The sequence below is a fragment of the Podarcis liolepis genome (assembly GCF_965112155.1).
Source record: "Podarcis liolepis genome assembly, chromosome: 3".
Taxonomy (NCBI): domain Eukaryota; kingdom Metazoa; phylum Chordata; class Lepidosauria; order Squamata; family Lacertidae; genus Podarcis; species Podarcis liolepis.
The window spans coordinates 13,627,978-13,700,066 of record NC_139557.1 but is presented as its reverse complement, the minus strand read 5'-3'; the positions used below and the strand labels follow the sequence as shown (position 1 = coordinate 13,700,066).

General features: G+C 45.3%; 1 protein-coding gene across 2 annotated transcripts; it reads left to right on the top strand.

The window, feature by feature from the left end:
- Window positions 1-33,875: 33,875 nt before the first annotated feature.
- BMP2 (bone morphogenetic protein 2) lies at window positions 33,876-49,235 on the top strand. Of its 2 annotated transcripts, none has more exons than XM_083493815.1 (3): window positions 33,876-34,754; window positions 38,501-38,856; window positions 47,476-49,235. In XM_083493815.1, the coding sequence occupies exons 2-3, from the start codon at window positions 38,505-38,507 to the stop codon at window positions 48,318-48,320; spliced, it is 1,197 nt and encodes a 398-aa protein (XP_083349941.1). In that variant the 5' UTR covers window positions 33,876-34,754; window positions 38,501-38,504; the 3' UTR covers window positions 48,321-49,235. The 2 variants fall into 2 exon arrangements, with proteins under 2 accessions (XP_083349941.1, XP_083349940.1); XM_083493814.1 differs by having other exon boundaries at window positions 33,876-35,159.
- Window positions 49,236-72,089: the final 22,854 nt, after the last annotated feature.

Below are 72,089 nucleotides of genomic sequence, written 5' to 3'. Positions count from 1 at the left end.
AAAACAGGCAATCAGTTAATTAAAACACATCTTAAAATTAGTTCAGAGCAAATTAAAATCTGGACAGATGGCAGTCCACAGGTAAAATTGAGAGAGATTAATATTCTCCAGTGCCAACTGATATGGTATAAAGTAGCTGTTTTGCAAGCTGCTCGAGGCAAACCTGGGATTGGGGTTAAAAAATTGGAAGTCTGGTAAACCAAAACGTTTGCATTCTGTATGTATTGCATATTGATGGGGGTGGTGTGTCCCATTTTGCTGCCTGAGGTAGAATGTGAATGTGATGCAGCTAGAATTTTACACGCACAGAAATAGAAAAACGAAGAGACTCCAACTAAGGGAGAATGGCTTATAAAACTGATGGGACATTTCTGGATTCAGAAATGGCTAATCTGACTGCTAAAATAAGAGGACAAAATGGTAATATCTTCACAGAAGAATGGAGTTCACTTGTGAATTACCTATCAAACTATCATTCTTACATGAAATCACATGCAGGATTTGAGATATCAGCAATGGAAGAATGGACTTTGGGAGCTTAAAAAATAAATATAGATGTGTTGTGATGCAGCTATTATGGGGGAATTAAAAAAGAAACCAGCGGGGAAGGAGGGATGGGAAGTCAAGGAAAAAATGTGTAACAAAAAAAATGATATATATATAATTTGGAAGATTTAATAAAAATCATTATTTAGAAAATGAAATGTGAAAGTGCTTCTTCCACCACCTGAGGCTGCTCACGGAGAGCCAATTGATGCAGGATACAAGAGTGCAGGGGTAATTTATTTATTTTTGCCTGCATTTCTACAGGTTGCAAGTGTTTGCAGACCATGCTTTTAATTCTCCCTGTGTAGAAAGCTCCCTGCATGCAGTGAGTTACACTGAACCCCAAATTGCAAATTCTTCCGGAAAATTAAATCTTAATTGTAAAAACGGAAATGCTTCAGCAAGATAGAAGTAGTACCAAAACAATGCTCCTCTTGCACGGCACAGTAGCCTGCAGGCCTTTAAATGGAAGTAGGAAAAGCAAGCTGTCCACACCGACAGCTGCCTTGATAATGCCAAACAAGACGTGAAGGCTGCAAGGCTAACCTCCTGCAAGCACATTTGATCCCCTTGCTTGAGCCTTGCTTCGGTAACACACCTCGGGCAGGATGTGCTGTTAAATGATTCAGGCCAGGAGAGATTTGCAGCCCTGGAAAAGTAAAGCGTGTTTGTGTGTGCGATGCATGCGCATGAGAAAAGACAACATCACAGCAAAGAATTCACAGTGAAAAGCAAAACACGCTCCAGGGTGTGAGCAATACCCTTAAACCAAAGAAAAGAAATTGCAACGGTTCAAGAGAGAGAGAGAGAGAGAGAGAGAGAGAGAGAGAGAGAGAGAGAGCGCAGACCTGGGAGCTCTCTCTGTAATTTGTCCCACTCCTAAATTATGTATCACAATATATATGGAAATTAAACCCTCAAGTATGACATACAATAAATAATTTAGAATGTCTCTTTCATCAAGTGTGTGCTGGCTTCTAAGATATTGATACTTCATTTTAGCATCAACGTCCAGCACGTTCTCAGCCTGCCGCCATGTGGAATTCCTCATTTAATGACACTTGGGCATCCCTTTAACTTGCTGCACCCCCTTAAATGGCACTTGGTTGTTTGGAAAAGAGTGGGGTGAGAGAGAGAGAGAGAGAGAGAGTGCATTCAGATATTGCAGGATTAACACTATTTCAGCTCACCCTCCTTGTAAAGCACAGCTCTTTGGGGAGAAAGGGAGAGGTGCGAAACCAACCACTTCTTCTTGGCAAATTTAGAGTTGCTATTTCTGCCCAACTGCCCTGGCCGGGGTGGGAGGGAACCAACAGGATGTGTTATTACATAAGAGACTAAGTATCTGCAATGGTCATCAAATAGGAAGCACCTTCAGACATCAGGTAGTGGTGGCGGTGAGAAAACAAGAGAGCACTTTGTGTTTGTAAGAAACCAGGAGTATCTAGTGGTCTGGATTCTAGTGGTCTAGATTCATTCAGGTAAGCAGCAGAGAGAGGGAGCTCCGCACTTCCATTCATAAGTGGGTTCAGCAAACAGAGCTGTCCCCCCTCATTTGAAATCAGAAATCAGCAGATCTTAGAATTACCTAATCTGTAAACCAGCCCTTCAAAAGGCATCAAGAAGAGTTAACTGTACTAAGTCAAACTCACGAAGGTTGCCTGAAAAATGGCTGAACAGCGTGTTTATAGCAACCAAACACGAGCAATGTGGTGATGGGTTTAGCACTTGCTCATAAAATGATGGCTGCCGAGTTACTTAAGTGTGGGATTCAATTTTTTACCTTCCATGATGTTTCACCAGCCCCAAGGTACAAAACTTTCTAAGACTGAAGTGGGTTTTCCAAATACCTTTCTCTCCATATTTGCACAGTCCAAACAAAATACCAAACTTCGTGTATAATCATGCTGGCCTTGTCTCTCAGGCCTGGACTCTTTAAACCAGTGGTAAAACACTTAGCACCTCATTATGGTTTGGTTTAGATGGGTAAATGAAGAGATAAAAGAACACTTTGTTCAAACTATCACCTGCTCAAATGGCTGATAGCACACAGTGTTTAGTTTCACCCAAGTGTTAGAGACGAATGATGGGTTTGAGGACAGAATACTTGTAGAAGACATTGTGTTAAGCAAGCTTTGTTAGGAACAAACAAGGACTGCCAAAGTTATAGGGGGTGAATGGGAAGACCTTGCCAAGCAAACACCCAAATGCCAGGATTTGTTTTGTCACCAATTGGGAACAGTCGATTTCCTAGAAGGCTGCATAAAAATGTCTGGGTGCTGGATGTGAACACAAAGACTTTGAGCTGCTAATACAGCTCTGGAGAAGGTTAAGTCTTCGGCACCCTCTTCCACCTTTGGAAGAACTGTACGGTTCCCGTTGCCTTAGGAAAGCAAACAACATCCTGCAGGATCCATCTCACCCGGGATACAGTCTGTTTGCACTACTGCCTTCTGGCAGGAGGTATAGAAACATCAAGTCAAGGACAAATAGACTGAAAAATAGTTTCTATCCAAGAGCTGTGGCCTTGTTGAATGCTGTAACTCGATAGTGAGACCTGGGAGTTTGATGGGTGTGGGTGTGGGTGTGGTTGGAAGGTGGTTTGTTTGGTTGTTGCTGTTGTTTTGCTTTTGTTTTTAAGGGATGGCATCCAATTTCGTTGCACTAGTGTAATGACAATAAAGAATCTATCTATCTATCTATCTATCTATCTATCTATCTATCATTTGGGGAAATGTTTACACTTAGGGGGAGGGACGAGTTAGTGCTCTTGCATAAGGTGATGGTGATGCAACATCAGGTATTTTATGTTTCCTTGTTATCCATATTCAAGGAGGATGAGTTTATACTGGAACAGGATCAGAGAATTGTAGGAATGGCCCATTTATCTTACTATCAGAAATCCCAAGGGTTTGGACTGTTTGCCTTATAAGAGGAGGCTGAGAGGAGGGAGTTGCAATTGGTACATAATGAAGAAGAATGATTTGTAGTCAAGATGACAGTATATACCAGAACTACTACAAATTGGAATTTGACCAACTTAGCGATATCTTGGGAGACCAGTTCACAATCTGAGAACAGTTCCCCGAAGCACTGGAAAATAAAGAGACCCCCAACATTAGACATCAAGGAAAAGGAGTTCTAGTCTAGTCTCTGACATCTAGTTTTCTATGTGGGAAGGTATGGAATAGCTTTTCATTATATGAGCTCCCACCCTTGGTCTCAGGTGGAACAAGTTGACTTCTGAGCCAACCTCTGTCTGCAGCTGCAATTGTCATGAACCACAAATGAGCAGTTCTGAGCCTGAGCTATATAGGGGAAGAAATGGAGAAATTTCAACACAATTTCAGAGCATTCGTCAAGTTTTACATAGGATTCCAGCTCACAAACGAAGTCTCCTGGTAACAGGCTATCTGAAATATCAAGAAGATTGTGACCCTTGGTTCCTTTAAACCATCAACTTTGTCAATACATGCTGTATTTGCAAAGGCCTGTAGTTCTGACAAAATGTTTGCTGTGATTAACAAATGATTTAGACCCCCGTTTGCCCAAGTTTAGAGATGCTGGAGGGAGATGGGGACACTGAGAAAAGAACAGACAAAGATGTTGGCTTTCTTTTGTTTAGGTAAAGTAGCTGAGCAAAGTGAATGCTCAGTAAAACAAACAAAACACTTCACATTACTGTAGCAAGGTCCTAAGAACTAAACATGTAGCAAAAGCTATGCATCAGATAACAGGGTGTGCAAATTTAAGAGGGTTAGCCCTGTGAACCTCTTGTGGCAAATACAAAGCCTTCATGACACTCAAAAAACGAACAGAATATGCAGTTATACTATATTAATTGTTCCCCGTGCCAACTACCTCCATTCAGTTTCGCTAGGAGCAAATGCAACTTTGGAACTGTGTCTAATAAGAATAAGCACATGACTAATCCAATCCTGGAAGGAGAGGCTGGGCAAGAAATCATAGCTCCATCAAAACAATTGCTTGCAGAGTGCACAAAAGCAGATTTTACAGAAGTTCTCTCCTCAAACACTGAAAGTACTCCTCTCTCACACACACAAAAAAACTTGATAATGTAGACAAGTCTTTAAAAACAGAATATATGACCTGGACATGCAACTGTATAAATGGGAACCACATTTAAAATGTGTCAGGGGCAATTCCATCACTCTCATGTATGTAACGCACATATTTCAGACAGAAAAATGTCTTCCTGATCATTAGACACATCTCGGTACCAATACTAGTGGAATCTGGAGGACATCTAGAAACCTGACGTCTTCATCTGGTGTTGCTTATACCAGCATTGAAATATTCACAGACCTAAGAGCCATGGTGAGTATTTATATCTCAGACACTGCTTCATTTGATATAAATGGGAACCTTGTTATTGATTTCAGTGTAGAATCAAACCACATTTTAATCTCAGTAGTGCAACGTATGTTGGCAATAGCCATTTTCCTAGACGTCAGAAGCAGCAGCAAAAGAGGCCATTTTTATTCTACTTCAGCAAAAGCAATTCATTCACTGCTGATATAGAATGCAACAGCATATGTTACATTTGGCTGCTTAAAGGAGCGATGAAAGGTGATATTTAGTTCCGAAGCTGTTGCGACAGATACAAACAGTGGAAATTTCAAGTCACAATGCATCCTCAAATAAGTTGAGCTTTAGTTTATTTATACAGTGGTACCTCAGGTTACATACGCTTCAGGTTACAGACTCCACTCACCCAGAAATAGTGCTTCAGGTTAAGAACTTTGCTTCAGGATGAAAAAAGAAATCGTGCTCTGGTGGCGCGGTGGCAGCAGCAGGAGGCCCCATTAGCTAAAGTGGTGCTTCAGGTTAAGAACAGTTTCAGATTAAGAACGGACCTCCGGAATGAATTAAGTACTTAACCCAAGGTACGCTGCTTTTCTAAAGTACACCTTCTCTAGTGTTGATCAGAACAAACATGGGGTTGCATCCGACTACATGAAATTGAGAGAAGGTCCATTGAGTCTCCCAGGGTGAGAGACTGGGGAAAGAAGATGGCTCCCAGGTGGTATAATCTACCTCTCTGTATGTGGATATATATGATATAAATATGGTAAAGGGCCTTACGGGTCTACTTTTTCTTCTTTTTCTTTTTCTTTTTTTTTATAAAAATATTCTTGTTCTGTAGACTAGTTTGATTCTTATTGTATTTTACCTCGAAAGTTGCCAATAAAAAACTTTTTTTTTTTAAAGTCCACTGAAATCAATGGACTTGAGTTAGCAGGATAGAATCTATTAACTTAACTTTTTTAAAATGTTGCCAAACATATCAATGGGTTCAAATGAGAAGGATAATTTCAGTATTCCAACAAAATAATTTCAAACACAACAAGCACCAAGATGTGGATTTCAAACACAGCAAGCACCAACAACAAAATCAAAAGGAACAGACTATCTATCTATCTATCTATCTATCTATCTATCTATCTCTCTATCTATCTATGAAAATATACTACTGTTCCTACTTTCACTGATTTTGTACTCTGCATCCCCTCTTTCTTCCATAATGGAACCAGAGGTGGCATACACATGAATTTCAGGAAGTCTTCCATCCAAGCACTGGCCAGGAGGTTCAAATGTTTCAAAATGGCTGCCTCAAACACCAGCCTTTAGGAAATAATACATTCAACCTCAGCAGATGTCACGGACTGGCTGGATGCAGAAGATGCAGAAGAGTGTATGCTACAACAGCAGCAAGAATACTCATTGCAAAGTATTGGAAGACACAAGATTTACATACTTTGGAAGAATGGCAGATGAAGCTGGTGGACTATATGAAACTGGCAGAAATGACTGGCAGAATCCGAGACCAGGGAGAAGAGTCGGTGGAAGAAGACTGGAAGAAATTTAAAGACTATCTACAGAAATATTGTAAAATTAATGAATGATAGAATGATGTTGGATAGCAACTAAGGGGTTTCCAGCTGTAATGATCTAAGAGAATATGAAAAAAGGGTTATAAATGGGTTAAAATCTAATGGTAAGGATTTGCTGAACCAATAAATTGAAGTGGAATGCAAAAAAGGGAGGTATGAGGAGGTCTGGGAAATAAGCTAAAAGAAAATAAGTAAAAGAAAAAATGTATGTTTTTAACTGTTTTTATTTTGTATTTTTCTTTTTTCTTTTTCATTTTTACTGTTATATTTCAAAAAAATTTAATAAATATTTTATTTTTTAAAAAAAGATGCAGAAGAGTGGTGGGAGGTACCTGCTGGGAAACCTTCAAGAAAACCCCCAAGGGAAGAAGACTCAGAGCCAGGGCATTGGTGGTGAGATGAGTGGAGATGGGCTGCTGAAGAATCCGGGGAGTCTCCACCTCCTACTGCTACCAGCCCCCCCCCCCCGGTCTCCCAGAACACACAGAGAAAAGAAGATTGCAGAGCAACAAGAGGCAAGACCATGAAGCCTTAGGCTGCTGGGGAAGGAACAAGGGGAGGAGCTTTATAGAGCAGTGGGAAGGCAGGGACCTTCAGTCCTTGCAACTGTTTCTGAGCACAATTCAAAGTGATAGTGTTGACCTTTAAAGCCCTAAACGGCCTCGGTCCTGTATACCTGAAGGAGCATCTCCACCCCCATCATTCAGCCCGGACACTGAGATCCAGCGCTGAGGGCCTTCTGGCGGTTCCCTCATTGCGAGAAGTGAGGTTACAGGGAACCAGGCAAAGGGCCTTCTTGGTGGTGGCGCCCACCCTGTGGAACACCCTCCCTTCAGATGTGAAGGAAATAAGCAGCTATCCTATCTTTAAAAGACATCTGAAGGCAGCCCTGTTCAGGGACGTTTTTAATATTTAATGCTGTACTGTTTTTAACACTTGATTGGAGCCGCCCAGAGTGGCTGGGGAAACTCAGCTAGATGGGCGGAGTAGAAATAATATATTATTATTATTATTATTATTATTATTATTATTATTATTATTATTATTTTCATTGGGGAAAGACCTACCAGGTAACCAGAAGGGTTGCTGTGACCCCTAGGACTGAGCTGTTTTGTTTCTTTGAATAAAGAGTTAACCACTGACATCAGGTGCTTTGATGTTTTATTGGTGGTAAAAGGTAAAGGTAAAGTACCTCTGGATGGTTAAGTCCAGTCAAAGGCGACTATGAGGTTATAGCACTCATCTCACTTTCAGGCTGTGGGAGCTGGCCTTTGTCCACAGACAGCTTTCCAGGCCATGAGGCCAGCAGGACTAAACCTCTACTGGTGCACAGAGGACCGTAATGAAACCAGAGCACACGGAAATGCCATTTACCTTCCCGCCACAGCGGTACCTATTTATCTACTTGCACTGGTGTGCTTTTGAACTGCTAGGCTGGCAGGAGCTGGGACAGAGCAATGGGAGCTCACCCCATTGTGGGGATTCGAACCACCGACCTTCTGATCAGCAAGTGCAAGAGGCTCAGTGGTTTAGACCACAGTGCCGCCTGCATTTATTGGTGACCTACCACTGGCTCCAGCTCCTGACATCAGACAATCTAAGGAAGGCCATGGTTGGATCTACACTACAGCCGCTGAAAACTTAGGAGGGGGAAATGCGAACAGAGTCCTAGTCAAGATTAACGGATCCATCAGATGGTTCCTCTGTGGAGAATACTGAAGAGCAAATTCAACACAAGAGACAATTAGCTAAGCACTTACACCAAGGATGGGGAGCCTATCTTAGCTTAAGGGCTGCATTTTCACAACAGCTCTTAATAGCTGACAGAATTTGTTACAAGCTTAAAATAAAGTGTTCTTCATAACTTTGGAACGTGTCAATATGGGCCTGTTGACTGTCAAATACTGCTTACCAATACATATAATCTATCAAATGCTGAAATGCCATTTAATGTCAAAGATCAATAGATTATATTGATACAAAGCAAATATCCAGTCAATACTCAACTTCAAAAGCTAGAGAGAAGAATTATAAATGGGAGTTTGATCCAACTCTAGTGGACAACCCCGCAAGAATGCAATCAAGGAGCAAGCAAGTACATTTGTTTAAACACTAAATGCAATGGCTTAAGTGGCTTATGTACTGTGCTGCCTAAATACCTATATCTGCTCAACTTCCAGCTGTTTCATATGGATAGATCAGCAGTTTCACAGCTTGAAGACACTCATTAAACACATATAGCACACACCAGTATTTGCCAAACAGCCTTGAATGACAGCAAATGGCCTGACCCCCTAACCCCGGGTACTCCATAAATCTGCCGAGCATGCTATTTACACTTTTCTGCTATTACCCGGTGTAGGTGCTCCAACAAAATATCCTATATTGCCTTGCCATTGAGAGGACCAGTTCAGTGTTACAGCCAGCAAGCAATTTCTAGCTATTTAAATGACACCAAAAACATGTGTCCATAACACAAGAGGAATTTTAACATTCCTTCATGGTTGTTGAAGCAACTTTACACTAAACCGGCTGCAACTGCTTTTCCATCGCCACCGTTTAAGAACCCTTGGGGAAAGTAGAAAGGGCATAAACCCAAGAGCTGAAGACCAATGGGCTAATCTCAGCCCCAATGACACGTTACTCAGAAAGGTGCGGCTGTTACGTCTGTTTCTCTGGTTGCTCCCACGCTGCTGCATACAACTCAGTAAGGCAAAAAAAAAAGTGCAGTTGAAACATGAAACTGTACACCTAAACTCACCAGAAATTGGTTGCAGTAACCTCTTGGATCAAATAAGGGGCTGTGGATATTTAGATAAATCATAGGACACCTTGGAGGGTTTCCTGTGAGTGAGGAGCTGCAACTGACTGATAGGTCCAATGCAAAGGTTTGATTCAATTCTGCTGGAAAATGCTCTTTCGGCCACACTGGTCCTCACAGCATCTCCAAATGCTTGGGGGAACGGTGCAGCCTAGCAGAAGGCTGCACTAACTGGCATGATGTCAGGAGACATTTGTGATGTTACGCACTATGCATGCAACATCACATGTGTTCAACCCGGTACCGCTGAACTGCGTTGATGATTGCTTTGCCAAAGCTGGTCATCTAGTTTCTTGAAAGATCTCCTCTGCCGCAAAAGCAGCTTCTATTTTTCAGCTCAGGGCACTTTAGAGTGTTGGTGCTAAGCTTACTGAAGCACTAGGAGGTGGCAACGGGTGGTGCCTCTACGCTTTTCTTTCCAGCAAACGTTCCTCCAGCATTCTGCAGCCAGCCACCCTAATAGGAAAAAGGCCCACAAATTACATCATGACATATTCCTTGGGGCTTTATTAGAGGCATGAGAAAGTGGGGAGCCTAGCTACTGAATGCCTGAGATGGGTGTGATCTATGTTTTTAAGTGGGGGTCTTTTTATTGGTAATTTTAAAAATAATAATAATTCCACACTGATTTCTTTAATAATTAAAAAAAGACCTCACTTGCAGAAATAACAACAAACAGCTGTTAAGTGTGCAATAGACAGTCTCATCAGCTTCCTGCACTTACAGGAAAGCCCAGCTGAGGATGGTATGAAGTTTTCAAGAAACATGAGCCCCCAGGAAGGTTGCAGAGTGATCTCAATAGAGATGATTTGGAAATTGAAAGGAAGAGTGCTTCCAAGCATCCCACGGTTAACCTGAAAGTACAGAAAACCTGCTCCCCACCCATGAGAACTCTGCTGAAATTTATTCTTCCCTGGACATGGGTGGCACTGTGGGTTAAACCACAGAGCCTAGGACTTGCCAATCAGAAGGTTGGCGGTTCGAATCCCCGTGATGGGGTGAGCTCCCGTTGCTCGGTCACTGCTCTTGCCAACCTAGCAGTTCGAAAGCATGTCAAAGTGCAAGTAGATAAATAGGTACCACTCCAGCGGGAAGGTAAACGGCGTTTCCGTGCACTGCTCTGGTTCACCAGAAGTGGCTTAGTCATGCTGGCCACATGCTGTATGCCGGCTCTCTTGGCCAATAAAGCGAGATGAGCGCCGCAACCCCAGAGTCAGCCATGACTAGACCTAATGGTCAGGGGTCCCTTTACCTTTACCTGGTAATTTTTGAACCCAATTCCTTTTCTCATTAATCATTGGAGTATGGTGAAGGGCAGGTAAGAGAAATCAAACAAATCAAGAGGTGGCTTTCCAGATGTTTCTGGACTCCAACTCTGCAACTCTCATCAACTTTAGCCAGTATGGTCAATGGTCAAAGATGGTGAGGGTAAGGGTGGTTAAGGAGATAACAGAAATCACTGGGTTAAAGCTGACCAAAAGTCCAGGGGCAGCATTATTATCAATTTACGATGGAGGTAGAAGGTTCGCAGGCTAGGAAGGACTTGCTCACAAATTTATTGACAGCTGCACGAATTATGATAGCTAAAAAGTGGAAGGGGCAAGCAGAATAAAAAATGGAAGAGTGGTATAAAGAGGTGTGGGAAATAGCTGTTAATGATAAATTAACATGTGCCATTAAGGTAAGACGGGGAATATGCAGGAGAAATGATTTTGAGGAGATATGGAGGGTGTTTGTAGAATTTGTACTGTTAGAATGGAAAGGGGTCAAACCATCACAAGAGGTGTTGAAATTTTGGGAGGTTGGATAGTTACAATGGAATGGTCTCAGAGGTGGGGTGCACATTTTTATTCTTATTTATGATTATTACTTTGTCAAAATAAAACATTTTTTTTAAAAAAGTAGTGGAAACACCCCAGGGGCGCCGACTTATAAAAAATATTGGGGGGGCCCATACCGGGGTCCTGCCGCTGGTTCGCTCGGGTAGCCGGGAGAACGCAGTTCGAGGTGGCGGTGTTGGGGAGAGACCCTCGCTCAGGGCGCCACGAGACTTGGCGGCCGGCGGCCTATCTGGGGGGGTTTGGAGCGTATTTCGGCGGAGCGATTGGGGAGGAGGGGGCTTGTTGCCGGATTCTTCAGCTGAGCCGGAGATCTGCTGCTGGGGGTCCCTGGGCCGAGTTGTGAGCACGGCCTGCTGAAGGGAGATCCAGCCGATTGCGCGACGGGGACGGCCGGGGGTCTCTGGCTAGGGCGCGCGGCTGGCTGGCTGGCGAGGGAGCAGGTGGGGAGGAGGCGGGGGTCCTCACTCTCTTAGGAAACGCACCCGCACGCCCGATTGCCATGAAGTCCGAAGGGTGCGTGTGTGGAATTAAAAAGCAAAAACGAGATACGGGCAGGGCAGGCAAAGAGTTTTCCGCAAGAGGATGGAGGGCAGGTTGAAGAGAAAATCACTCAGGATGAGACAGTCAAATCAGCCATGATAAAATGGGCTCAGGATATTGGGTATAACATCATGTTTGAGGACTGGGAAAGGTTATGGACCACCGGAATGAAATTCACGGCATGTAATGCCTTGAAGGAAAATATTATGAAAATGATTTATAGGTGGTACATGACCCCAGTCAAGCTTGCAAAAATATATCACCTGTCTGATAATAAATGTTGGAAATGTAAGGAGGCTGAAGGGACATTCTTTCACCTCTGGTGGACTTGTCCAAAAGTGAAGGCCTTCTGGGAAATGATCTATAATGAGTTAAAAAAGGTATTTAAGTATACCTTCCTCTTGGGCATTGTTGGCCAGAAAGTGTTAAAGAAGGATAGAACTTCCTTTATGTATGCAACTACAGCAGCAAGAATACTTATCGCAAAATATTGGAAGACACAAGATTTGCCCACACTGGAAGAGTGGCAGACGCAATTGATGGACTACATGGAACTGGCTGAAATGACTGGCAGAATCCGAGATTTGGGAGAAGAAACAACGGAAGAGGACTGGAAAAAAATTAAGGACTATTTACAAAAACAATATAAGTTGTATGAATGTTAAAAATTTAAACGATTCGGAAACTATAGCTTCAGCAATTAGATTTGGGAAACAGGAAATTATATTTTAAGTAAGAAAAGGTCAAAATCTAAGGTAATACTATGTTTAATTTAAGATATAAGTAACTGATGAAAAGTATGTTAAATTTAGAGGTATAGTATTTGAAAAGTACAAAATAAGGTACGAAACAATGTAATAATTTGCTGATATCTTTATTATAAAGAACGCAGGGTAAGGGAGATGCGAGGAAGTCCAGTTAGTTATATAAAAAATGTGTTGAATGGTTGGTTTTCTTTTCTTCTTTTTCTTTTTTTCTTTTTCTTGTTCTTTTACTTTTTTCTTCAGTGTATGTTTCTAACATTGTATTTTTAATAAAATATTTATTTAAAAAAAGAGAAAATCCTTTCGCTTTTCTGGGGCGCAGGGAAGTCTCAGAGCCGGAGGTTGGGGAAGGGACCCCCTTTGCTCTGCCCTCTTCTCCCGTCTTAGATTCGCATGGGGGTCCCCGCCCGAGCTTGCCTGGCCACCGGGCCACACAAGGGCCGCGCTCTACGCGGCGCACCTTGCTAGCCGCGCAGCTGTCCTCCGCGGCTGCGGAGCGGCCCTGCGCCGGTGCCCAGCCCCTCTGGGCGCCCGCTGCGCTGCCAATGACAAGCGGGTGACGTCGCGGGCGGGGAAGGCGTCGCTTTCTTTCCCAATCCTTCATCCTCCCAGTCTTCCAGCCCTTTTTTGGGTTGGAAGCTCGTCTTGTTCACCCTTCTCCTTTCTTCACCCTGCGCGCAATTTTCCTCCCTCGTCTCCCTCCCCATTTCTCCTTCCTTCCTTCCTTCCTGACTGACTGACTGACGGGCTTGGGCTCGGGCTCAGGCTCGGGCTCGGGCTCAGGCTTCGGGTCGGGCTCAGGCTCAGGCTCGGGCTCGGGCAGCCACAGCGTCGGCGGTGTTGGCGATCGGCGGCGCGGGGGGATGGCCCTCCCGGGGGAGCCGGCGCTGCTCAATGGGGTTGCCAAGGAGACAGGCCGGCCGCCCCCCTCCCCCGGCCCGGCGCCCCCCGCCGCGCCGGTGCCCGTTATCGAGCTGGTGCGCGCCGGGCGCCCTATAAAAGCTGCGGACGCGCCCACCGCCGCCCGAGATTATTGGGGGGGCTGAGCCCCCCCAAACGAATTTTTGAGGGGGCTCGGGCCCCCTCAAGCCCCATGGAGTCGGCGCCTATGAAACACCCGCTCCCCCAACTAAAGATGGTGAGGGACTTGGAGTCCAACAACATCTGGTGAGCCACAGGTTCCCTACCTCCTTAATAAATTATAATAAAAAGAATAATTTTAAAATACAGGAGATATTTCCAACACGCCATTGACATATACTGCCTTGAGCTCCTTGCAGTGGTTCTCAACCTTGGGTCCCCAGATGTTTTTGGCCTACAACTCCCATGATCCCTAGCTCACAGGACCAGTGATCAGGGATGATGGAAGTTGTAGGCCATCTGGGGACCCAAGGTTGAGAAAGGCTGCCTTAGAGGAAGTGTGGAATATCCATATAGTTAAGCTTCAGTTGAGCTTCAGGTGTAACCATGTTCTCTAAGTGGAACTGGTGACTACCATCTGATGGCATAGCAGCTTCCAACACACCACGTCGACCAAACACAATTGGGCGCTAGTGAGGCACCCCATCAAGTCAGATGCTCGAAGCTGACTCAAGTCTAAGTGTGACTTATCAAATAGTATGGGAAACAGCCTTATTAAAGAAACTAATCAATACAGTGGTGCCTCGCAAGACGAAAAGAATCCGTTCCACGAGTCTCTTCGTCTTGTGGTTTTTTCGTCTTGCGAAGCAAGCCCATTAGCGGCTTAGCGGATTAGCGCTATTAGCGGCTTAGCGGGCTTAGCAGATCAGCTGATAAGCGTTTTAGCGGCTTAGCGGATCAGCTGATAAGTGGCTTAGCGGATCAGCTGTTAAGCGGCTTAGCGGATCAGCTGATAAGCGGCTTTGCGGATCAGCTGATAAGCGGCTTAGCGGCTTGGGAAAAAGGGGGGGGGAGGAAAACCCCCCGCAGGAACTCGCAAGACATTTTCGTCTTGCGAAGCAAGCCCATAGGAAATTCGTTTTGCGAAGCACCTCCAAAACGGAAAACCCTTTCGTCTAGCGGGTTTTCCGTCTTGCGAGGCATTTGTCTTGCGGGGCACCACTGTAAACTGAAACTGACACGGGGACAAATAGAAGAAGATGACTTCACCCTGGTATGGCTCCCCTTTATCACATACAAGACAACGACAACAAGACAACGACAAGAATCCGCCAACAGCACATGAATCAATCTGGCTAACCTAATTCAAAAATACACACCCACACCCCGCTCGCACACAAAAACAATTCTCACTACAGCCAACCAAAGACAACCAATCATACCCTAAGCCACCCCCAATCTCTCTCACCACCAAGAAAATACAACAGTAAAAGAACCCATACAAGTAACGCTGACAAAACCCCACGCATAACACTAAGTAGAATAAGTATAACCACCTGACCTGACCCCACTCCCCCCTTTTCTTCTTCCTCTTTCCAATTGTTCAGACCAATTTATGAACCAAGAACTTATACAATGACCACTAATAATGAAACATATGTGGTGCATATTTTTCCACATTTATGATGCTATTTTTGTGATATACAAATGACATGAGAAAACTGGGTATACAGTGGTACCTCGGGTTAAGAACTTAATTCGTTCTGGAGGTCCGTTCTTAACCTGAAACTGTTCTTAACCTGAGGTACCACTTTAGCTAATGGGGCCTCCTGCTGCCGCCACGCCGCCACCGTGCAATTTCTATTCTCATCCTGAAGCAAAGTTCTTGACCCAAGGTACTATTTCTGGGTTAGCAGAGTCTGTAACCTGAAGCGTCTGTAACCTGAAGCATCTGTAACCCGAGGTACCACTGTACTTATTTGTATAACGTTATTCTTGTTTATAAAACCCAATAATAAAAAAGAAAACAAAAGTGACTTCACATAAGCAAGATCAAGCATGACGGAACAGTTCAGAGAGAGAGAAGGCCTTTTATTGGTACAGGAGGTCACTTACATAAAACACATGCAAGGCTGAATCTAGCAAACCCTGGGCATGAAGCCAGTAATCCCCATTTTACCCCGATTCAGGCTCCTGACGTCTTTGTTGAGCAGGTGGGGGAAAGAGACACAAAGGAAAATATTTGGAAGCTATTATCCTTTAAATGCACATGTTTGCCGGAAATCTCCTCGGACCTGTGGAAGGTCAGGGACAGGCTGGAGACGGTTGCAAAAAAGGATGTGAGGAGGTCAGAGACCCCTCCCCCCAAAAAACCCACCCCTGCAGTAATTGTTTCTCACTTGTGCAGATTTCCACCCCCCCAATTCAGTTTTATCTAGAATCAATACAAAAGCACTTAATAATAGTAATAATATTAAAACTTTTAGCTGCTTGTTGAGCAGAAAAAGGTCTCCAAGCGACTTACAACATCTTTAAGAGCATAGGTTAAAAATACAGTATAATAAAAATCCACAAAGCAACACCAATAACATCAGAAAAAGCTTTGACGGCACAGCTAATGGAAAACAACATCATTGTATCCCAAGAAACACCTGAGAAATCGCATGCAGAAAGGTACATATTATTCAAAACTGCACACAAAGGTTTGCTTATTAGGAGATATTCATACTAAAATGATAAATATTTTTGGTTGGTTTTTTGAAAAATCTCCAATTGCTGCAGAAATGTGGAGAACTAAATCTAAGGACGGAAACATTACTACTTTAATAATAGTTTAATTGAACAACATAAAATAAAAAGTAAAAAGGAGTATACTATATCATTACAAGAGTTAACAATTGCAATCCATATGTATTTATCTAATGTATATGTATTTTTATTATCCAATTACATATGTGTTAATTTTAAACCTACTATATTTTGTATAAATGCATTCCAAATGTCATACTTGTCCATGCAAAGTCTATATCTATAAGCATTCATGGGTATATGCAATTTAAGTTTGGAAACAAGAGAAGTAGAGAACTGAAATGGACAAATTTTTCCAACTCCTAGTGTGGAGAACCTCGAAGAAACAGTGATAAAGAAGCAAGGGAATAATTCAGTTGAATGGAGGGATATCCCTCAGTGGTAACTCAAATACAGAGTCATGTCTCTATAAATAGACATTAAGTTAGGTAAAGGTAAAGGGACCCCTGACCACTAGGTCCAGTCGTGGCCGATTCTGGGGTTGCGGCGCTCATCTCGCTTTATTGGCCGAGGAAGCCGGCGTACAGCTTCTGGGTCATGTGGCCAGCATGACTAAGCCGCTTCTGGCGAATCAGAGCAGTGCACAGAAATACCATTTACCTTCCTGCCGGTGTGGTACCTATTTATCTACTTGATCTTTGACGTGCTTTCGAACTGCTAGGTTGGCAGGAGCAGGGACTGAGCAATGGGAGCTCACCCCGTTGCGGGGATTGAACCGCCAACCTTCTGATCGGCAAGTCCTAGGCTCTGTGGTTTAACCCACAGCGCCACCCGCATCCCAGACATTAAGTCAAAGCAGCATAAAAAAGTGTCTTTAACATAACAAGAGACATTCCTTATTTTAACTCCAAAGCATTATTGCATGCTAGTGGCATAGAAGACAACTTGGCAAGTGCTTTAAGGGCAGTGAAGAAAACCCGGATGATTTAAAGGAATGCAAGTGAATAAGATGGTCCAGGATGAGCTGTTCAGAAATTTAGATACCGGCAAAACAAAACTCATAAATCAGTGCCTAAAAAGGCACCCTATTGCTGACATGTACACTTGATCAGCTGTGATATGGAATAAAACCTGTGCATAGTTGGCTCATTGCTGGGGTGTTTTGTGCAACCCTATCTACTTCTTCTCCCTTAAGAATCTGGTCTAGGTATAAACAAGAATGAGGAGTGCGAACACAAGCGCAGACTTCTAAGTTTGCAAGTGCCCATTCACAAAGGGAAGTTGGCAAATAGGTGTTCAGGAACAAGAATGCCTGCTGATGCAATGTCCTTCATCCTGCAGCGAGCACAGAAAACCTTTTCATAGGCTCTAAATCTGCAGCTACAATAAAGCCTTCATACAGACAATCTGCTTAAGCAGAACGTCATGCTTGCCTTTATTTTAATTGCAAAAAGCTATCCAGTTTCCCTACTGAAATATGCAGGTCTTAAGACAATGTGCGTAGTAGCTTCATTAGCCTCCTTGTTGCTTTACGTCAACATGTCAACAATGGCAAAAACTGAAGGATCAATGATATGAGGCCAACACCTATGGATAACGTTTTCCAGTGTATATACTGATTTTTTTTTTTTTAAATCTCAACAATTTATAATTTTTATTTTTGGGCTACTGAACATTTCAGGTGATATTCCACGAAAAACAGATAAAATGTGACACTACAGAACCTCTTCTCACTCGGGAGGCAGGGAGGGGACTGATTGCTGCTGCTGCTGCAAGTGATAACCAAGGCAGGCTATGAATAAGATCTGCTACAAGTACCTGTGTACAGGGCCGGTCCTAACCCGAGGCAAAATGAGGTGGCTGCCTTAGGCGGCAGATCGACAGTATCATCAAAGGACAGCAAACTGATAGTTATTTAAAATTACGATGGCAGCATTTTTACTGCCAGAGGAAAGAAGTGGAAAGGAGATGCTTGTGAGCTCTTCTGCCTCAGGTGCCAAATTAAACTGACTAAGGGGATGCAGGTGGCGCTGTGGTCTAAACCACAGAGCCTAGGGCTTGCTGATCAGAAGGTCGGCGGTTCGAATCCCCCAAAGGGGTGAGTTCCTGTTGCTCTGTCCCAGCTCCTGCCAACCTAGCAGTTCAAAAGCACGTCAAAGTGCACGTAGATAAATAGGTACCACTCCGGAGGGAAGGTAAACGGCGTTTCCGTGCACTGCTCTGGTTCGGCGGTTCGAATCCCCATGGCAGGATGAGTTCCCGTTGCTCTGTCCCAGCCCCTGCCAACCTAGCAGTTCAAAAGCACATCAAAGTGCAAGTAGATAAATAGGTACCTCTCTGGCAGGAAGGTAAACAGCGTTTCCGTGTGCTGCTCTGGTTCGCCAGAAGCGGCTTAGCCATGCTGGCCACATGACTGTACGCTGGCTCCCTTGGCCAATAAATCGAGATGAGCGCCGCAACCCCAGAGTCGTCCGTGACTGGACTTAATGGTCAGGGGTCCCTTTACCTTTGGATACTAGAACCCTTGACTTGGATCTTGGGGAGGGGGATGGGCATTTGCTGTTCAGCCTCAGGCAGAGAGATGTTGTAGGTGAGAACTGCCTTTATAGCTCTGGCATGTGGATGCCTAGGCTTATTTCCATGCCCTGTGACATTAGACTAAGGACATAATTTCCTCCTGAGCAACTTTCCAGAGGACATTTGCTAGCAATGGGCAGGCCAAAGGTCAAAGTGGGCAGGGGCATCTGGCTGGCCACTCTGTTGGCCACTCTGAGAACAGGATTCTCGATCAGGTAGGCCACTGGCCTGATCCTGCAGGCTCTTCTTGTTTTTGTGAAAGGAAGCAGGTATAAACCGCCCGACTTGAAAAGTTAACCAACAAACCCAACTAGCACGGGAACAAGCTATGGAGGATGCCTTCACCCCGGTATGGTTCTGAAATATACTCGGAGTCAAGAGTGGATTTCATGCTCTTTATTCAGCTCATAGTGGTGAGGACGAATGCAAGTTCCCCCCAAATGTCTGCTTTATATATATTATTTACACAATGGGCCCCACGTGATTGGCTAATTCCGGGATTCTCCTGTAGGCCAATCAGGTCGCGGATTCACTTCCACCTGGAGCTGGATTGGGTGGCTCCTGTGGACCAATCAGACTGCTGCATTCTGGAGCCTATTGTTCTAGGACCAATCAGGCTGCTGCATTCTGAATCCTATTGTTCTAGGACCAATCAGACTGCTGCATTTTGGATCCTATTCAACTCAGTACATAACAGGTTCCCCTTTATTACATACACACAACAACAGGACATTGACCGATCCTCTCCAACAACATACGAATCAATATGGCTAATCTGACCCAACAACCTAGCCTGCCTCCCTCACACAAATAAGCCACACCATAATCAACTAAACACAACCAACCAAGCTTGCAACCTCTCGCAATACCGATAAAAATGAATAAATACACAAACAAAGGACTTACCCATATGATACTGACACAACAGCGCTCTATACATTAAGAATAGGAAACAGAACAAAAGAACAATATCCCCATCTCTCTCTCCCTTCCCCTTCCTCCCAACTGCAAGATGGGTCTATGACAAAATGTCTCTCACCAAACGTAAACGAGCTGTGAAAAAGTTGTGAAAAACTATGAATCGAAAATGAAGACAATAGATGTACCCATTCCCTGTTTGCTTTGTAACACAAACCCCCCCCCCAATAAAAACTTTTTTAAAAAAAGAATAAAAAAGACAGGAAGCAGGTAACTAGAGTTTCAGACTGGACTCTTTCCTAGAGATGGTGGGGACTGATTCATGGCCCTTTATGTGTTCTATTTGCGAGCCCATCCCAAAAGCAAAAAGATTTTTAAAAATTGAAGCAATATCTGTCCCCCAATCAGTCCCATACACACAGTGGGAAGTTAAAGCGCACCTTCCCATCCTGAACACCAGGCACATCTCACCACCACAAACATTTGGGGGTATTCTGATTACATACAATATTATGATCATGTAAAATATACAACTATAACTTTACAAGTGCATAAGAACACCCATATCCAAAAGACAGTGGCAGAGCTTCATGCTCTGGCACCAGCGGCGGAGAGCAGGCGAGGGCGTGGCTGGCACGCATCCCAGCGGCATGGTGCGTGTCCCAGGGCTGTGGCACGCCACCCAGAGGGGAGTGGCGCCCAGTGCAGGGGGGCTCAGCTGCGATGGCACCCCACTGGGATCGTGGGGCCGTAGGCGGTGCGGTCTCCCCCCTCTTCCTCCGCCAGTGCCAAAAGAGTCTTATAAACTTAGACTGACCTTAGCAGAAAAGGAGTTCCCATGTTTGACATCCGCGCCCAAAAATCTTCTTTCTTTCCAAGTTGATTTCCCTTTACATCCCATGTGAAACACTACATCAAAGACAATAGAATCCATTTACAAACATAGTCATGTATCCAATAAAGTACACACATATATAGACAGATGCACACATATATATTTGCTAAGCATATGCAGTGGTACCTCTACTTACGGACGTGATCCATTCTGGGGTGCCATTCGCACCCCAAAAAGTCCATAAGTAGAGCGCCGCTTCTGTTCATGCGCATGACGTGACACAGCGCTCCTGCGCATGCGCGAAGCACACAGATCGCTCCTGTGCATGTGTGAAGCGGTGAACCTGGAAGTAAACACTTCTGGGTTTGCCACATTCGTAACCAGAAAAAACACAATGTTAAGCAAACGCAACTCGAGGTATGACTGTACTAAATCGATAAGTAATTAAATCAATAATTGAGCTAACCTTTAATTGGTCCAAGAGGTTCCTTCTACCAGTTCAGTTATTTATCAACAACATTGTTCCTTCAACCATTCCAATGAAGTGTTAGTTATTTGCACAACATACATTCTTATTCAATGGATCACTGGCCTCTTCAGCAGAGATCTTGTTACATTCTTTATTTGCTGTTACCTCAAGAGTAAAACATGCTGGTTACATGTAGGGCAGCGAAATGCAAAATAAGGCAGGGCTCCTCTTACCTGTAGCAATTCTGTAGTAGAGGAAGTTTCACCAGGTGTGGCTGTTAAAAGTAAATGAGCCCTAGCCTCTTTTTGAAATTTGCTGTCTCTCTCTCTCTCTCTCTCTCTCTCTCTCTCTCTCTCTCTCTGTGTGTGTGTGTGTGTGTGTGTGTGTGTGTGAGAGAGAGAGAGAGAGAGAGAGAGAGAGAGAGAGAGAGAGAGAGATTGTTTGATACTATGTGAGAGTTCAGGATAACCAGGAAAAGCTGTTAATAGACCAGTACCGGTACTTGAAAGCAACGAGCTATAGGAACAGGGCCAGAGAAAGTAACCCATAATGGTCATATCTACCAACATGCAGTTCCTATCCACAAGGAGGAGCACCAGTCCAGACCAGCAGCTCCCAGTGCTTTTTCAGATGCTAAGCTTGTCCTTAAAGCCACATCACTCTTCCCAGGTGTTGAAATATAAGGTAAAAGGTAAATGACTCCTGGATGGTTAGGTCCAGTCAAAGGTGACTATGGGGTGTGATGCTCATCTCACTTCAGCAGAGGAAGCCGGCGTTTGTCCACAGACAACTTTCTGGGTCGTGTGGCCAGCCTGATTAAACCACTTCTGGTACTGTCTCCTGGTATAATACACCCTGCCCGGCATTTACTCAGCTCACCTGTGCCTTCTCAGCTGTATAATTTTTTCCAGCTGTTTCTCACCCATATTCCATTTAGCTACAACACAGCCAAAAACCTGCCAGAAAAAAATCCAGTGTGCTACTTACATACTCCAAACATTTACTGACTTCTTCAAGGTTCAAGCGCACTGTTTGGAGGGACAGGGCAACCTTTAAGCATCTCTCAGTACCTGAAGGTCAAGGAATATCCAGAACAGCACTCGTTGCTTAGACAGGGGTGGGTCTATTATAAAACTAATAAAGCTTAAGCTTCAGGGCCCATAATCTCAGAGGGGCTCCAGAAGTGACTTTCGTCAACATTGCTTCAAAATTTTAGGTCTAGTAGACCCACTTTGAGTCACATGACTCAAAAACTATAAGGCATAGGAAATTCTTATTCACACCAGTGACTTTGCATATGAGATTATCCAGTACAGCAATTTTAATCAAAATCTGAGGTGGTGTAGTTATTTCTTTAAAAAAAAATATTGTGGTGATCTGTCATGGAATAATCCCAATGAAGAAGACAACCATGGTTACCCAGACCTCACTGCCCCCTGTAACAGTTCAAGCTTCTGGGCCTGAAAAATGTACCGTATTTTTTGCACCATAACACTCACTTTTTTCCTCCTAGAAAGTAAGGGGAAATGTCTGTGCGTGTTATGGAGCGAATGCCTATGGGTGGCGGGGGGGGGGGGATCTGCTGCAGCCGTGAGCAGAGGATCCATGGTTCCCCTTCCTTCCCTCCTCCGTGGCTCGCTTTGAAACAGCAAAGCGGGAGAAGAGCCACTGAGTGGGGAGGAGAGAGGGACAGAGAGCCTGCTTGCTTTAAAGGAGCAAAGCGGGAGAGGAGAGGAGCCACTTACACGAGTGTAAGCGGCTCCTGTCCGGTTGGCTCCTTTAAGGCAAGCAGGCTCTCTGTCCCTCTCTCCTCCCCACTCAGCTCGCTAAATAGCAGCAAAGTTTTTCAGCTCGCTAAGCCAGGGATGAGCGGGGAGGAGAGAGAAAAGCAGAGCCTGCTTGCTTTAAAGGAGCAAAGTGGGAGAGGAGAGGAGCCTTCTCCCCTTATACCCCTCTTCTTCATTATTAGCAGCATCCTTCTCCACCCACCTCACGCATGCTCCTTGTCCCTTGAGTGTTTTTCCTTCCCTCCACACTTAAAACGTGGTTACAAAGCATGGATCCACATGGATCCTCAGGCTTTTTGCATTGGGCTACTCCAAACTCACTGTCAGATCACATGTCTGTGGCCACAGCATGAACCACAAAAATCATATATCCACTATTTTGTTTAGAATATTTTTTTTCTTGTTTTCCTCCTCTAAAAACTATGTGCGTGTTATGGTCTGGTGCGTGTTATAGAGCGAAAGATACGGTAGGTCTATCACTGTGTTTAGAAGATCCAGCAGTCACAGCAAGGGAGGAACACAAAGCCTGGGAATAGAGGACCAAGATCACACAGCAAGACTGTTGTATTTTTAAAAATGGATGCAAGGAAACATGAAACCAATGTATGTGAGCCTCCAGAAGGTGTTGGACTACAGTTCCCATCATCCCTGACCATTAGCTTTGTGGGCTGGGACTAATGGGAGTTGGAGTCCAATAGCATTTGGAGGACCACAGGTTCCCCATCTCTGTACTGGGTAACGTCACTAGGACTTAGGTTTGCCAGGTCAGGAGCATCCTAGACCCTGATATTTCAAACCTAGGGGCACCCCCTGGTGATGTCATGGGGCAGGCCTTGGAGACAGAGGTTAATTGGGAGAGAGGTACAGAGGAGGGGAGATGCTCCTTCCCTGGTGTTTATGTTATAATGTTTATGTTATAATAATGTTCTAAAAGCTGCCAGGATGAAGCTTGCAAGTTGCATGTGGTCTTCTCAATGTAGGAGTGGTGGTAGTAGTAGCACCCTGGCCCACCTGAATATTCAAACCCACCACCTGGAGGGGACCAGGAAAACCTGGAAACTCCAAGTCAGACTTGGAGGTCTAGAAGTGCTATTACTGCAGCAATTAAACTGCTAGCACATTTGCAAAACTAAGCAGGGTCTGGTATGGTTTCAGTTTGGAATGGGGGACCACATGCATTGCAAAAGGGTTGGACTAGATTTGGGGGCTATGATTCTATAGGAGAAAAGAAAATGGTAGGTACGGACAGATAATACACAGCTCAGCTACATATATGTTGATTGAACAAGGGTAGGAGCAATCCTCCAGATGTTCTTGGAATCCAACTCCCCATCATCCTTGACTATTTTTTTTTTTTTTATAAAATTTTTATTGGTTTTACAACATTTTTAAGAAAAACAAACAAACACTAAAAAAGACAAACATACACGTATAATTTCAAACATATTTTCATAAACCATCATCCTTGACTATTGGCCATGGTGATTAAGGCTGATGGGAGTTGGGGCCCATCAAGGTCTTGAGGGCCACGGGTTCCCCTCTCCTGGTCAAAGAGTGGGATGGCACCTAACCAGTCCAAACAACCCAAGAGTGAATGGAGAAAACATCTCCTCTTTGAGATCCAGTCTCTTGGGTGCTACACTCAGCTCTGAAGTGTGACAGATAGCCTTGGACCAGTCTACTGCCACTCAGTGGGGTGACTTCACTTATACCTTGCTAATTCCTTAGGGCAGTGGTTTTCAATCAGTTTGCCATGGCACCCTGGGGTGCCTTGAATGACGGTCAGGGGTGCCACGGGCAACACTGGCCTCTGACCCTCTTTCCCCCCCTTTGATGCCTTCTCACATCTCTGCCAAACACTTGCACAGCTGCTTGTTGCAGCATCCCTGGCTACAAGCTCCCTGGGTGAACAGTGCATCTAGAGCTGGCCAGGGGGTGCTGGTTGCCAGGAGCTGAGGCGGCCTCTGAGTAAGCAAACAAGTGGGCGAAGGAGCCCAGCCATCCAGTCCACCAGTCCTTGCTGTTGGGAATGGGCAGACAAGTCCCAGGGCCCTGTGGGGCAGTGTGAAGAGGCACCTCTCTTTGGGGCGGGGAGGGGGGAGCTCAGAGATCAGGGGCAGCAGCAGTGGCTGCCCAGAGGTCTCTCAAGGAGAGGGGAGAGGACAGGAGACTGAGGGAACACCCCACAAGGGAGGGTGCTCGAAAAAGGGCGAGGCTGCCAGCTCTGTCAGCAAGGGGTGACATAACTGAGCTCCAGAGCCCTACAGGGGTGCCGTAGACTCAAAAAGGTTGAAAACCTCTGCTTTAGGGAGAAGGGTAGAGTCTGAATGTGATCAATAAACTGTCATGATCCAGAGAAAGTTTATCAAGTGTAAGGTAAAGGGAGCCCTGACCATTAGGTCCAGTCGCGGACGACTCTGGGGTTGCGGTGCTCATCTTGCTTTATTGGCCGAGGGAGCCAGCGTACAGCTTCCGGGTCATGTGGCCAGCAGGACTAAGCCGCTTCTGGTGAACCAGAGCAGCACACGGAAATGCCATTTACCTTCCCGCCGGAGTGGTACCTATTTATCTACTTGCACTTTGAGGTGCTTTCGAACTGTTAGGTTGGCAGGAGCTGGGACCGAGCAACGGGAGCGCACCCCATCGCGGGGATTCAAACTGCCAACCTTCTGATTGCCAAATCCTAGGCTCTGTGGCTTAACCCACAGCGCCACCCGCGTCCCTTTATCAATGTTAAGTCCCATTGAAACCAACTTAATTCCCACTCATTTGAATGTGGCTTGATTTGCAGCTGATTTGCTTGGGGCTATATGGCACCAATAGTGTGCTAGAGCTTTATCCTCTGCAGTTACAAGCTGTTGTTTTTAAATGCCCTAAACACTGGATAGGTGGACTATTTTTAAAGTCAAACAGGAAGCAAAAAATAAAATAAAATAAATACTGCAACCTCTTGACATGTTAAATAAGAGTTTTTCCAGGCCTGGTATGCATAACAATGGCTGCATTTTTCTTTAATAAGACTTATCATCCTAATATAGCAATCTAGCCTTTGTGCAGATAAGAGGAGCAGGATATCTGATATAACCTAGGCACCAAGCATGGGTATCGGATGTTAAGGTAAGAATGATACTTTTTTCCCTCCTGGCATGGTCCATAGCCAAATAAGCTGCACTGGAAGTTGGATGCTGAGGTGTTTATTTAATATGGGTGCAAACTTGATGACCATTGTTACTTTGGCAATGATTTGCATCATTAGCATGCCTGCTCCATATGCCTTCAGTTCACGACAGATTGAGGCAAATTCAGAAAATTCAGTGCTTTCTGAAATAGAACACTGACTGAGCGTGGTGGCGAGATGCAGTAGCCACGGACCATGAGAGAAATTCAGCGTTGTGATATGTATCAGGAACCATCCTGTTTTCCTTCTCCATGTGATGTTCCGATGGTTCTCCAAACATCCCTCAGAGCCAACTTCAGGGTGTCGTGGGAGAAGAGGGGGGGAAAGCTCCATTCTGCAAATGGAAGTTCTTCTATGGATTTCCACTGATGGGACTCGTTAGTTGCATTCCACCCTGTGTATTCACTGAAATCCATGGGATTGCTTCAAAAACAGTTTGGAGCAACAACAACAAAAGACTTGTGGTTTGCAAATCCAGTAACCTTGTCGAAATAAATAATTATTATTTTTAAAAAATTGTCCAGTAGCACCTTGTTGTTGTTGTTGTTGTTGTTGTTGTTTAGTCGTTTAGTCATGTCCGACTCTTCGTGACCCCATGGACCAGAGCACACCAGGCACTCCTGTCTTCTACTGCCTCCCACAGTTTGGTCAAACTCATGCTGGTAGCTTCAAGAACACTGTTCAACCATCTCGTCCTCTGTCGTCCCCTTCTCCTTGTGCCCTCAGTCTTTCCCAGCATCAGGGTCTTTTCCAGGGAGTCTTCTCTTCTCATGAGGTGGCCAAGTATTGGAGCCTCAGCTTCAGGATCTGTCCTACCAGTGAGCACTCATGGCTGATTTCCTTCCGAATGGATAGGACTCTCAAGAGTCTCCTCCAGCACCATAATTCAAAAGCATCAATTCTTCAGCGATCAGCCTTCTTTATGGTCCAGCTCTCACTTCCATACATCACTACTGGGAAAACCTTAGCACCTTAGAGACCAACTAAGTTTGTTCTGGGTATAAGCTTTCGTGTTCATGCACACTTCTTCAGATATGCCAGTAACTTTGTGTTCAAGATCTAGCTACCAGGATTCTAAGTCCTATCTTCTGCTCACATACATCATATAGCAAATGAGGAATGTCAGGGAGAGTCTGTTTGATGGCCCTGTGAGGGTGTCTGGATGAGGGAGACCTGAGTGTGAATGCTTGGCCATTGAGACTTGCATTCAGCAAGGTCACCCTCTGCCCAACTTCATTCAAAAATCTGCCAAATCTGAGGACAACATGAAAAGGACTGCAAACAAAGGTGAGAAAGGAATAGAATAACTTCATATTATTTGAGTGTTGTAAGGGATAGTCATATTGTGGCCGCAATCCAACTCAGAGCCAAGCACATTGGAATGTGGCTGCATAAGATGAGATCACTATACTACAATCTCTGACCATTGGCCATACTGGATGGCGATCATAGGAGGTGGAATCCAGCAACCTCTGAACAGGAGGCAGCAGGTGGAACCTGTGACTAACAGGGTCAGTGCCTTGCAAACCAGGGATAAAGCTTGGTGAGATAGGAACAGAGTTGAGTGACAACACCTGGGGAAGGCAATGAGCTCATGAGGAAGAGCCTTGTGACCATGTCATTGGAGAAATGGAAACTCGGTGGCAAATGTTCTCAAGCCAAGCAGAGAGCAACTCCTTCCATTCTGATATTTTAGTTCTGCCTAGGAAGACCCCGAGAAGCAGTCTAAACCTATGTTGGCCAGGGCTGATGGGAGATGGGGTCCAATAGTGTCTTTGAAGGCCATAGATTCCCTACCCATTCCTAAAACTTCAGGTCAACTCCTCTGACTTAGCAACCCAAGATGAAGACTGTGCTATGCAAGTGGGACTCATAACTTTCATCAACAGCCCTAGTTCTAAGCATACCGCTTGGAAATAAATCCTGTAGTTTTTGGTGGGTCTCATTTCCCAATGAGCTTGTTTAGAAGGCAGTAGAAATCTCAAAATGGGCACACTTGATTAGATTGTGCACCTTGGGTCTCCAAATACTGGTAGCCTACTACTCATTTCATCTTTGATGGCTCACCATGGTGGTTGGAGCTATTGGGAGCAAATGGTCCAACTACTTCTGGAAACGCATGGTTGAGGAACGCAGGTCTACACTTGAAGATAGGTAGCCGTGTTGGTCTGCCATAGTCAAAATAAAAAAATTCCTTCCAGTAGCACCTTAAAGACCAACTAAGTTAGTTCTTGGTATGAGCTTTCGTGTGCATGCACACTTCTTCAGATACACACTGTATCCCATAGCTGCGGGGAAATTATTCTGCAGACGTTGCAGTGCTTGGATTCTAGAGGGAATCTAGATACCTTGCCTATGTTGTCACACCCGGCTACTGCATTTAGGTGACTACAATTTGGCTATAATTTTGAAGGAGACAGGAGCTGGGGCTGTAATTTGAGCAGTGAGCATGTGCAATGTTTCTTGAGAGCGGCTAATGATCTAAAGTCTTCCAGTGATGATAATTAAAATTATAGTTTCATGAGGATATAGGAAGTAGATGAAGGCAAGCCGAAAGTCCACCAATTGAAAGTAAATCATTGTTATTGAACTGGCCTCAACGGTGCAAGGAATTACGAGTTTTCATTCAAGCAGAGGTGTCCTGACACATTTCCACCACAGGAGGGCAGGCATTTCCAAACAATTAATATTTTTTTAAATATAGATGTAAAAATAAATTCCTGGATCCCAAGGGGGAAAATCAATTTAGGAACTAGGGACTATATCCACAAAAGGTGCAAACCTTTCAGTATTCCGCTCTTTTTCATGTTTGGAAAGTCAGAAAAAATACTTCTGGAGTGGTAGATGCTATTTTGCAGTGGGGGTTGGAGCCTGGTAGGTATCAATGGAACTATGTCCATTTGCACCCATCTCCTCTGTAGATGGGACGTGGGTGGCTCTGTGGGTTAAACCACAGAGCCTAGGACTTGCCGATCAGAAGGTTGGCGGTTCAAATCCCCGCAACAGGGTGAGCTCCCGTTGTTTGGTCCCTGCTCCTGCCAACCTAGCAGTTTGAAAGCACGTCAAAGTGCAAATAGATAAATAGGTACCCCTCTGGAGGGAAGGTAAACAGCATTTCCATGCGCTGCTCTGGTTCGCCAGAAGTGGCTCAGTCATGCTGGTCACATGACCCAGAAGTTGTACGCCGGCTCCCTCAGCCAATAAAGCGAGATGAGCGCCGCAACCCCAGAGTCGGTCACGACTGGACCTAATGGTCAGCGGTCCCTTTACCTTACCTCTGTAGAACCCCACTGCAGCAGCTGTTTGCAAGCCATCAGGAGGAAGGTAACTTTCCTTATAAAGCAAGAGGATTTCTCTCCTGATTTTTAATTCACAAAAGTAAGTCCATGGAGGGAACAGCCTTGGTTCTGGGCTTTGGATCATGGTCATTAGACAGTGACTTACAGGTGCAACGAAACCTTTCTTATTGCAGCTTCTGTGTTGATGTAATATTTTTATAATAATAATAATAATAATAATAATAATAATAATAGGCACAATCACTCTGCCAGTGGGAGACTACCCTCTGATTCTGTCACTACCGTTCATTTCTTTTTAAAAAAGGTATGTTGCACATAATCAGTTTCAAATGCCTTCCATACGAAGCAGGCATCTCACGTTGCAATCCTTCGAAACAATCCTGTCTACTGGGGATGAGCCTGAACAGTGGTGGATTGTGATCTGGAGTGGTATCCATGCCACCCTGAAGTCTATAGAATCACAGAATTGTAGAGCTTTAAGGGACCATGAGGGTCATCTATTCCAACCCCCTGCGATGCAGAAATCTTTTGCCCATAGTGAGGCTTGAACTCACAACCCTGAGATTAAAAGTCTCACACTCGACCAGTTGAGCCATGAGACCACTCCCATTGCTTTGTGCCCTTTAGTGGTAATTGGCAAACATGGATAAGTATGAGAAACGCTGGCTTAGCCACTTCTCCTCTCTTTAGGGCTGCCTTCCCCAACATGGTGCCCTCCAGATGTTCCATCTGCCTTGGCCCATGTGGTTATATTGGCTGGGGTTGTTGGGAACTGTAGTCCAAAACATTTTAAGGGCGCCCAACTGGGGGAGTGCTAATATAGGTCATATGTAATGGAACACATCTGAAACAAATAGCCATGACTTTTGCATATGGGGAACGGGCATCTAAATCAGCGACGAGCAACCTGTGGTCAGTTCAGTTCATAGAATCATAGAGTTGGAAGGGACCCTGAGGATTATCTAGCCCAGCCTTTCTCAACCTGTGGGTCCCCAGATGTTGTTGAACCACAACTCCCATCACCTCTAGCTAGCAAGGCCAGAGCTCAGGGATGATGGGAGTTGTAGTCCAACAACATCTGGGGACCCACAGGTTGAGAACCGCTTCTAGTCCAATCTCCTGCGATGCAGGAATATGCACCTGCCCCATATGGGAACTGAACCTGCAACCTTACTGGGCTACAACCTGCAGTATCCCTGGCCTTTGGCCATGCTGCCTGGGGCTGATGGAAATTTGGAGCCCAACAGCATCTGATTTGCATGACATAAGGGGAAGAAGAAACCTCAAGTCCAGGTATTGAATGGAGGAGCCCTCCAGGCCTCTCTGCCTGACTCCAGGCCAAACCTCCTCTTCTCACCCCTCGCTGGCCTTCCTTCACACCATCCTTGAGAGTTTTTGCCAGACTGGCATGTATCTTTGGACTCTGGTCATGCCTCTCGCTGGCATGGGTGAAGGACAGTGGGGGAGGGGGGGTCTGCGGAAACTAGCATAATGCAGAAACTAGCACAGTATGCAAAGGTGAGATTTTCACATGTTGCCTCTGCATGCTTTTGCCTCTAGCGCAGCCCATCACCAGCACATGCAAGGTTGTTGCCTGGAAGGGAATGCAGCTCTCAAGGTAAAAAAAATAATATGTTCCCCACCCCAATATCAAGTATGGGTGCCTGAGAACAAGAATACATGCCAGCCTTCAAGGGCTGGGTTAATAATTAACCCAAAGCCTCTGCCATTGGAGGACCCTAAGCAATTCAGGTTTTTTCAGCTCATCTATGGGATTCATAAAGACCAGTCCTCCGAGCAGGAATGAATGAGAAAGATGTTTACATATCAACATGTGCGTATCAAAACTGCCAGGCTGTATATAACCGGCAGAAGCTGGGGTTCTTTGGGACTATCTGTTCTTGGGTGTTTAAGAGAATCATTTGTTCCTCACCTGTTCCTCAACTTGAATTGATGCCAGGGTTTTCTGCGGCAAAACTATGTCACTTGTGCACTATTTTTAAATTTTATTTATTAAATTTATACATCACCCTTCATCAAAAGATCTCAAGGCGGTTCACAGAATAAAATGCAAGATAAAACATAAGTAAATAATTGAACCAAAACAACAAAACAATAACACCCCCCTTCCCACAGACATATTTAAAGGGCTTTAGGGTATTAATCAGTCAAAGGCCTGGTTGAAGAGGAATGCTTTTTGCCTTGTGCCTAAAAATATATGATGAAGGCACTAGATATCTGCAAATTGTGTGAAGCCTTGGAATTGCAGTTGAAAAAGACACTGGATCGGTTCTGACAAGTTTTCTTCCACTGTGTACTATAAAACTTGCAGCTGTTATGTGGCGAGAATCGAGTGCAACAGAGCTGACTAAAAAGGAGTTTGGCCCATAACAATCTCCACAATTGAAGTTGCAATTTGTTGGAAACTTACCTAGGGCTAAATATCTCACTGAGCACCAGTGGGGCTGACCTCCAAGGAAATTTACCCATGTTCACAATGCTAGCCTTCATGGGGCAGGCTGCAATTTGTACAATGGAAGTTGTCTATGGAAACCATTATTGTACTGGGCTCCTTGGGGCAGTGTGAAGGAGCAGATAGAATGGTTGGCCTTTTCACCAGGGAGTAACTGGGCTCAGCCATGGCATTTGCTGGTTGGTCTCTTACAAAATTGTTCTGAAAACAAAACAGGGCTACCTCTCTGAACTCCGTGGAGGAAGCCTGGGAGAAAGACTTGACCAATGAACTGAAAAGTCAACATACCCTAGGAAAACCACTGGCTGGCTTTGACCTGGTGTGGCACTAGCAATTTAAACGGGGTGTTGGCTGGCCAACTTGGAGTGTGAAGCCTGCAACCCTACAAATGTTGCTGGACTGCACACTCCCATCTTCCACCATGACTACTGGGCAGTGCTGGTGGGGATGGTGGGAGTGGCTCCGAGGCTCCCCAGTCTGGTGTAAATAAAAGCGTCCTTTCAAATTCTTGGTGGGAAGGGGTTTCCTTAAATTAGAAGACTGGGTGTTACCAAAGTTCTGCATCATCTTCTCTATTCTCGTTTTCTGCAGAACACCCTACAGAGTATGTTTCGTGCACAGGTGGATATTATGTCATTTCCTCACTGTGTTTGGATTCTGTCAAGTGCTCTGATTCCCTTTCTTTGACCTTCATACCTTCAAAGACAGTCAACACGTAAATCCCACCCCACGAAGCTAATCCGATTTGCAGAGGCAGGACCTGTGAATTGCTCTACTTCTCCCCCTCCACGTATAGACAAAAGGGACGTATATAATGGATCATTGTTCAAGCCTTCCGTCTCCACTGAACTGCCTCTGCTGTTGCTCCAGGGCCAGGCCTTCGGTGGCCATAAGGCGAAGCAAAGCTGCTCTACTCCCGCATTGCCCGCTCTGATCCGAGGAAAAGGGAACAGCTTTCTGGATCAGCCAAAAGTCCCAGCAGAAACTCTACGAAACGGCTCCCCTTTCGTAGCCCCCTGCCCCCAGAACCGGAGGATTGACTTCTGAGCAAAAAGACAGCAGGAAGAACTTTCTGACAGTAAGAGCGGTTCCACAGTGAAACAGACATATTCCCACGAGAGGCGGTGCCCTCTCCTTCCTCGGAGGTTTTTAACAGAGGTTGGGTGGTCCTTCGTCTTGTTTGATTTAGTTCAGATTCCCGCATTGGTGGGGGTTGGACTAAATGACCCTCAGGACCCCTTCCAATTCTATAATTCTAGGATTCCAGGATTGTGAGGCACGTTGAGAATTTGATTTCGCACGCTTAGGCTGCCTGCACACCATCCGTTTAAAGAGCGCGACTTCCCCATAAAGACGCCTGGGAACTATAGTTCACTCCTCACAGAGTTCCAATTCCCAGCATCCTGACAAACCAGCGTTCCCAGGATTTTTTTGGGGTGGGGGTGGGGTGGGAATCGCGCGCTTTAAATGGATGGTGTGTAGGCAGCCATAGACGCGCCTGAACCTATTGGCTGACTTAAGCGAGCTGTGCCAAACTTAACCCAAGACAGGGCTGCTATGTCGTTTGATCACTCAAAAGCAACAGCAATCGCAAACATGTTTAACTCAAGAGTAAGGGTCATAGAATATCACGCGAATAACAAGTGCCTTTGCGGTTGCAGCCCAGGTACCGGGCAGAAGAAGCGCGGGCCACGGCAGAGCGCAGCAGGGGCCGCGGCGACTCCAAAGTGAACCTGAACCGCGCTGCCTGCAGCGCAGCGCCCCGCTCCTGCGCTCGATCGATCCGCAGTTGCAGGGTCGTTTCAAATCTCGGCTTTAGCCCTAGGAAGTTCCCCTCTTTATGTTGAGCGGGCGGAGGGAGGGAGAGAAGGGGGGGGGGAATCCGTCGTCGTCTTCCACAAGCAGAGCTTTATCCTTTCCAACCCCCCTTTCGGAACAGAAGCATTTGGCACGCGCAACTCTGGAAACATTTCCACTCCCGAAGGAGCTGCCGAGCGCCGTGAAGAAATAGGTACATCTTTCTTCCAAGCGCGGGCCGGGCGGGCAAGGAAAAGTCTCGCGGCGGGCCGGAGCTCCGGCAGCTCCTCCTCCCGGCGAGCCTGACTGCTCGAATCCGGAAAGTTGTGGCAGAGGAGAAGCGAAGAGCGCGCTCAGTACCCCTCCGTCGCTGGGGCTGAGCGTATGTGTGCCTGCTTGTATGCGTGTGTGTGTGCGTGTGTAAGCTGGAGGGGGGGCCGCCTGGAGGAGGGAAGTCCAAAAAGGGGGCGGCGTTCCCTTTAAAAGCCGCCTGCCCTGCCGCGCTTCATGCAGCACCAGCAACCCGCCGCGCCAGCCTCGCCTAGGCTCTCCCGGTTCGCTCACAGGCCGCCTGGCGCTTGGCGAGCGCGCCTCCAGCCCCCGCGCCCGTGACCTCAGCCCGAGCCGAGCAGCCACAAAAAGCCCCGAGAGGGAGAGGCCGCCGAGAGAGAGAGAAAAAGAGAGAGCGGCGCAAGCAGCTCCGCTTGCAGGAGAAGCAGGAACAAGCAGCAAGAAGCGCTCGACGCCGGAGCCCAGGGCGCACGCAACGCGCGGAGAGAGGCAGGAGCCGGGTCGTGCGCTCTTGCCGCCGAGCCACCACCAGGAGCCGCCGGAACCGAGCAGCAGCAACAGGAGGAGGAGCAGCGGCAGCAGCGGCTGGCCGGGCCACTAACTCTGCCTGCTCGCTCTTGTTGCTGCTTTTCTTTTGCAACCGGGAACGAAAGCGCACGACCCAGAGGAGTGGGGGGAAAGTGGCCCGTTTGGAGAGATCGGAGGCGGAACCCAACGCTTCACGGCTGCTGATGCCAAGGGCATTTTCTTAAGGAGAAGGGAGCTGCTTTCTATTGACATCCGAGCAGGAGCGCCGAGGGGGCGCGCATTGCCGGCTCTCGGCCCGGGAAAGGGACGTTTCTTCGCCCCCGACCCTCCGCGGCTCCTTTCCCTGGCAGTTTCGGATCCTGAGCATGTTTCCCCGGCGGGCCGGGCCCTGGAGAAGGACGCCGGCGGTGCGTGCTCTTCCCCCGAGCTTGGCTCTGGGGCAGCGCCCTTGCAGCCGGGAGTGATGCGGCGCCCGGGAGAGGCCAGCGGGCCAGAGAGCAGCTGCAAATCCGCGACCGCCGCGTCGACGTCTTCTTCTTCCTCGTCTTCCTCCTCGCTTCGTCCAGGTTAGACCAGGAGCGAGACCATGCCCGGGATGTTTCTTCCTCTGCGCCGAGAAGCGAGCTCGGGCTGCAGCGCTGGAGAGGAGCTCGACTAGAGAGCGAGGCTTCAGAGGCGCTGGGAACGTTTGGTTCCCCTTTTGCCTCGGCTGCGCTCGCCGCAAACTTCCCAGGGAGGGAGGGAAACTGAGCACAGCTCCTCGCCGCTCGTGGACAGCTCTCCTCCCCGACCCCGGAGTAAGGAGGTGGGGGGGAAAGACCACCACCACCCAAAAAAAAAAAGGAAAAGAAAGGACGGATCGCACATCCTCCCCGCTTGATCGGCCACGTTACTTCCATGTGGAGGGTGGCTCCATGGACGTGCCCGAGTGTGCTGCTGCTGCTTCTTAGGCGATCGGCGGGATCTTAAAGGTAGCAGGAGGCGGGGGGCGCTGGGGAAGGAGGGCGCGCGCGGTCTCGAACTCGGCACATGGCCACACCTGCCGGGAAACTTCCCACGGGGACTCCCTGCGGATTCTTTCCTCCGCGTTCCCTAGACGGTTGATCATCCATACCTCCCTCCCCACAACAAAAACAGTCGCGAGTCTTCCTAGGAAGTATGAATTAAAGCTAATGGTAAACGAGACATTTCTGGTGGCAGATCTCCCTCTTGGCATGTACCTTGCTCACTTGTTGAGAGAATGCGGGAGGTGTGTGTCCCGTGCCCCCCCCCGCTCTTTCTCCCCCGTGACAAGACCCCCCAACTGCCCTCTTCCCCAGAACACTTTGCTGCGCAAGTTAACTGCTTGCAGCGCCCATCCTAAGCGCCTTGCAATATCCCGGGCCACAGGTGGCGGGCGGGGAGAGTACTGGGCAGGTTATTACGCGGCAGCATCCTCTCCCGTATATTGCAAGAAGTCCTGGCTGGGAAACACTTCCAGCAGGCCTCCGGAGCTGCTGCCTGTGTTGCTCTGCTGGCCCGGTCACTTGCTGAAGCTACTTTATTCGGGATGTTTCGCTTCGCTCCGCAAACTGCAGGCTCCCCACCCACCCACCGCTGTTTCGGGAGCTTCTGAAACCCGAGTCCCTTTCTAGCCCATTATTGTAACGCGCCCCCCGCGCACCTCCATTCGCAAATCCCCTTGATTTTGGTAGAAACATCTCCGCGCATAAACCGTGTGTTGGGTGGGGAACTGGCTCCAGATGTGGCTGAACTACAGCTCCCATCATGCCTGACCATCACCCATGCTGGCTGGGGTTGATGGGAGGTGGAGTCCAACGAAGTCTGCAGGGCCACAAGTTCATCACGGCTGGCCTCTTAACAGTTAGAGAGGATCATTTACCGTAGCCGAATGAATCCGAGGCACGGGAAAGGGGTGCTGGAGAGTGGAGTTTTAGCTCGGTTTTACTGCAGAGACAACTAGCAGGCTTTTGAAAGGAAGAATGTCCAACAAACCTAAATGTACGTCCAAGCACTTTACTAAAGGAGCGCACGCGCCCCTGAACTAAAGCAGCAGAAAGGCTCTCTCTCCATGTAAATGAGATCCTTGAATGAAACGGCTCACATGGATAAAGTTCTAGCTAGCAACCTTTGCAATCTTTTGCTTGTGGCTGCCGATGCCCCGCTCATTATGCTGGATCCCAAAACTATTAAAATGCGGAACGAAGGGGGCGGGGGAAGAGATGAAATAAGGTTTCCATTAGCTATGTGTAGGTTACAGGATGTAAAGGAAGGGAGTGAGGGGGAGAAAGCGGGGAGTCAGGCAGTTTCAGGTCACAATCCAGCACACTGTCAGGTGCACTTGGTTTTGAATGCCTCATTCTGCGCTGACTTGTTGCCTTGGTGCACCCTCTAATTGTTTCCAGTGGTTTTGTCCAGCCCTTGGGGAATCGATGGGCTATAAAACTTAAAGCCCACTCTCCTTGCAAACCTAGGAGGCTGGAAGCTCCTCTTGATAAATGTTTCACTGCAGTCAAAAAAGCTCGTGTCCTTCCCCTTTCCCATGTAATTCTCCTTTCTAAAAAGCCACTCCGTGATTACTTGTTCTTTCTTTACCATATTCACCTCCTGTCTCTCATTCCACACCTTCTACTACATGCATGCCCGGGTTTTGTCCTCCCACCAGTGCAGCGGAGCCACCTTACAGCAGGCTAGGAATCAGCTCCCATAATGCTGGCTCTCCAGCCGCCCCTCAAAACCCCACCACGCCACACCCTGCAATACTTCCTTCCTTCAGCTACGTCCCAGCATGCAGCTATGCTTGGGGGCTCTTCACACAATACTAATTATAACAGTTCTGTCTCTATTTATTCTCTGGAGTGAACAGTTGCACTCAAACAGCCCAGGAGCCACAGTGTGGGCTTGTGAATATAATTATGAAAATTCATGTGTTTGTGGAGGTGTCCCCCACGCCATATCGTGGGTGAATGTGTCAATATCTTGCTGCAGGGTTTTATCCCACCCTTCCTTCAAGGGGTTGTGGGTGACGTTTTTAAGTGAGCCACCCAAATCTGCAGGGCCTTTCATGTGCTTGCTCCCTCCTGAAATTTCCATTTCACACAGTCCTTTCTTTTGCCAGCAATCGCAAAGTTGTCCACGGTGGGGAGCAGGTTGTGTGTTACCAATATTGTTTTGTGTGACTTGCCTAGAGGAATGATAGCAGCTTCTGTAGGTTGTATCCAACTAATGTTTGCTCTGTCGAAATTAATGAACCCCGGTTACTCATGGCCATCGATTTCAGTGGGTCTACTCTGAGTAACAATTGAGTATAACCTGTTTTTTCCTGGATTAAGAGGATCCATTTGTGGGCTTTGCTTGGGCCTTTCAGCCACAGGATTGTGAATTGCCTTCGCTTTCAGCTACTTATTCCCCATTGCCCATAATACCAGTTCCTACCAATCTTGGTCCACGTGGGCAGCTTCCATAATGTGCTGGCAGATTGCTACCCACCCCAGCAACTGTGGACATATGAGAGAGAGAGGAAAAACAATATCCTGTCACAGTTCATGTCAGTACCAAAGTTCCCACTGGGGTCAGGACTGTCTCTCATAAACTTCATTTTCGGGGAGATGGAGAAGGTCCTACCTACAAGGACCATGGGAGCTGGGAAGGGTTATTTATAGATCAATGATAAAACTACTGTTTTGTATTCAGAAAGACCCTAGTTGGATCCCTGGCATTTCCAGGCTGGTCTGGGCATATCCCGTCTGAAATTATACAAAACTACTGGCAGATAAAGGGACGCGGGTGGTGCTGTGGGTTAAACCACAGAGCCTAGGACTTGCCGATCAGAAGGTCGGCGGTTCGAATCCCCACAACAGGGTGAGCTCCCGTTGCTTGGTCCCTGCTCCTGCCAACCTAGCAGTTGGAAAGCACGTCAAAGTGCAAGTAGATAAATAGGTACCACTCCGGCGGGAAGGTAAACGGCGTTTCCGTGCGCTGCTCTGGTTCGCCAGAAGTGGCTTAGTCATGCTGGCCACATGACCCGGAAGCTGTACGCTGCTCCCTCGGCCAGTAAAGCAAGATGAGCGCTGCAACCCCAGAATCTGCCACAACTGGACCTAATGGTCAGGGGTCCCTTTACCTTTACCTTTACTGGCAGATAAGACTGAGCTAGATGGCACCAATGGAATGGCTTTGTAGAAGGTGGTTTCCTATGTTTCATGGAGTGAAAGCAGCCGTGAAGCCTAGAAGGACCTTACACTTTGCTCATGCTGGTTTTGCCCTACAGCGCTTCCTCGCCTGCCAACTCAACCTCTTCCCTTCTCCCCAGGTTGATGACCATGGTTGCCAGGACCTGCTCTCTACTAGCACTGCTGCTTTATCACATACTGCTGGGTGGTTCGGCCAGCCTCATCCCGGAGGTGGCCGACAGGAGAAGGTTCAGTGGAGACTTGGGCCGCGTCACTCCCCTGCAACTCTCTGAAGGGATCCTGCGCGAATTTGAACTGCGCCTGCTCAATATGTTTGGGCTCACACGGCGGCCCACCCCAAGCAAGGACATCATCATCCCTCCCTATATGTTGGAGCTCTACCATCTGCACACCAGCCAGAAGCCAACAAGCATGGACTATAACCTGGAGAGAGCTGCCAGCAGAGCCAATACTGTCAGGAGCTTTCACCATGAAGGTAAGGAGGGATGCTCTTAGCTCCTGCTTCCACTGCCCAAGCCCTAACAAAAATAGGCTTGGAGATTCCACCCCCTCTGCCCCTTGCAAATTGGAATGCTGCAATTGCCAAGACGTTTGGTGGTTGGATATTTGGGAAGGCCCACATAGCTCAGTGGGGGAACACCTGTTCCCAGCGTCTCCAGGTAGGATGCAGAGACCCCTGCCTGAAATCTGTTCAGCGCCAAATGCAGCAATGGCCTTGATTTCTTGTGCTCCTTCACCCATTAGATATATGCAATGTATCTCTTGCTATTTAAGCAGTTGTGAATTCCTCATTATGCAGATTGAATCTCTGCCTGGTTTGGTTGCTGCTACACTGGTATGCTCTAACGAGACAAAGCATATCGCTCAAATCTGGTTAGCTGAAAAGTGCAGTTGAAATGTACGGTTTTTCCTTCTGAGCATCTATGCTAGGAAGGAAGAGATTACCGCACTGTGTGAATGCAGCTGAAGTGTGAGTCTCTCCTTGTGGTGTTTCTGCTCAAACTCCTCTCAGCTTCCTCTTAGCTCAGCGCAGGTCTGTCTCAACCACTGAAAAATGAATCAGGGTTCTGAAACCAATCTTGCCCATGTTGACTTGGAAATAGGTAGCCTTCTTTCACAGTCAAAGCTCATCCCTGGAAACACCAGGAGGAATTCAAAATCTTACTCCTCTGATCAGGGCGGGAAAGCATTTTGCAATGATCTCCCTCTTTCTCCTTCTGTGTGCTGTGTGACCGGACTCATCTGTTTAATTCTGGCCACTATTTTGAATGATTGTGGTGGGTGGGAAGCTTTCAAAACCTGAAGTCATGTTGGCAGTAATGTAGATGTGTATGTGAAGACAGTACCATGCCCATTTCAGTACATGCCCATTAGCCTTTGGATCCCAAAACGAACAGAAATGGTTATCTCTGCATGGCTGCCAAGCCTCCTGGGCTGGATCCAAGCACAAGCCATTGTTAGAGCAGACCCGCTGGAATCGGTGAGACTTAACTTAGTCATCCCATTGATTTCCATGGGTCATCTCCGGAATTACAACCAACCCAAAGATTGCAGTTTCAGCCTGTGATTTCTTTTTAAAAAAAGCTATTTGAAGAACACTGAAACATTGCGTATCCCCTCCCCTGCATAATGATGAACATCACAGAAACACATGGCCTTGCATTTTGAGACATTTTTCAAAGCACGGTCCATAGTTCTAAGACAGGGGTCAGCAAACCTTTTCAGGAGGGGGCCGGTCCACTGTCCCTCAGACCTTGTGGGGGGCCGGGCTATATTTTTTGGGGGGAAATGAACAAATTCCTATGCCCCACAAATAACCCAGAGATGCATTTTAAATAAAAGGACACATTCTACTCATGTAAAAACATGCTGATTCCCGGACTATCCGTGGGCTGTATTTAGAAGGCGATTGGGCCTTAATTTGCCTACCCATGTTCTAAGATGCATTTGATTTTTTTTAAAAAAAGTTTATTTAATTTTCTAAATATATTTCTGAAGATTGAGCCTGTCACTGCCTTTGTGTTGGCGGCAGAATCTCCCTTCCCTCCCTCCTAAAGAACCAGTATCCCGCATATGCTTATGCTAATAATGTGGGTGGCCAATTTGCCCAGAGGAGTGTAGAGACCAGTTTTTCCTCGAGGTGATGAACGTACAGATGGTAGGAAACAACCTGGAGCAAAAATGAGGAGGAGTACAAGGAATGTCGCATTTCCCCCTTTAAATAGCTAGCAATTTTAGTTGCTGGCTATGTTTGTTTCATTAAATGTTAAGAATGGCAAACTACATTTCTAACTCTGCTGAACTCTTTGTTCTGTGCCTTATATTCATTTATCAATTTTTAAAAATTGACTTACATTGATCCAGAGCAAGAGAAGTGGGTGTGTTTTTTTAATTCTACAGATTCTGTCCAGATTATGAGTTCCTACCAATAAATTTAAATGTTGCAGGCTAAATAGGAAAAAAAAAGTCTGTCTAATTTACAGTTGGCAATCAGAGTAACTTGGAAGGATTTCTAATCCCCGTCTAATCCCCGTGAGAGATCAATTTAACAATCAATTGTATTGTCTCCACCGTGACTTTGTCTTCTGTTTAAATCTAGATTTAGTGGAGACCCAAGGTAAGCCCTTCAGAAAGCAAGGCTGATAAGTTTTGGAGCAGCTGCCCACTGGATTTCATGGGCACCTGGGGCTTTAGGTCACTCAGATTAGAAGCCACAAGCAAATATGTACTTAACCAGACAGAACAATTGGGAGTAAATGCAACACAATCTTCAGATGCTCTGTTGCCACTTATTCTTGTATTTTTTGAACTAGGCCAGTTTGCTAAATGAAAGGCAACTTGCTTGAACTTTTATGCAAAGTGCTTATATCCGAGTTCCTTAAACTTGAATGAACTTGTCCTCAGCACTACTGGGCAAAGCTTTACATTGTATTTGCAAAGTGTTTTTTTGTTTTGTTTTTGCTGCTTCTGCCATCTCTGTTCAATGCAAATCCAAAAGTTTCGCCATGATTGCGGCAATCTCCTTTCTTCTCCCCTCCATTTATGACCCTAAGCACATTTTGTGTGTGTGTGATTAGCAAAGTCACATTGAATTAGCTAGACTTACAGGTTCCTTTCTGTGTTTCTGCATCCCGGCCACAGATACTTTGATGCAACATGTAGAAATAATAAGCATTCAGAGGATGTGAATCTAGTGTCTTCTGCAGAAAAGCTATAAACTTGCAGTTGTCAACCTTTTCACGGGCGGCATTGATGGATTATATAGAATTGTGGGGAGAGAGACGGAAGCAAGCTGCTTAGATTACATATAGTATAGAGCTGGGCTGGCAAGGAAAGATACATAAATATGTATTTTAATTAAGTTTCTCCACAAGGGGTGTGGCCTACGTAGTGATTATTCTAACTAATAGCAAGTCTTAATGAGGAAAGAGATTAATGGTGTAACTTAAACTTGCACTGTGGCTTATGCTGCTTTGTGTGTGTGAATATAAAACTAATGAATGGGAGAACTTCCAGTAAACATTTCAATGGTGCCAAAATGCACCTTAATGCAGAACTACATACATGTATGAGTGGGCAGAGGGAGGGAAGGCTAGCAAGTGTTTTGGTCAGCTTCCTTGCTGCAACTTGGCAACAATCCTCCTTCCAACAAAATAAACCCTTGGGCGATAACCCTACACCCCTTTGCTTGGGGGTAAGTCCCGCTGAAGCAGAGAAGCAATGACGTGGCCATTTTGGTCCAGTGATCTATATAGCTCAAGACAGAACTTGAACCCAGGTCTTTCCCTAAGTCTGTTATTTATTGTGGGAAGCCTGTTCTTTCAAGCTGATTCAAAGGGCTGTTCTCCCCCCCCCCCAAAAAAACACACACACAATAAAACCAGCTTATCTAGAGAGAGCTGCCTAAAACAGCAGCAGAGATAACAGGTTAGTTTTTAAAGGCCTTGGGAAATAGAAAAGATGTTAGGGAATACAACCATTACGGTAGGTCTTTTGGAGGGTTTTATATTGTAAACCACCCAGTCATCCTCTGATGAAGGGCAGTATAGAAATTTAATTAATTAATAATAGTAATAATCGTCATCACCTTAGGCCCCGAGGCGTCTCCCTGGCATGTCAGCTACTGAAAGGCCCTTTCACAGGTGCGCTTGAGAGGAAAGGGAGTGCCTAGACAATAGTGGGGTTTAAATACGAGAAACAGTGTGGAGGAACTGGTTCAATGCTAATTGGCTGGCGGTTGAGGGCTGCAAGATCTGGAGGGCTGCAGGTTCCACACCTCCTGTGACCAGGATACAGATGTGCTTACAGAGAACCCACAGGAAAACCTGTTTTTCCCTCTGACTGTTTTGCCGTAGCTTGCTACAGAAAAAGACACACACACACTTAACTTTTCTCCGAAAGCTCTAAAAACCTGACGCGATCATTTACTTTTCCTCGCAGTTCCAAGGGCCACAAATGATTTGAGCAAATCGTTAGATTGTTTCTTTATTTCCTTTAATAAACTCACAGGCCCTTGTTGCAAGTGCACTGTTTGCAGCTTGCAATATTCCTCCCCACTCCCCGTCACATCCAATCCCATAAACCAGCCCAGTTAAAGTAAGAGGCCTCTCCCTCCGTCAGTTGAGCATGAGGGTCTTAATCTCAGGGTTGTGAGTTCAAGACCCGCTTTGGACAATGTTTCCTGCACTGCAGGGGGTTGGACTTGATGGCCTTCATGGCCTCTTGCAACACTACAATTCTAAGATTTTGCCTCTCTGGGTAGGGAATTCCACAACCATGGAGCCACTATGTTCAGTGGCGTAGCGTGGGGAGTGCAGGGGGGGGGGGCGGCCGCACCGGGCGCAACACCTGGGGGTTAGGGTTAGGGAGCGCAAATCCACGGGTTAGGGGGCACAAATTACTTGCCTTGCCCCGGGTGCTGACAACCCACGCTACGCCACTGACTGTGTTGGTCCCTGTCAGCCTAACCTCTCTCCTCAGCAAGCACATGTCCGCCACTGAGCTTTAATCTCTGGCTTACCTCTCTGGGCAAAGGCAGAAGCTCTGCCTTTCCACCTTTGTAACCATGCAAAACAGGGGTTTGTTGGGGTTTTTTGGGATGGGGCGGGGGTTTGTTTAGCCCTGCCTTTGTTTTGCACATGTCAGTTCAAAGCCACTTGAGAGAAGTGTCCAATTAAAGCACCAATGATGTAGATAGGGCAGGAATTAAAAACAAATCGAATGTGAGGTAAACACAGCGTGGCTGTGGCTTGTTATTCTCGCGAACCCTCCCTAGCCATTGGGTGAGCGGCTGTTTTTTCCCCTGTTGCAATACTTGGCGGGGGCAGGGCGGGAATGGGAAAGCAAGAGGCAAGGAGGGGTTTGGGTGGAAAGAGACGGAAAGATGGCAGCCGGTTGCTGGCTCTGAAAGGTAGTGAGGAGTCGCCAGATGCAGTAGGGTGAGGATAGAAGATGGCCCTGGGGGACAGGGCAGCGCAGGATAAAACACGGCAGCAATTTTTCCTCTGAGTAGAAGGAAGCAGGGGGACTCCCATCAGGACAGGGCAAGGAAAAACGAGGGTGAAGTAGATCTTGAAGGAAAGACACCAGGGGTTTGTGGTGGGTGGAAACCCCAGGAAAGAGTGTAGACTCAAAGGACTGGGAAATGGCTTCTGTTTTCCTCAGAAGATGTTCTCCTGGAGAGATGGAAAATTTGTGGCCCTTTTGATGTTGCTGGGACTACAACTCCCATCAGCCCTAAACACTGGAGCATGCTGGCTGGGGTGGTTGGGAACAGGGGCCCACAGTTCCCCACATCCCCTCATCTTGTTGTTCTGGCACTTTTTAGAGATGCTTACAGAGTTGTTGGGATGTGGGTGGCGCTGTGGGTTAAACCACAGAGCCTAGGACTTGCCAATCAGAAGGTTTGCGGTTCGAATCCCCGTGACGGGGTGAGCTCCCGTTACTTTGTCCCTGCTCCTGCCAACCCAGCAGTTTGAAAGCACGTCAAAGTGCAAGTAGATAAATAGGTACCGCTCCGGCGGGAAGGTAAACGGCGTTTCCGTGCGCTCCTCTGGTTCGCCAGAAGCGGCTTAGTCATGCTGGCCACATGACCTGGAAGCTGTACGCCGGCTCCCTCGGCCAGTAAGGTGAGATGAGCGCCGCAACCCCAGAGTCAGCCACGACTGGACCTAACGGTCAGGGGTCCCTTTACCCTTTACAGAGCTGCTGAGAGAGGAGAACAGTCCGGCCCTAAGTCATCTTGCTGTCAAATGCTACACACTTCACTTATAGCCAGTGCTTTGAAAGGAGTCTTACAATGCTGTTCACAAACCACTCCCTGCCATTTTGTAGCCTGCACCTATCTTGGTGCCACTTCACCAGGTGGTTTCACCCTAAAGCATGTCAGGGCCACCCCTGCAAGAGACTCCATGTGCTCAGGCATACATGTGGCCTCACTGCAGATGGGTGTAGAGTGCTCAGGACAACCACATTTAGATGGAGCCAATTATAGTTAGCTTTCCTGCAAATGCTTGGGAGATACCCGTTGTCCACCATAGACTTGTGTACTTTAAATGCAAGCTCTTGTTTAGATGACCATAGAGGAAAGGGACTCTGAATCAGATGTTGGGGAATAAGAAGATACCTTTGGATTATGGTTGTGTTTCCAAAGCTGCAGTGGGAACAGTTAGGCTAGAATCCAAAACTTGTTCCCTTGGAATTTAATATTGGTGATACTTCTAAGTAAATAGAACACCAACGGAGCAATGTCGCGGTTAAGATAGTTCACAATATGCTTAGACTTAGCCACAGTTGTTGCACAAGTTGCAATGTGTGGTGGTATTATCATTGTGTAGTTCACCGAGTGGGCTGGACACATTGCTTGTTCATAACCCAATTTAGAGGCTATCTGAGAATATGGATATTGTATCACATACTGAGCCCTTGGAATAAAACAGGAGATAGGGCAAGTCAAATCTTCCCATTGCTTTCTCTTAGATTTCTTTTACTTGCACATGAATTTATTTCTGAACCCAAAGTGCAAATGAAGATTCACTCCAACTCCCATCAGTCTCTAATAGGGTCAGGGATGGTGGAAATTGTAGACCAGCAATATCAACCTTGGGAGCAGCAGAGTCCCTCACCCTTGGCCTCAATGGTTTAGTTAAATTTGGCAGCAAGAGTACATCCTGTCAATACTGTACAGTGTTATTGGTCATAAGTAAATGTTCAATCATAGTACTATATTTCCCCAAAAGTTTGTTTTCCAAAAAGCAAAACTCACACCTTAAAACTATCGGAGAGTGCTCCAATCTTCCACATGGGATGCACATAATTCCCTCCACCCAGTATGTCTTCATCCCCTCTCTGAGCCTTCCCTCCACCCCTCCTCATGCCATCCATATTAAAAAGAACAAAAAGGAAATGGTGTTTTGTGTCCCTGGCCACTTTAGATGATGACCAATATATTGCCTGTCTCCAGTTCAAATTTCAGCCACATACTTAAGCAAATGTTCATTTCTCTGCTCCCACCTGTAATAACAAGTCTTATGTAGGGGGTGAGCTTTCAACAGTTAAAATTAGTAGTAGATTTTATAGAAAAGAGCAGGACAAGGCACAACTCACAAAGCGCCTTCCAGGTTGGCAGGGTCTGTATGCCTGTTTGTCCCATATTTTGCAGTTAACTGTTCATAATAGCAGTTCAGTGGACAGGCAGTATGGATGATGAATTTGCCCAACATGTGATGCAGCTGTAGACTGTTGCAGTTCAGTAGATCTGTGCGACTTGGTTGCCTGTTCCTGCAATGCTGCCCATGGCCTCCCCCCAAACAAACAGCTAGTCCTACCCAGTGGCGTAGCATGGGGGGGGGTGCAGGGGGGGCCGGCCGCACCGGGCGCAACATCTGGGGGTTAAGGTTAGGGGGCGCAAATCCACGGGTTAGGGAGCGCAAATTACTTGCCTTGCCCCGGGTGCTGACAACCCATGCTACGCCACTGGTCCTACCTGGTGCCCTGCAAATGTTTAAGACTACAGCTCCCACCAGCCTCAACCAGCACGCCTGCAAGCTATAGTCCCAAACTTCTGGAGGGAGCCCAAATGGTTTAACTACTAAACCCATCCAAGTTATTTTCATTTAGGGCCTCCTTGAGTAAAATGACTGGGTGTGCTTTGTGGAAAGGTCTATAATTACGAGACAGGGTTTTGGATAGTAAGTTTTGTAAATCATGAAACTTGTGGCACAATGCCTTTGGAATGGCTTTTGAGAGACTGACATGAAAACTGAAGGTAGGGGTTTGTTGTTAGCGTTGCGTGTTTTTTTTAGGGCAATCTTTAAGAAATGCAATCCCTTTCCTTGATCCTCAGTCAGTTTTTAATTACTCTCCCTGGGCCCCTGCTAACCACAGTGTTAAAAAATGTTCTTTAATACCCTTGAATTCCAAAGCAATGCCTCACATTTCTTCCCCCTTATTACGACCACCTGGAATTCGCAGTGCACTCCTATGAGATCCAAAATGTGTGGCAGCGAATGAAGCATTTTAACATCATGTTTCGTGGGCTTGCCTAAACATACAGAAAGACAAGAGCAACTAGAAAAAGGAAAAGGGGGGAAAGTCTTTTGAATTTCTAACTTAACACACGTATTGGCTTATGCTAATGTTATGGGAAATCTTCTATATCTGTTCTTGTGTTGTTTAGTCGTGTCCGACTCTTCGTGACCCCATGGACCAGAGCACGCCAGGCACTCCTGTCTTCCAATGCCTCCCGCAGTTTGGTCAAACTCATGCTAGTAGCTTCAAGAACACTGTCCAACCATCTCGTCCTCTGTCGTCCCCTTCTCCTTGTGCCCTCCATCTTTCCCAACATCAGGGTCTTTTCCAGGGAGTCTTCTCTTCTCATGAGGTGGCCAAAGTATTGGAGCCTCAGCTTCAGGATCTGTCCTTCCAGTGAGCACTCAGGGCTGATTCCCTTAAGAATGGATAGGTTTGTTCTTCTTGCAGTCCATGGGACTCTCAAGAGTCTCCTCCAGCACCAGGGTACTTCAAATATTTCGTGGCATTATCTGAGTTACTGATTGTGTTTTTCTTCTTCTTCTTTCTCTCCCCCCCAAACCAGAAACACTAGAAGAACTTCCAGAAAGAAGTGGGAAAACATCTCGTCGCTTCTTCTTCAACTTAACTTCCATCCCTGAGGGGGAGTTCATCACTTCAGCTGAGCTTCAGGTTTTTCGGGAGCACATTCAAGACGCTTTTGAGAGCAATGGCAGCTCTTACCACCGTATTAATATTTATGAAATCGTCAAGCCCGAGAGAGAGGCCTCCCAGGACCCCATCACGAGACTTTTGGACACGCGCTTGGTGCATCGTAACGCCAGCAAGTGGGAAACGTTTGATGTGACGCCGGCTATCATGCGGTGGATTGCACATGGACAACCCAACCATGGTTTTGTGGTAGAAGTGGCTCACTTGGACCCCAGGGAGAGCACTGCCTCCAAGAGGCACGTCCGGATCAGCAGGTCTTTGCATCAGGACGATGCCAGCTGGTCTCGGATCAGGCCGTTACTAGTGACCTTTGGGCACGACGGAAAGGGACACCCTCTCCACAAGAGAGAGAAGCGCCAGGCCAAGCGCAAGCACAACAAGCGCAAGTCCAATTGCAAACGGCACGATTTGTACGTGGACTTCAACGACGTGGGGTGGAATGACTGGATAGTGGCCCCGCCGGGCTATAGTGCCTTCTACTGCCACGGAGACTGCCCCTTCCCCTTGGCAGACCACCTGAACTCCACCAACCATGCCATTGTTCAGACTCTTGTCAATTCTGTCAACCCCAAAATCCCCAAAGCTTGCTGCGTGCCGACAGAACTGAGTCCCATCTCCATGCTCTACCTGGATGAGAACGAGAAGGTGGTACTAAAGAATTATCAAGACATGGTTGTGGAGGGCTGTGGCTGCCGCTGACATGGCAGCAGGACGGAAAATGGACCAATGAAACAAAACAAAACTTGACACTTTAATATTTCCCAATGAAGACCTTATTTATGTTATGAAATGGAGAATTAAACGCATCTATTTTGAAAAAAAATCTATTTATGTCTACAGAAAAAAGCGAGGAAAAAAATATTTTAATCAGAGAATTATTCCTTTTAAAGATTTTTAAACGTATTAGTTGTACATTTTATATGGGTTTAAGCGCCCCCCCTTTCCCCCCTCAGCACATGAAGTATAAAGGTCAGATTGTTATTTTGTATTTATTTACTATTATAACCACTTTAGAAGAATAGCTAATTTGTATTTATATGTATAATCAAAAAAAAGCAGAAGAAAAAAAATATAGGGTTTGTACATAATTTAAAACAAATGGTAGCTTTTTTTGTTTCTTTTCCTTTTTCCAGTGTGTATTTAAGTAAGTTGCGATGTGTACATGGAAGGGTTACTATGGCAAAGGTGCGTAATGCATTTTGCTTTCTGCAGTTCTACTGTTAAGGTCACAAGTGCAAGCCCAATGAAAAGTGGCTAATCCGCCCTGCTGACTCAAGATTATATTGTACAATTCTCAGGAATGCTGCAGGGTGGGCTGCCTAGTCCATGAGAAACTGGCATCTTCCCGGTGGGGAGCATGTGGATAAGAACCAGACGGTTGCCGAGCAAGTAGAAATAGAATTGCTGTTCCTCATGAAGGTGTGACACGACCACCAACCGGGCTTCTCTAGAAAACTCTCTTTCCCTACTTTAATTTTCGGGTTTTTTGGTCCTTGCACCGACAGAAAAGCAAAATGTTTATGCTGTTCCTCCCCTTTTAAGTAGTTCACCCATTGGAATCCTTGTCCTGGCCAAATATTAAATAAAATACCAGATTTCTTCAGTTTTTAAAAAGCTTCGTTTCTGCTCGCCTTTCCGACGGCGCCTAAGGTATTCCTGCTACTACAGAGTAACGCTCGCTGGATGCCAGAAGTGTATTATTGCGCGCACCTTGCAATGTATGTTAACAGAGCTCCGAGGGAAGAACAGGTTTGTGGGAAGCAGCAAAGTATGCAAATTCCACCCTTTTATTTTCCTAGGGACATCAAACACATGCAAAGGAATCTGAGGAATTACTACCGGGCCAGGCCCTAAATATCTCCTCCCGCACCTATGTAAAAGGCTCCAGGGAGGTAGAAGTTTGCATGCAGTCAGATGCGTTGCCCATATGTAAGCATAAAGCTGGGTCAACTTGCACCCCCATGTAGTGGGAAGAGGGCTTCTTGGTTTCCCACGAGAGCTTGCAGAACAGGAAAACAATTGCCCTTGCATAGATTGTACTGAGCAGGTGAGAAGTAGCCAACATGGTGCCTTCAAAATATGTTTTGGAACTTAGGCTCTCATCAGCCCCAGCCTCAGTGGCCAGTGAGAAGGGATGCACCTGGAATGGGCTACTTACAAGCAACAGCGACAGGGGAAATGTGCACCAGAGTCAAAAGATGTAAAGCTACACTGCAATCCTACACATATCTACTCGGAGGGCATTCCCACTAAGTTCAGGGGGAATTACTTTGGGGAAACCCAGCTGGCTCAATCGCACTTGCATCTGAAAAGCTCTGTGAAGGATTGCGCTGCTAGCCTGGCTTGCAATAAGGCCATTCATAACCATCCTGAAATTACATACTGTGGAATAATTTCACTTAAGTGGTTTGAGAACGGATCATTAGGTGTTCACGGGAGCATATGTTTATTTTAAATGAAAGCAATGTCCCTAGAGATGTTTCAGTTTGTCCTCCAAAGTCAAGCAGTCCTAGTTCGACCTGCAAATGTTTTTTGCACAAACAAAGAGGTTTACACGGCTTTGTTTTGCAGTATTTCCCCCTTTTAAAAAATCTCTGCACTGGAACTTTTTCAATAGCCTTGGAGTAGAGGTTCAGGGAACCTCGTCTGCAATCTTTGACAAATATTCTAACCAGTGCTTTTTTCCTCAAAAAAAAAATGCTTAGGGGTACTCTCATTTTCCGACTCATATTGAAATACTGCCCCTCAATGAGGCCAAACTTAGATTCACAAAATGTTTAGGGGTATGCGTACACCTGCATCCCCCCCCCCCAGAAAAAAAGCACTAATTCTAACTATGTTGCTAAACATGTCATTGTTGTCTGAATGGCACTTTTTCACAAAATGGTGCTCAGAGCGTCTCGCAAAAGGTTAGATGAACAGTGACTATCACAATTCAAAAGCCTACCAGAAACAATTAGAAATAATCACAATATCAGTAAGTTATACAAAAAGGGAATCCATACAACATTGTATGAAACAAGACAAATAAGCTTTTCTAACTTAGTGGCTTAAATCTGATGGATGTCTTACCAAATAAGCAACATCTGCAACTTTAGGCTGCACAATCAGTAACAGCAACCCTTCAGAATGAACGCCACTTGAGAAGACGTAATCATTTCGTGATCTGTTCTTTGGCTTGGTAGGACAAGATTTTGACTGTAAGGTCACATCCAAACTATGCATTTAAAACATTCCCCTGCCCCACAAAAATCAAAGTAGAATCCCAGGAATTGCCGTTTACTCTGCAAAGAGCTACACTTCTCAGCACCCTTAACAGACTGCCATGCTCAGGATTATTTGTGGAACGCCATGCGCTTTAAATGTATGGTGTGGGTGTGATCTGGGATATTGGCTCATTTATAACAGCAATTTTGGAATTTCTGAATACTTTCTTAAACCAGTTTTGTTGAAAGCTTGTTAGCATCATAACCATCCAAAAGGGAGGCTTGGAGGACACAGAGAAGGGATGTTATAGAAGGTTAAGACCCGGAAGTACTGGAGAATATTCATGCAGTGTTGTGAAACCTTCATTCATGAATATTTTTTGGTAAGCAAGAAGGTGCAGTGCTCATTTAATATGTAAATATAGCCTGCAATAATTTGATCGGAGGTGACCTCAAAAGATCTGTCGTTTCATTTCTGGTAAAATGGCAAGGAAGATCTTATACATTTGTTTCTGAGTAACTCTTTCTTCATGTCATTCATGTTTGGAATAGCGATTTGTCCCCCCCCCCCCCCGGTTCTTAGCAATAAACAGTACAGTGGTACCTCGGGTTAAGTACTTAATTCATTCTGGAGGTCCGTTCTTAACCTGAAACACCACTAATGCGGTCTCCTGCCGCCGCCGCGCCGCCAGAGCATGATTTCTGTTCTCATCCTGAAGCAAAATTCTTAACCCGAGGTAATATTTCTGGGTTAGCGGAGTCTGTAATCTGAAGCGTATGTAACCTGAAGCATATGTAACCCGAGGTACCACTGTACTCAGAAACTTTTACACATTTGTAGGTCATTTACCACTTGTGGTGACAGTTTCTTCTGACTGGATTGAATAGGTCTTCTGATTGCTGCTTCATGAATCCAGTTTGTACACCACTGCAAACTGTCTGTCAGAAATGTGTGCAATGGGATGTTAGGACGGATGTCTGGGCCTTGCTTGTGGGGAACTGTTCAGCCTGCCACTTCACTACCTCCAAATTCAATTTGCACAAGCAGAAAAAGCCCATAACATGCTTTGCCGAATCATTCCACAGACTGTCTGGAATTCTTTAGTGCTAAGGATACTAAGAACTAAGAGGGGAAATGGAAGTTCAGAATTTCAAATTTAAAAGGAGATGGAACTACAGGAGGTGGGGCTGTAGGTTTTCTGAGGGTTCTGTTAAGTCCAGTTGGAGAGATGCACATGATTTTCAGGGTGATTTTGATCCCATTTCAAGGGGTTTTGGGTGGGTAGCATTGCTAAAACAAAAGAGGCTCAATGCACCGTCCACAAATCAACTCTAACCATTGGAAATCAACCAAACTGGCAACATTTCTGAACGACATACAAATTCCATATAGGTTGTGAGCAGAGAGAAGATAATTGGATTTCAGTTTTTTTAAAATTTTAAATATATCTTGCCCATTATTCTAGTTCCATTATTATATTAAAGAATGTGACAGTGCCAAAGCAAAAGCATGGTGAGATTTTCACAGCCCTCCCCATCAACCCATTCATTTGTAGTCCGTTTGATGTTGAACATGCATGAATCAGGACCCAGTAAAATACTGTATAAAAAGCAGACAGAACTAGTAACAATGCCAATTAGCAATTGATTCATTTGTTTATCGTGCCTATAGCTCACTCCATGAAGTTCAACTTAGGGCTGAGAGCCAACTGTCCTCATATTTCATTTTTTACAGCAAACTTGAGTTCAGGATAAGGGAAAGCCTGCAGAATTATTCTGGGTGGGATTCAATGTCAAAGGCATGCCTAGGGTACCTTGAAAGCAGCTGTATCAGTGCCCCTGCCCCAATCACATAGAAATTACTACATTTTAAACGACCCAAGTATTTGAAGTGTCCACAGTGACAGGCAGGATGAAAAAAACTGCATGCCTTTATGCCGCAGTGTAAGAAGGACAGGAAGCTTCTCTCACATATGATCTTGCCCCAACACTTGCTGCACACTGATGTCAGACACCCCATAGTCAGATAGGTGGTTTTTGCACCCCCAGTGGGGGCTAGTCTCACCAACCCCTAGGTACGCCTCTGGCAGAGCTGTCTTTCCCATAGGGCTTAGTGGTGCTTTGCGCCAGGGCGCCGGGCTCTCAGCGAGTGGGGGAGCTGCGCGGCTTTGACGGCAGCCTCCCCTTTCTTTCCCTGCATGCTCGCCAGCTGCATCCCGTCAACCATATGGCTGGCGCACGTGCAACTTCCCTCCCAAGCCTCTGCAGGGAATGCTCTCCCTCAGCGGCATGGGGGAGAGTTGCGCCTCCCCCCATGGCTGGCAGTGTGCAGCTTTGCCACCCCCCATCCATGGTAATTTGGGGGCTCTGGGTGGATATTTGCACCCCAGCACCACATCTGCTAAAGACGGCCCTGACCTCTGGCCACACTATTGCAATGGTTCTGTTAGAATAAACACTTCCAATTTCCAGATGGGACCATCTCTTCTCTCCTCCCTCACTGCACATTGTTCTGGGGGGGGGGGTCTGATTTTTTTTTTTTAAGGCACATGGGAATTAGAGGGGGAAAGCCCCAGTCATGTTAGCCAGACCTGTGCTGGCTCCGGCTAGCAAAACCGTTTAGTTGAATCCAGCCTGAATTTTGACTTTTGCTCATCAGTTGCCTTCGCTAAACCTGTTCCCTTTTAACATGCGCAACAGCCATACACATATAAGCCATGGCGGTAGGGCATCATTGCATAGAGTACATCTCTGTTGATACCAGATGCCACTTCATTTGTCACGACGTGCCTAATCTTATCTAGGATCTCTTTCCACGATCCTTTCAGCACAAGACAAATGTGGCTTCAAATAATTCTGCGCTGACATCCTATCATGCCCTAAAGGTGGTTGTGTGCAAATAAATGTCACGTACAGAATTCACACAAATGACCACAGGACGTAGCATCTTTAGCTTGCCAGACACATATAGAATAAAAAATGTAGACGTTACAGACTGGAGGGATTCCAGTGTGAAGGAGCCTTATACATACATCACCGGCCTGACTCTGGTGGAAACTGCCACTGTTGCCAGTGAACTAGTTTGTTTCAGTCAAGGCCTTCACGTCTGTGGGATGTATATATGCTATATACCAATTGGTATTTACAGTGGAACCTCGTGTCTCACCAGAGTGGTGCATGCTCTAGTTATCTCCCGCTTGGACTACTGCAATACGCTCTACGTGGGGCTACCTTTGAAGGTGACTCGGAAACTGCAATTAATCCAGAATGCGGCAGCTAGACACGTGACTGGGAGTGGCTGCCAGGGCCACATAACACCAGTCCTGAGAGATCTGCATTGGCTCTCAGTACGTTTCTGAGCACAATTCAAAGTGTTGGTGCTGACCTTTAAAGCCCTAAACGGCCTCGGCCCAGTATACCTGAAGGAGCGTCTCCACCCCCATCGTTCTACCCGGACGCTGAGGTCCAGTGCCGAGGGCCTTCTGGCGGTTCCCTCATTGCGAGAAGTGAGGTTACAGGGAACCTGACAGAGGGCCTTCTTGGTAGTGGCACCCGCCCTTCAGATGTGAAGGAAATAAGCAGCTATCCTATCTTTAAAAGACATCTGAAGGCAGCCCTGTTTAGGGAAGTTTTTAATATTCAATGCTGTACTGTTTTTAACACTTGACTGGGAGCCACCCAGAGTGGCTGGGGAAACTCAGCCAGATGGGCGGGGTATAAATAAATAAATATAATAATAATAATAATAATAATAATAATAATAATAATAATAATAATTTATTTATTTATTTACTGTCCTCCTTAAGAACACTGTGGGTTACGAGCTCTGCTAACCTGGAAGTAGATGCTCCTTGCTGCGAACTTTGTCCTGGGATGGGAGTGGAAGTCGCGCGCCGGCAGCGCGGCAGCAGTGGAAGGCACCATTAGTAGAAGTGCGCCTAATGTTATGAGCGGTTTCGGGTTACAAACGGACCTCAGGAATGGATTAAGTTCGTAACCGGAGGTACCACTGTCTCATCCTGTTCTGCCTCCCACTTTCATTGCGCACTTTTGCAAGATGAAGTCATTATTGCGGGAGACTGGGTATGAAATAGAAAATATTAATCACTAATCGGGTGTTTCTTTATTTTGTTTAACTCTAAATTGTTAAGAGGTTGCTTAATTGCTGTTTGCACAACTCAACTTTAATCCTTCAGTTAGTACCCTGTATGTTGATGTTCAATTTTCTTCCCTAATTTCCATTATGAAAATGTTTGTGCGCAGTTACTGCAGAGCCTTCAAGGACTGTTTTATACTTCCTGACAGCGCAGGTCTGCCTTAATGGTTTGTTTTTACTGCTTAAGAGTGTAAACTTTTCTGCAGCCAATGCGTGGAAAGTCTACTCTCATCCTGCATTACACATTTTTCATTACTCATTTACTGTTTTTCCTTTGTTGCCAATGACCACCTTTACTTCGGCTTTGTGCAAACACTCCTGTAATTTACAAAATAAGATCCCTCTCCTTCTGACCCTTTCCCTCTCACACTTTGCTTTCTATGATACATCTTCTATAAATTATGTAAGGGGAAAGGAAAGCCACCAAAATACAAGAAGTTAACTTGCTTTTTTCCAAGGTCCCCTTATCTGTTTCAGCAGCAATTTGCTGTAATCTTATTGCAGCAATAGAGAAAGTTTTAATTCCCCGGTGCTGCTTTAAATAGTACTGCCATAATTTCCAGGAAGGAATAGATTTCTTTACTATCACTCCTACTAGTAATAAAACATTCTCTGCATTTCTGTACCATTTAGCTGTTGAATTGTATAGATGTCTACGCAAAAGCAAACCCCATTGCCTTAAATGAGACACACACTCCCAGCTAAGGGCGTGTATGGGACAACAGCCTTACAGCGTTCAATGGGCTTAGCATATGTTATCCCAAGCCAATTCCAATTTTCTTATTGCACTGCAATAGTATTTTACAATATAGGTTTCCTCTTGAAAGGTATGTCACCACTATTCTCCCCATTTTGCAGATGCAGGGCTGAGGCTGGGAAACGGTGACTTCCCTTAGGCCATACTAGGGAGTTCATAGCATACATCAGGCATAGGCAATCTCGGCCCTCCAGATGTTTTGGGACTACAACTCCCATCATCCCTAGCTAACAGGACCAGTGGTCAGGGATAATGGAGGATGTTAGCATTTCACTCCTCCGTTGCTGGAAGTGTGATTGTTACATCACATGTCAGTGTTTACTTTCCAGGCTTGGAAAGTGCGAGAACGGATGTCAGTCTAAGGGAGCTGGGCATGTTGAGCCTGGAGAAGAGGAGGTTAAGGGATGATATGATAGCCATGTTCAAATATATAAAAGGATGTCACATAGAGGAGGGAGAAAGGTTGTTTTCTGCTGCTCCAGACAAGCGTACACGGAGCAATGGATCCAAACTACAAGAAAGAAGATTCCACCTAAACATTAGGAAGAACTTCCTGACAGTAAGAGCTGTTCGACAGTGGAATTTGCTGCCAAGGAGTGTGGCGGAGTCTCCTACTTTGGAGGTCTTTAAGCAGAGGCTTGACAACCATATGTCAGGAGTGCTCTGATGGTGTTTCCTGCTTGGCAGGGGGTTGGACTCGATGGCCCTTGTGGTCTCTTCCAACTCTATGATTCTAGGATTCTAATCTCTCTTCCGCTGTACTATACTTTTGTACTTTCTTGCTCCCTCTCTCTCAGAGTAGAAGTGAGAGGATGCCATGATTGCTTTGTCCTGTTTAATAATAATAATAATAATAATAATAATAATAATAATAATAATAATTTATACCCCGCCCATCTGGCTGGGTTTCCTCAGCCACTCTGGGCGGCTTCCAACAGAACACTAAAATACAATAACCTATTAAACATTAAAAGCTTCCCTAAACAGGGCTGCCTTCAGATGTCTTCTAAAAGTTTGGTATTTATTTTTGGTATATATATATTTAAGTTTGGTATTTATTTTTCTCTTTGACATCTGGTGGGAGGGCGTTCCACAGGGCGGGTGCCACTACCAAGAAGGACCTCTGCCTGGTTCCCTGTAACTTGGCTTCTTGTAGCAAGGGAACCGCCAGAAGGCCCTCGGCGCTGGACCTCAGTGTCTGGGCAGAATGATGGAGGTGGAGATGCTCCTTCAGGTATACTGGACTGAGGCCGGTAGGTCAGCCTCAGCATCAACGGTCAGCCTCAGCACCAAAGGTCAGCACCAACACTTTGAATTGTGCTCGGAAATATACTGGGAGCCAGTGTAGGTCTTTCAAGACTGGTCTATATTGCTTAACAAATCACTTAGAATGCACACATCTACGCTCCATGATCGTTTCTGCTGTACTCTGCTAAGTGAGCGTGCACATGTCGCTGGTGCGCTCCGGGAATTATTTGTGAACTGGGCTGTGCTTCATCAGGAAGACACCCAGAGAGGTCTGTCTCATTCTGGGGGCTGTGTGTGCCCTCCAGGCATGTTCCAACAGGGAATTGTAGTCCCAAAACATCTGGAGAGCCGAGTTTGCCTATGCCTGGCATACGCCATATTGGAACCAGTGACTTCTGGGTCTACAGCTGAACTTTTAGGCACAATGATATGCCAGCCAACAGAAACCAGTGTTAGCAGAGGGTTCGGTATCTTCATGTACGTTTCCGAGCACAATTCAAAATGTTGGTGCTGACATTTAAAACCCTAAATGGCCTTGGTCCAGTATATCTGAAGGAGCGTCTCCACCCCCATTGTTCTACCCGGACACTGAGGTTCAGCACCGAGGGTCTTCCGGCGGTTCCCTCACTGTGAGAAGCCAAGTTGCAGGGAACCAGGCAGAGGGCCTTCTTGGTAGTGGCACCCGCCCTGTGGAATGCCCTCCCACCAGATGTCAAAGAGAAAAACAACCACCAGACTTTTAGAAGACATCCCTGGTTGAAGACAACAAGGCAGCCCTGTTTAGGGAGGCTTTCAATGTTTGATGCATTACTGTATTTTAATATTTTGTTGGAAGCCACCCAGAGTGGCTGGGGAAGCCCAGCCAGATGGGCGGGGTATAAATAAATGATGATGATGATGATGGTGTGCAATCCCCTGCACTTCTAATTGAAAGGAGCAGAGAGCAGTCAATGGAGGAAGAATGGCAGATGAAGCTGATGGACTACATGGAATTGGCGGAAATGACTGGCAGAATCCGAGACCAGGGAGAAGAGTTGGTGGAAGAAGATTGGAAAAAATTCAAAGTATATTTACAGAAATATTGTAAAATTAATGAATGTTAGAAGGATGCTGGAATGAAGTTACATGGTTTAAGCAGAAATGTTATAAAGAACTAAGTAAAAATAGATTGTTAATGGGCCAAAGTGTAAAATTTAAGGTCAGATTGTGTTAAGATAAATTATAGAACAAAAATTGAGAAAGACGGAAAGGATTTGCTGAAATAGCTAATTGAACAAGAATACAAAAAAGGGAGGTGTGAGGAGGTCGATGATACAAGTAAATGAAAGGTAGAGATATAGAAATATTGGATGTGTTTTTTGAATGTTTTTGCTTTTCTTGTTGTTTTGTTGTATTGTTCTTTTTTTGTTTTTTTCTCTTTATTTTTGATGTATTGTGAACTTTTTACTGTTTTCTTCTTCTTTTTTCTGTAACTATTAAACTTTTAATAAATATCTTTTTTAAAAAAAAAAGAGCAGCCAATGGAAAAGACCTCAGAGATGCAGCTGTTAGCTAGCCAGAGAAGGCAACGCTGGGCTACATGGACAAATATATTTGTTGACATCCATCTATCTCAAGAGACAATGGAGGGTGCCTTTGGGGATGAAATCTAACTGCTGCGTTAGCAACACCGAAGTGACCTCCCCAGGGTGCAAGCTTGGGCAGTGTGTATGGAGGTCGTGGGTTGCCCAGAGGACCGCCGCCTCACTGATGTAGTCCATAGCAAAGCAGAGCAATATGCTTGGCACTAGCTTGGCTGCAGGAAGGAGACGCAGACAAGGTGCCATCCAATCAACTTAGCAACTCCAGAAGAAGAAGAAGAGGAGTTTGGATTTGATATCCCGCTTTATCACTACCCGATGGAGTCTCAAAGCGGCTAACATTCTCCTTTCCCTTCCTCCCCCACAACAAACACTCTGTGAGGTGAGTGGGGCTGAGAGACTTCAGAGAAGTGTGACTGGCCCAAGGTCACCCAGCAGCTGCATGTGGAGGAGCGGAGACGCAAACCCGGTTCCCCAGATTATGAGTCTACCGCTCTTAACCATTACACCATACTGGCTCTGTACACAGACTGTAGGATCTCCTATCAGGCTGACAGTTTCAAGGTTCTGAAAATTGAGGTGCATGTTAGATTCAATGGCGCATTAGACTCGAGAAAAGTCATAGAATCATAGAATCATAGAGTTGGAAGAGACCACAAGGGCCATCGAGTCCAACCCCCTGCCAAGCAGGAAACACCATCAGAGCACTCCTGACATATGGTTGTCAAGCTTCTGCTTAAAGACCTCCAAAGAAGGAGACTCCACCACACTCCTTGGCAGCAAATTCCACTGTCGAACAGCTCTTACTATCAGGTGTTAGACAGTTTGCTATGCTCTTAAAACTAAACAAGCCATACAGGAAGTAGAATGTCCCCTTGATTCTAGCTCTGATATATTTTTTCTGCTTACCTTTGAGAAGGAGGTGACAACCTCCCCGGAAAGTTGAGGTCAAACTCTGAGACCTAGAAACCTGACTGGTAGTTACTTGGTTTTTAGTGCAGAGATAGAAAAACATATGGCTCTCCAGACACTGATGGATTCTCGGCTCCCACCAACCTCAGCCAGCATGGCCTCTACAGGTCAGTGTTAAAGGGAGTTGGGAGTCCTGAAAGATATGGAAATACACAGGTTCTCCACCACTGCCTTAGGAGATAACAGCTGCGAGATCAGTTCTAGTTCTGTTGTGTTTCTTAAATTCTGTGCTTGGGGAAGAATCAACTTATATGGCACCACACCCAAGTGAATATCACTGTTATCTCGGTAACTTGCCAGGATCTTCACAGCTGCTGGTGCCATGCACATGTCTGTACTTATAGCTCTAGCACCTTATTTTTGGGGTGCTGTTTTAAAGACACTGGACCATCACCTCAAGAGAAAAAGTGTTGCACTGCTGGCTGTCGCTACAGCGATCCTGCCTCACCCAAAATGTCAGCTGGCATTCCCCTCTATTGGTAATATTTGCCAACGAGGATATATTTTGGAAGGTAGCCGTGAAAAGAGGGAAATAAAGACCGCAAAAAAGGCTATTTTCAGACATCCCGTTCAGAACTGCAAGAAACGCGCCTCTGATCCAGAAAGTTCAGTTTCCCACAACAGCTGGAATATGGCAGATTTACAACTTAATGAAGCTGTTAATCCCATTAGAGATTAAATTAAAAAGGGCTTTCTGGGAGAGCATCAAAAGAACCTTCGGATACTGCGCTGTAGCGATTCCAAGTGTAGATGCGGGGGCAGAAGAGGAGGTTGACATGTGTGTCTTTAAAATGCATGATAGCAATTCCTTCCGTGTCTCTCATTAAAGTAGAAAGCATTTGGCTCTAGCAGCACATAAAATGAAAACAAAAGAACACTTTGATTCTGCGAGCCACATGGAGATAAGAGCTTTAAAATATAAAGCTAATTCTGGACGGGTGTAAACTGGCCTAGGTCACATTAACTGAAGCTCTAGCTCAGCTCTAAACCCAAGCCTGAGGGAACCAGAGGGAATGACTATTTACTGGTAGCTACTATTGGGATGATAACTGGAAATGATCTCCCAGCTATTATGCTCACAGCACTCCACATTCCAACTAATTGAAACTCCTTGTTTTAATTCTAAGCGTAACTTATCCCCATGACTCACTCGCACTACGATTTGTGTGATGGCTGTTTGGAGTCTTGCATATGTACAGTTTCACTTACATCCCTGGAGGGCACAATGCAAACTTCAGAGCAAGTAGCGCATGGGAGCAAAGACAGTGATGCCATCGATGAATAGGCCCACCGAGCCTCTTGGGCTTGCCAATCAGAAGGTCGGCTGTTCGAATCCCCACGACGGGGTGAGCTCCCGTTGCTCGGTCCCTGCTCCTGCCAACCTAGCAATTTGAAAGCACATCAAAGTGCAATTAGATAAATAGGTACTGCTCCGGCGGGAAGGTAAATGGCGTTTCCGTGCGCTGCTCCGGTTCGCCAGAAGTGGTTTAGTCATGCTGGCCACATGACCCGGAAGCTGTACGCTGCTCCCTCGGCCAGTAATGCGAGATGAGCGCCGCAACCCCAGAGTCGGCCACGACTGGACCTAATGGTCAGGGGTCCCTTTACTATTGGGATGATAACTGGAAATGATCTCCCAGCTATTATGCTCACAGCACTCCACATTCCATCTAACTGAAACTCCTTGTTTTAATTCTAAGCATAACTTATCCCCATGACTCACTCACACTATGATTTGTGTGATGGCTGTTTGGAGTCTTGCATCGATTAATAGGCCGTTGCATTTTGAAGGGGCAGCTTTTGGAGGCTCACATCACAACCACCTGTGGTGGCTTCAGATTCAATTCTCCACTCAGTTATGAAGCTAACTTGGTGACCTTGGGCCTTGCCACTGTCTCTTAGCCTAACCTACCTCAAAGTAGATGTAAGTATAAAATGGGGAAGAGAACCATGGCTACCACCTTCAGCTCCCTTGGAGGACATAAATGTCATTGTTGTCTGGGAAATGATATATAATGAGATGAAAAAAATGTTCAAATTAACTTTTGTAAAAAACAAACAAACTAGAGGCATTTTTATTAGGAATTATAGTTGCGGATATTCCAAGGGAGCAGAAAAGACTTTTTATGTATGCAACAGCAGCTGCACGGATGCTACTAGCCCAGAGGTGGAAAGAAGACAAAGTCGCTACCAGACAAGAATGGTAATTTCAACTGTTGGACTATGCCAAAATGGCAAAACTGACTGGAAAGATCAAGAACCAAGAAAACCCAAAAATTCATAAAGAATGGGAAAAAATTATAATATATCTTGGAGACCACTGTAAGCAGATAAAAACATTAGCAGAATTGCAATAACGACAATAATAGCGAGCATTATGGAGACAATGGAGTGATATAAAATATGGGCTACTGAAAAATATGCAGTAGACAATAGGACCCATGGAGGGGAAGGTGGAAGTCCAGAGATACAGAGGAATCTTTAACTGTGGATGTATATAGTTAGATTGTTATATCTCTATACTTGTAAAATCAAATAAAAAACATTTCAAAAATAAAATAAAATAAAATAAATGTCATTGTTGTCATCATGATATGCACAGGACACGTGGATCTGCCACTGTCAACAACACCTCGATTAGTAGGTTCCTTCCTCTCTGTACTTTGGCAGAAGGCAAGTAACTGGTAACTGGGTAACTGGTAGAGCATGTGTTTGTAAAAACACAAATCCCGTCTTCATCATCTTGCCCTGTGTTTCTTTCCTTGTAGGGTGTGTGTGTGTCTGTGGTGATGGGAGAGAAAACCAGAAGGGCTTGTGTGGCTTCAAACAAACAACTGTCACAGAGCCTCCCATTTCCCATTGGTAGGGAGAGGGGAATAGTTGCCTGTAGATTCAGGGCACAGCGAGGGCAGGCTCAGTACATGTTGGGAAACAAGGGGGTTCTTTTGAAGGCTTCAATATTTCTGCTTCTTCCAACTCTACGGGGCAGGGGGCCGGAGGGCAAGGTTAAGCAAGGTGAGCAAAGAGCAGGCTTGGAATAGCAGGGGATGTTAAATGGCTGTGGTAGGTGGAGGGGAATTTGCATTTGGAAAATGTGGAATTAAGTCGGTACACACCTGTTGCCCATCGACTCAGACATGGTCATGTTACTGCTCTTTTCACTTCAATATCTTTCCAGCACTATTCAGATGGGTGTGTTTCCCCAACCTGTTCAATGCATACTTACGGCCACTATGGAAATCCTTATTTGCATATGTGATTGGGCTTCTACTATAGAACTGGAGGCTGTTTACTGCTGCTGCTGCTGAATTGGCCAAGATTACAACAGTGTAGCCTTGTGAATAGCCCCTTTCACACACTTATTCGCCCTGCCCACTTGAAAGAAATCTGTTTAACATACAGCCTTCTCATTCCAATACATCTCCCGCCTCCCACTCCTGCAAAGTCCTATCTGTTCGGGGATCACAAGGCAGCAGGTGCCAGAGGGACTATGTGCTGGGGAACCGATATCTTAACTTCCCCAGCTGCTACCCCAATAATATAAAGATTGGAAACATCTTTGCTATCTGGCTTGTTTTAGAGGTTTTGTGTCCATTTACGGTAAATGTGATTTCAAACACTCGGCCGTCTCCATCTCTCCCCTTCATATATAGCATATTGTGAACCCTAATTCCCTGCTCTGTCAAAACAATCCTGCTACAGCCAAGGTGGAAACAGTACAAAGCCTGCTCTTGCTTGTGTGGGCCATTCAAGGGAGGCTGGAGGCAAAAATAACTGGAACCTGATCAGCCAGACCTGAATATTGAGCAGCTTTTGAAAGACAGGAGGAAAGAATACGCCAAAACGATGCTCCAAAAACATCAGCCAGAGAGCCCTTTCAAAGACCAGCTCATCATAAGACACCACACCCATGCCTATAGTGGAATCAGATTTTTTTCTCAGCACCATGGTGGAGGAGCTGTTGAACATGTTGGTGATGCTATCTACTGAGAACTTCATCCAGAGCATTGCAGAGACCATCAGAGTTTCCTGCTTGGCAGGGGGTTGGACTCTATGGCCCTTGTGGTCTATTCCAACTCTATGATTCTAATATATCTGTGCTGCCTAAAAAAAGATAGGGGGAAGAGGAGTTTGGATCTGGATTTGATATCCCACTTTATCACTACCCTAAGGAGTCTCAAAGAGGCTAACATTCTCCTTTCCCTTCCTCCCCCACAACAAACACTCTGTGAGGTGAGTGGGGCTGAGAGACTTCAATAGCCCAAGGTCACCCAGCAGCTACATGTGGAGGAGCGGGGAAGCGAACCCAGTTCACCAGATTACAAGTCTACCGCTCTTACAATTTGTATTTTAAACTGCAAACAACATTTTCAAAGTGGTGCGTTATAAATATTCATACCAGTTTAATATTCACAGTGAGCCTCTTTGGGGGTTTCCCCCTTGCCACAAGAGGCTGCACTCAACCTTTGATTTGCACGAGGGTTGTGTTCCAGGTCATTACGCATGTTGGCGGATTGCGCATAAGCATGCGCTGCTTCATTATGCCTTCTTCTGGATCCAAATTGTCCCACACATGCATGGTTGCACATTCTTTGAATGGTGTGCAAAATGGGGGTTGCCTGCATTTAAGATTTGCTTACAATTCTCTGTTCTGCATTAAGGTACACATGTCCTCCTTGAGAGCTTCCCATAGGCCTTTGGTGGGCCACTGTGAGAAAAGTACAGTGGTACCTCAGGGTAAGTACTTAATTCGTTCCGGAGGTCCGTTCTTAACCTGAAACTGTTCTTAACCTGAAGCACCACTTTAGCTAATGGGGCCTCCTGCTGCTGCTGCGCCGCCGGAGAACGAGTTCTGTTCTCATCCTGAAGCAAAGTTCGTAACCTGAAGCAATATTCCTGGGTTAGCGGAGTCTGTAACCTGAAGCATATGTAACCTGAAGCGTATGTAACCCGAGGTACCACTGTATGCTGGAGCAGATAGACTATTACAGTGGAGGCATTTTAAAAATAACAATATAATAATAATAATTTATTACTTATACCCTGCCCATCTGGCTGGGCCTCCCTAGCCACTCTGGGCGGCTCCCAACAGAATATTAAAAACACGAGAAAACATTAAACATTAAAATCTTCCCTAAACAGGACTGCCTTCAAATGTCTTCTAAAAGTGAGATAGTTTATTTCCTTGACATCTGATGGAAGGGTGTTCCACAGGGCAAGCACCACTACCGAGAAGGCCCTTTGCCTGGTTCCCTGTAACCTCACTTCTCGCAATGAGGGAACCACCAGAAGGCCCTCGGAGCTGGACCTCAGTGTCCGGGCTGAACAATGGGCGTGGAGACTCTCCTTTAGACTGAGGCCGTTTAGGGCTTCAAAATATGCTGTTTTAATCACAATAGGACTTGTACAACACACATCTAATAAAGTGTGCCATTGCACATGTGCAGACTGCCATTGTCTCCTCACTAAAAAATCAACCCAATAATCTATTATTTGCTGCACATCTCGTAAGCATTCCAAAAACGAATAGCAGGTGGAACCAAGGATGAAGAAAGTGTGAGGGGCTTGGATGGAAGGGCAAGGGGGTGGAGATTTGAACACCACCACGCAGGAAAGGATGGAACCAGCCATTTTTGTGACTGAAAAATGCGCCAGGCATTTTTTGTGCCTGCAGACAGTGTTGTAGCAGCAGGAATGAACTTAAATATCACAAACCAAAGTTGTGTCTGAGGGAAACCTCCTAAGGTAGGGGTGGGCAGAATTCAACCTTTCAATATCTACTTTGTTTTTCGCTAGAATCCTGACTCCTGTCCACTACAGCCAGGTGCAAAAATGGTGGCCCCATGAGTGAAGTCGGTCGCCTGCTCTGGAAGATCTGTGTCTTGAATTGCTACAATTCAATATTCTAATCACACAATTTAGATGAGAGGGCTTTTTGCAGTGGCGTAGCGTGGGGGGTGCAGGGGGGGCCGGCCGCACCAGGCGCAACATCTGGGGGTTAGGGTTAGGGGGCGCAAATCCACGGGTTAGGGGGCGCAAATTACTTGCCTTGCCCCGGGTGCTGACAACCCACACTACGCCACTGGCTTTTTGCTCCTATTGTTAAATAAATTGGGAATAATAATATGAAATGCTTGCAGATCTGCTGCAAATCGACTAGTAAATCCCAGCCAACTTTCTGCCTACCCTACCCTAAGGTATGGAGGTACATATCTCACTTTTTAAAAGTTTGGGTGACTTGTCAGAGTTGCCCTGATATTGGGGACAGCATCTGAAGCTGAGCTTCAGCCATTGAGATGCTCTAGTGTGGGAATTAGGCCAAAGGCATAGGAGGCATAAAATATTCCTACACACATATAATCCTAATTACTGGAGATGTTAATGTAGACAAGACTTTATGAGCACTGCATGTCAGTTTATTCAGCCTTTCAGATAAGCATGCTGATAAGTGTTTTCGGTTCAGCATTGCAGAACTGCACACATCTGCCTATCAGCAAAATCACAATATAGTCCAATACAGTCCAATGAGAATAATAATAAAAACTAATACAGGTCACCTCTTGATAGCTTTCAGGCAAGGGAACTTGGTGCATAACGCTGTAATGGTTCAAACAGGATATCTCCTGCAGTCTAAGGAATCCTCTGAGTGACACTGACACCAACAATATTTAAGTTTTCTACAGTTGCGAGTAGGCTTTTTGAGGTTTTTTCCCCTAAATCTTGTTAGAAGTTGCATCAGATCTTGGTATTCACAGGTGTATCATGCTAAGGTGAACACAATTTTCGAGTTAATCGCCACTCAGACTAATTAGGGGGCAGTATAAAGGGAGAAGAATGAATATAACTGTGCATTACATGGTTGATGGTTCTGGAGAGGGAAAGACTCAGGTGCATTGCCCTAGGCTGCAATTTCCCTTAAATTAACATATTTAGAGAAAAGAGGAGAGGTGGGATAGCTCTTTAGGTAGCTTTACCCACCCACATTCTTTTTGATTTGGAAACCCCTATTTGCAAATTGTTAGGAACCTTGTTATAGCTTGGGCATGACAAAGCACTTTAATTTGCATCAAGCTTTATGTTAACTCACATTCAGCCAAAGCAAAAAGTTTGAGACTGGAGACTCTGAAAGTGCCTTGGATGAAAAGGAACAAGTTCAAAATGTGTTGCAAATCTTAGCGCAACATAATCTTCCTGCGATATCTGCATAGCAATGTTTGCAAAGTATATAAAATGTATATTTTTGTGGCGTACTCCAAAGCATACATTTGAAATTCTATGCATGTCTACTCAGACGTAAGTTCTGCTGGCTTAAGTTGTAACTGGGTAATTCCAGCTAAGTATGTATGGGATTGCAGCCTAAGGGCAATGGCCTGCTTTGCAGCCAATGCTGTCCCGCAGAAGATCAAACAAATCTTGGATCATTTATCCAAAGTTTGGTTTGTTTTCCAACTGTTCTTGCCTCAGAACTTCATAGCTTGGCAAGCATCTGAGGTATGCAGCCAAACATATTACGGTTAAGGAAGCATGCCAGGTTAATACATAGCACCAAGTAATAGTTAAAATAAACCATGGTTCACAAAACCAACTGCAAATCATGGTTTGTGGTAACAAACATGCAATAGTTCTGCCACTGGGCAGAATTCAGATGTTCAAATAAATCATGGCGTCGTAGACAACAGAACATAGCAGAAAGTGGACACTCGGGTTGCGAACATGATCCGTGCGGGAGGCACGTTCGCAACCCACAGTGTTCACAACCCACAGCATTGCGTCTGTGCATGCACGGGTTGCAATTTGGTGCGTCTGTGCATGCGCAAAGCACGATTCAGTGCTTCTGTGCATGTGTGACCACCGAAACCCAGAAGTAACTTGTTCCAGTACTTCCGGGTTTCAGTGGGTCCGTAACCCGAAAAAACGCAACCTGAAGCGTAGGTAACCTGAGGTATGACTGTAATGACTTCTGAACAACACTATCATACTAAATGCATATAACGTTTTGTGAGTGGTCCAAAATGACCATTAAGTCCCTAGCCCTGCAGGTTTAAACAAATAGCTTACACAAGACAAACAGTGTGTGAAAAAAGACCAGAAAGCCACCTTTCTCTTCTGTGCCTCAGATTTTTGTGGTGACAATTCAGCACAGCCCTAAAATGTTCATCCCTTCTTTCTCTTTTCTCAGTATTTTATATGAATGTGTGCTTAAAGAATGCTTTAACAGTCCAGCTGCCCTGCTCATTATACAATCTGCAACGTTTAAATCTGGGGAAAGACTTTCTCAAAACTTTTGCCTTGTAGTGTGTCTCCGGGTTATCGCCCTCCCTTCTTTCATTTATAGCCTGTCTAGAGGCTTCCAAACATACTTCCATAAACTTGATAAACTCATGGTACTGCGTGCCAAATTATAATCTCTATGATCTTTGAGATCAGACATCTGTTATCTTTTGCCTCAGGTTTACTTTAAGGTAAACACAAACCCAAAGCACTAAAATGGATTTACAAAAAACACAATCACAGCATGACCTTTCATTTCTAACGTCTACCAAAGGCCACCATTGCTGAGGGTATATATCAACTCAAGAAAGCAACGTCTAATCTGGGAAGCAATGTTTTCTCTAGAGCAATGAAACAACCAGTGGGACCAGGGGGTTGGGAGAATCTTTTAAGAAAAGCTACAATTTTTATATGGCAAAGAATGGGTTTTGCAGTCTCTCTTACTCCTCCTGAGAAGATTGATCAGCTCAGACTTATATACAGTTGTTATTGGTTTTTGCTGAGTGTTTAACACACCTCTTTAAATGTCCTTAGAATGGATCGATGTTTCACCAGCAGATGGCAACAGTCAGCTCACATAATAGGAAAGACAGGGGCCAGATTAGGTCTCTAGGAAAATATTTAAGAAAGTTATCCTAACTAAAACTAGTCTTTGACTTTAAAAAGTACTTTGATTCTCAAAGGTGTTGGTTACAGGGTACCACAGAAAAGCTTTAGCAAAGAGGGAAGGCTTGGACCGCCTCAGGGCTGCAAATAGCTCAGAGATGTCTGAAAATGTGGCCAGCACCCAAGAATTTTAAACCTTTCTTGAGATCTGCGGTTCGGTAGAGGAGGAGAATTGTGGTTCAGACCCAAAACATGATGCACCCAGAGGCTTTTCAACTCCCTCCTCCACCATCCTCAAAAGTGCCTCCCCTTCATATTTTGCTCAAAGCGATTCTGCACTTCATGAGGTCTCTAGGGCTGCTGCTGAAATTGAAGTTTGCCACTCCCCTGTGCATACAGAAGGGCTTTCTGCTTGGTGATGGACCCAGACCTCTAATTTCATGTGAAGGTGCAGCAAACAGTCGCCCTGGCCATTGGACACTACATGCTGTCCATTGGATGTTACACAATACAGTGTTGGCAAAACCAACAATGTTTCCTGTGCCACCTAAGAGACTAACGCTTCTATTTTGGCATACATTTTCATGGATTAGAGTCTACTTCATCAGATGCATGAAGCTTTAGCTCAAGTTGGGTACGGTTTTACCTGGAAGGGAGACAATTAAGAGGCCATAGGATAGCCATCTTCAAACATCTGAAAGGCTTTCATATAGGGGATGAAGCACGGCCTCCCCATCCACTGCTTCTCCAGAGGGTAAGGACCCTAACTAACAGCTACAAGTTACAAGAAAGGGGATTCTGATCAAATGTTAAGAGGAACCTTCCTGATGGTAAGGCAGTAGAACAGACTGATATGGAAAATGGTGGACTTTTTCCCCCCATTAGAGGTTTTCAGCATGAAAAACATCTTCATGTATGCGACAACGGCCGCAAGAGTCCGAATAGCAGAAGGATGGAAGACTGATGGACTATGCAGAACTGGCAAAACTGACATACAAGCTACGGGACAAGGATAACTGTGTCTTTAAAGATGAATGGGAACCCTTTACAAAGTATTTGAAGAGGCAACAAAGTGAATTGGACTCCTTGGCAGGTTTTGAATAAACATTCGCAAACATTTTATTGACAATAATCAGTTAAATAATTTAAGGATTTATACTTTGTAACATTTAAGGATTTATACAACTTTGTAACAATTTATACAACTTTGTAACATGCAGAGAATAGCGTTCACAAAGAAACCAAAGACTGGAACTGAGGGAAGTCGGGGTGGGGGTGGGTGGGTTTTGTGTGGGAGGGTGGGGGGAGGGAGGAAAATAGGAAAAAATTAAGGATGATATGTTTTTGAATAATATGTTTTGTTTAAATCTTTAATAAATATATATATATATATGTATATGTTTGTGTGTGTGTGTGTGTGTGTGTGTGTGTGTGTGTATGTATATATATATATATATATATATATATATATATATATATATATGGTTTTCAGCAGAGGCTGTAGCAGTAGATTTCCTGCACTGACAGGTGGTTAAGCAGTGTTAGAAACTGAGATACGAAAGCTAGGAGCTAAACAGTACCTTAAACCAAGGTTATGGGTGCAAGAATGGAATGTCTAGGCATGCTTTAGTATAGCAAGAATACAAAGCTGAAAATGAATGAACTGCAGCTTAAATATTATGTTCATTTTCCACATGGTCTAGTCCTTCCCCTTCCCACCCCCCTAATATTCTTAAGAGGGTCTCTTCTCTAGTTTTCAGAGAGTAGCTGGAAGTGGGGAGGCATAAAAAGGTCCTCCTTTCCTTCCACTCTGCAGTTTTAATCTGAAATCTTAGGCGCAGTCCTGCTCCCAGAGCTCAGAAACTGCTTACGCTAATGAAATTCCCTGTTGCAGAATGCGCCTGGAACAATATGAGTTTCGAACACTGGCTAGATGTTCTTTGAATAGGCATCAAGATTTGAAATGTGTGTGCCTATGAAGGGCCTTGCATGAGAGACAGGGTGGAGAGGATTCTCAGAGAGGCTGTGGGAAAGGGAGAGTTGGGTAAAGTTCATTGGCAGAAATGACTGGCAGAATCCGAGACCAGGGAGAAGAGTCGGTGAAAGAAGATTGGAAGAAATTCAAAGACTATTTACAGAAATATTGTAAAATTAATGAATGTTAGAATGATGTTGGATAGAAATTAAGTGGTTTCCAGCTGTAATGCTTTAAGAGACATGAAAAAAAAAAGGTTTATAAATGGGTAAAAGCTTAATGGTAAGGATTTGCTGAACTAACAAATTGAAGTGGAATACAAAAAAGGGAGGTATGAGGAGGTCCGGGGAAATAAGTGTAAGAAAAATATGCAATGGAAAATTAAGGTGTTTTTAACTGTTTTTATTTTGTATTTTTTCTTGTATTTTTATTTTGTATTTTTTTCTTGTATTTTTTTTCCATTTTTATTGTAATATCTTAAAAACTTTAATAAATATCTTAAAAAAAAGAGAGAGTTGGGCAAGTTCACTCTTCTGTGTGAGGAATAAAGAGCTTGGTATTATGATATCTTTTTCCTTTCTCTCTTTTTCCCTTTCTCTCTCCCCCCTCCCCCTTCTCATTTCTTTCCTCTCTTTTGTTTTTAGATTAGTTTGGCTTTTACTGCATTTTAAGTGGAAATTTTCAATAAAAAATTCAAAAAGATTTGAAACGTGTGTGCCTATGAATGTACACAACAAACCTTTTAAGCTAATGATCCACAATGAACAGGCTAACCCCCAGCTTCAATCTTTTGTATCATTTCCTCATTGCTCTTTAGCACCTACAATGACTGCAAGCAGTTTGGAGAAGGGTGTTTTTCCCCCCTTGGGAGATTTCGACAAGTGTGACGTATGAATGGGAATGTTTCAAAATCCTGTTCTCATCAACATCAATGAGTTTTCATTATCTGTACCCATCTAACCTAAGCTGTGAACTCTTAGGTTCTTGTCATAAACATTTTGCATTTGCTTTTTGTTTTAATTTGGGTGCGGGTTTGGGGCCCCAGGTAGAAATTTAAAAAAACCCTAACTGGTTCCAAAAGCTGCACAATCTAACCCCATTCCAAACACAACAAATGGGATCTCTGTTCATAGTGTGGGTGAACATTTGCTAATTTCAAACCACACCCACAAATTTGGCACATTTAGTGTGATGAAGCCAAGCTTTGCAGAAATAAACTTTATTACCAAAGCAACATCTTTTTATGCTTTATATATTAAAGTGTGTTTAACTTTACATCCATACACAAGCATGACATAGTAACAATTTTTTCGAAGATCGTAGACTGACATTTTCAAGATTCGGTGCCTAGAAAGAGCAGAGATTTTAATGTCTCTAACAATTTAGCCTCTGAAAGTTTATCAGAAGAATAGAGGTTTCTGACTTCCATCTGTCAAACTTATTAATTCTGTGTGAAGCTGTTAAAACTGCGCACACACAAATCATCTACTCAAAAAGAACTTTGTGTGTCTTTACTAGCTGACACTTTGGGGGCAGACTACATGTTACACACAAATGCTTGTAATTCAGCTGTAGTGGGGTGAAGGCAGGGTGCAAACAGTTATCATTTTCTCTCATCTACTGCTTCTTTGCTCTCTCTATATCCCTTCCAAAAACAAAAAACCACCTTACACCCCCCCAAAAAACAAACAAACAAC

Coding starts and splice junctions, on each gene's coding strand:
- BMP2 (XM_083493815.1), top strand. CDS start 38,505: ATGACCATGGTTGCCAGGACCTGCTCTCTACTAGCACTGCTGCTTTAT. Junction 38,857..47,475: donor CAGGAGCTTTCACCATGAAG/GTAAGGAGGGAT, acceptor CCCCCAAACCAG/AAACACTAGAAGAACTTCCA.